Raw genomic sequence first — 72,089 nt, 5'->3', positions numbered from 1 at the left:
AATCGAAATCAATTATCGTCGGGGTTAAAATATGGGACGTATGGTGTTATGCGGCATCAAATAGTTCAAATAAAATTACCATTTTATTTCAAGACGTTCATAAGATTGCAACGTTTATCTAAATTTGAAAGCAAACCGAAGAATTTGAGATAAATCTTGGTGAGAAACCGAGGCGGGTAGATTCTTATTGATATTTACTCTGAAAATGAAAATGAGTTGACTAAATGACCCTGCCTCAATTAGCTACTAGAAATACTTCAAATAGTCAAAACATTTTCAGTCAATATCGGGGTCCATTTTTATGAACTTCACACTAGCAATGAAATTGCGAGTTCGAGCAACGCTTATATATCATACTCATAGTACATAAATTTATATCAGTAACGGTTACAAAACTCGCTAATCGTGTTAAAAAGTTATCGATTTACATTACCTATTTTTATGACAGGCTCTTATGGGTTACAGTTTGGGCAAATGATTGTTAGAAATCGATCTTTATAGCCTATGACAAGAAATGGAAAAAAGGTAAAATAATGCTTGTCGCGCATACAGCCAAATAGTATGGTGTGAATCTAAGTGAGTTTCAACTCTTTCAGCGTTTTCATGTATTAGTATATACATGTTCAGTCGTGCCCCTTGATCACCAAAAAAACCCATCAAGCATAAGCATCCTCTTGATGTTCTTTTATTACAAACGAAATCTAAACAAATATCCACACAGGTGATCAGCAAATCTGGGGTCCTACCAAATGTCGACAACATCTGGACAGGAATCCGAAGCGCCACCCATGGGCTTGTATACTCAGCACCCAATGGGCGTCTACTGTCTAACGCACACGTTACGCCAGGCGACGTACCCGCATCACCCTTCGTTTACAATGTTACATCAAGCATGTGGACGACGGCCTCCAGCACATCAAACCAGCATATATGTCAAATGGACCCAGGTACCCTGTTCTTGGAGTTTTGTCGTCTGACATCTTGTCGCATAATCACGTCTTTGTGGGCTAAAAGAATCCGTTTGGCAATTGTAATTCACACAAAGATGCTTATTATTATACTCGTAGCGTTCATTTGCTTTTTTCATGTTGTTAAAGGTATGCATAAAAATCAATATATATGTGAACTATTGAAAAAAAAAACTTAACTCCTCAAAAGTGTGCATACTAATCGGCTGTAGAAGCATGGAGCCTGTTTGAATAACGATCGCAGTCGTACATTAAAAACGTATAACGTCACATCTTGGTGTGTTTTTTTTTCAATCTATATTATAAAAAGCTGAAGTTTAGCAAGTATAAATATTTTGAACAGATTTGAGGAAACGAAAATAATTAAGATGTCGCCATATGTGTCTTTCCTATATATTTAAGATTAATAAAGCTACTATTTAGATCCTTACATAAAATGGACCTATGGTTCTTAACATTATGGGACCCTCTTATTGACGATCGTATCGTACATTTGAATTTCTAATTTTAAGCAGTAACATTATTTATTTCCAAATAAAATGTATTATAAGTCACGTAAGACACCGCTTGTGTTGCATTTTAATATAACTCATTCATTTCTTGATCGCTCATGTGTTGGCACCAAATTGTTTTGTTTCGGCTATGCATCTGAAAACAATAATATTATGACTATTTTACTGTTTGATACTTTGTTTTCACTCAAAATGTTGCTTTCCGTAGCATTTTTGACGCAATTTAGCACGTGGTATACACACCCTGGTTAAAGTCTTCGAGTAAAAGTATCACACAAGTGTTTCCGGTAAAACACAGTCCAATACCCGCCCACGCCCTGAGTGTGATAGTTACCATCTGCACCGGAAACAAAGATTTATAGTTATGTCAGTCCATTCTACAAATGTTGATGATTTTTTACAGACTTCATGGGCTGTGCACAGGTTACCAGCACGCCGGCATACACTTTTTCGAACATCCAAGACAACTCTCTTACTCAGTGCAGTCAGCTGTGCCTTGGAGTTGTCGCATCTACATTTGCCGCCGTTGGACCAACAGACTGTCTATGTTTTACGGGCAACCCTTCTTGGACGCCCCTAGATACAGGATGCAACTCCCCATGTCCCGGAAATGACCTGCAGACTTGTGGCGGAGGTGTAGCTAATGATATGCTTTACAACATGCTGAACATCAGTAAGTTTGTTTTCATTAATATCCAATGTTTTTACTGTGTTGCCTACGAAGCACGGAATACACGGATTGCTTTATCCGACGTCGTCGTTGACCGGCGTCGTCCGCGTTGGCGTCACACTTTCAGCTACGATCAATTACTTTCAAAAGACTTGGCGTAAGAATCCTTACACTTGTTTTTTAACTCTAAATCTAAATGTTGGGAAGTCGTTATGTAAATTAACAAAAACATCCTATTTTTGCGAGCTCTTTTGTCTATAATATATAACTAAAAAGTAATTATTAAATTTCTCTCAAAATGTCACACACACAAAATCATTTTAAGCAATACACGTTTTAAGATAAAGATCTGCAGTTAAAGCAATAACCAAAAGTACTTTGCATTTAAAAGCTGATTGGGAGGGGCTGACAGGCACGTGTAGTGATGTATGGCGAGCGGGCATGACAGAGTCAGGAATGTATGCCATAAGGAACGACACCTCTTCACCATACATTACCTTTCAATGTGTATCTGACGGTGAGTTTGGTATAGATATTCATCCGCTAATAAGTCAGTAAAAAGTTTCGATTTAAATCAGTTAATTCTTATATGTTTGGTTACTTTAAAGTATAACTTCGGCACTTAAAATACCAACCTTTTAAATCCTTCTTAAAATATCATTGTAGATGTCTTAAAAACAAAGCCAATTTAAATGAACTGAACAATCCCATTGTCACATAAGTGTCATTTTTAGATACATATTTTAATCAGATTAATTCATCACGAAAGTTATTTCAGGTCTCCCGGTCGACGTCACTGCGTCCACTGTCAGTTCAGAAATTGCATCATTCACAAAAAGCAGCGTTTTGTACGTACCTTCACTCATTTGCATTGTTTTAAGAAAAAAGCGATCTTTGGGAAGATAAACACATTGAAATAACTGCTCAGTTAATTGCAATATAAAACACCTGTCATAGATCATTACATTTAAACCAGTTTAACGTTATTCAATAACAACATGAAAAAAAGTCATATTTTGTTACCGGTATCCGCCATCTTGCCCATCACGGCTGGAATCGCTTTGAGTACAGTTACTGGGCAAATAACACTAATTCAGAAGTGCCTACTTATTGTTTAATTCTATATTTCTTTTAATTGACTCATGGCAGTGAATCAAAGCATGATTATACCATCTCAGACCATAGGCTTCCTTCCATATTTATAAGTTATGAAGCTGAATGGTTTGTGATTTCAAAAACAGGCTGACTTTGCTGGATCTACTTGATCTACTTTTTATTGTTTACATTTTCACCACATTGTTTGTCAGCGTACACCGGATATTGTCATTTTACCGAATACACAGTGGTTACGTTCAACCAATATTCTTTTTCTTAGGGGAAAGTAACGATTTTCTAACGCTGTTAAGTGTTTAGTACACAAGTGGAGCTTTCTCCTCATATATCGTGCTGGGGTTGTGAAGCACTAGAAATCAGTTAAGCCTCACCAAATTTGATAAGGTTAAAATATATCCAATGTATGGAATGTGAATAAGTTACACTGATAAAAATAAGAAGAAAAACGTTACCTCCCTTCAGGAAATGGTTGTCAATTTTTCGCTCCGTGAAATGTTTAAATATAAAATGACCTAAAGGTTTTTAAAGTGTCAAAACTTGCAAATGTGATTGGGATAATGTAACTGGACTTATATATAAAAACTGGAACTAAAGGTACTGTAACTTGAAGTAATAAAAAACGCATTGTTCTCAAAATTTTCACCTGGATATTAGTAGCCATTTTATTGTGACCACGACATACATGTGTGATAGCTGTTGTTACATGTAAAAACTTGAATACATCAGTACATAATAGTGTAGAGGATTACAAAGGATTATTTTCTGCGCTCATAGTTCTGGTCGCTCATTAAACTACACTGCGCAGCGAAAGTTATGTCTAACCCAAATAGTACATCTACCCCGATTTCTAAGTCGGCGGCCTCCAAAAGGGACTTATCATCACCCATGGACGATGCCGACACCAAAAAGTATAAACTGTCTGAATCAAACATAACAGTACATATTGAAGATACCAGTGGCATCGCCCCTTGTGCACTTTCCAAAGAAGATCTGTTTTATGTCTCAAAGCAAATATCAGCAACATTTCATGCTGAAATGTCCACTCTGGTTGAGACACTGATATCAAAGTTAGTGCCTCCTCTTGTCAAGAGTATTCATGCTGACTTAACATCACGCATCAATGCTCTGGAATACGAAAATGCAGAACTTAAAAGCAAAGTCTTTAAGCTTGAAAATGAAGCCGATAGAGCTGAACAATATAGTCGGCGAAATTGCTTGCGTGTTTCTGGTGTCGCAGAAACGACTAGCGAAAATACTGACGACATCGTTTTGGGCATATCTAATGCTGTCTCGAGCAGCTTATCGATCGAAGAAATTGACCGCAGCCATCGTGTTGGGCCGGTGCGCAACGATAAAAAGCCGCGCGACATCATCGTGAAGTTCGTCTCGTATCGCTCTAGGCAAAAACTGTACCAGCGTAGATCAGCTCTCAAAAAGTCTAGCGAGCACTCGTATGTCTACGTCAACGAAGACCTCACCAGAAAACGAAGCTCTCTTCTTTATGAAGCTAGAAGACACGCCAAAACTGGTTCCCTGTTAGGCGCCTGGTCGTCCGACGGGAAAGTGCTTATTAAGGACAAGGCAGGCAAAATACATCCTATTAACTGTCCTGATGAACTGTACGCTGCTCTACCTGCAATGTCCTATGCCTCAGCGGTGCAGAAATAATACACATTTTCGTCATATGACACAGACTTTTTTGTTCTGCAGTATACTTCGATCGTTATTTTGCTCGTCAACTGGCGAGTTCACCTGTACAATATTCATTGTAATCTCGTCTTACTGGCCGTTCTGCATCCGTGATCCTATAATATTAAATTAAACAATTATGTTCAACATATCATTTATCTTTTATTATTATAAAGTGATTGTAATACTGATAAATTATCTTAGCGACGACTGAACAGATAATCCGTTACTATTCTTTGAAAAATAGCAGTGTTATTATGTCACCATATGATTTTATAAACTGGTATAACATGCATCGTACTGATTAAATAATAAGCTATCCACTCTAAGCTATGTTTAAATATATAAATTATCGATCTTGATATTTAAATATAGCCTTAAAGATATATTTGGTAATATCCATAAAATATTGAAGATATTGTTACTTGTTTTTAAACATTTGTATTATACCAACATAATATTTTTCATAACTATAATATATATAGTGTAGATAAAGTACTTTTGTTGCCAAATTTTAAGAGAAAACAATACAAGTCCTATTTGTAAGATATTTTATGCACTATTGTTTTGACCAATTCACCATTATCATGTATCGTGGAACATTATATTTTTGTTCCGTTTTTCTTTTTACTTCCATTTTTGTTCACTCATTGTGTCTCCAAGATATTACACTTTACTCTGTAAACAGATATGAATTCAGCGACCGCACTGTTGTATACTTCCGTATGCGGCTGCGTCTCTTCTGTACACTTGTTTCACATATAACCTAAATATGCCCCTTGAGTTTGTTCATTCCCCTACTCAACAAACCTTTGACATAGGATCAAGACTTACTCGTCTCTTAACCCTGTTGTTTTCCCTGGTAATATTGTTCAACACCATCTTCGCTTTCTCAGTGCTTGTGAACTTAAAGTCACTAGACACCTGTGGTAAGATATACCGTGGTCTGCAATCCAAGAGGAATGACCTAGCAGGAAGCCGAGTGTTCCAGTGTAATAACACTTTTATTAGGAATTGTATACTCACACTATCCGTATGTACTCTTTGCACCTGGTTGGCAGTACTTCTTAACCAGAGTGGTGACATCCATCCTAATCCAGGCCCTGCAGATCACTCATCACGATCATCGTTAGATTTGTCCCATAATTTATCCTTGGTTCATTACAATGTCCAAAGCATATTACCAAAACTTGACATAATCAAAGCTGAACTTCTAGACTTCGATGTTTTAGCGTTTTCGGAAACTTGGTTATCACAGTCAGTTGACACCAACAATATTCTTCTTCCACATTTTCAGGCTCCTGAACGCAAAGATCGGGCAACCAACAATTATGGAGGTGTTATTTTATATGTCAAGGAAAATATATTTTATAAGAGGAGATTTGATCTAGAAGTTCTGGACACTGAATGCATTTGGATCGAATTGGCTATTAAACCTAACTTGAAGATGCTTGTTGGATTGTTTTATCGACCCCCAAACACTTCTGCTGTCTTGGATTCACGTATTGAGGAGTCTATTGACACGGCTGTAAACACTGATATTTCTAACATTGTTTTGGTGGGTGATTTTAACTTGAATGCTACTCCATATTGTATCAGTCCTAAAATAGTGTCTTTATGTCAGCAATATGGTCTTACCCAATGCATTGATGAGCCCACTCATTTTACCGAACATTCTTCGTCTATTATTGACCTGGAATTTTAAAAAAATACTAGAAGTTTGCTTCTCTGTGAAGTTGGAGATCCCTTGTTTGATCAACAAGTTCGCTATCACTGTCCCACTTTTGTCTTCTTTAAGTTTTGTAAGCCAAAGTTAATTTCTTATCGTCGTCTTGTATGGCTGTATGACCGTGGTGATTACAATACATTTAGAGCACACCTCGAAGATTTTGATTGGGACTCGATTCGCTCCAATGATCTTAATACATGGGTTTCTCGTTTTACTTCTACTATTCTTGATGGTGCCAAGCGCTATATACCTAATCGTATGATCACTATCAGACCTCAAGAACCCAGATGGATTTCATCGGATATCAAGAGGCTCATTCGTCGTCGCAAACGTTTATATAAAGAGGCGAAGAGGTCAAACATACCATCTACACGGAGGAAATTTAGAGAGCTACGGAATCTTATTATTTCCAAAATTAGAGAAGCCAAGGCTTTGCATATTGACTCTATCTCTAAATCTCTACTCGAAAAGAAACATTCCAAAGGCTGGTGGTCTACCATTAAACAATTCATGTCCCCTAACTCTGGTTCTCTTTCGATTCCACCTTTAGTTGTTGAATCTGGTATTATTCATAGCAATGCAGATAAGGCTGATGCTTTCAACACTTTTTTCGCCAATCAAACACATCTCACAGAGCCTAACAGTGAACCTGTACCACCGACTTACCATATATCCTCCCTACTAGCAACAGTCGTTTTTAGTCCCTCGGATATAGAGCCACTCCTTCGTTCTTTGACACTAGGGAAAGCTGTAGGTCCAGACACGATTAATAATCGTGTTCTTATTGAACTATCTGCCGTCCTCGCAAAACCACTTAGTGATATTTTCAATTATTCGATGTCTATTCCATCCTTTCCTGATTCCTGGAAGATTGCTAATGTTTGCCCTATCTTTAAGAAGGGTGAGTCTAATCTTGTCGCTAATTATCGACCTGTATCTCTACTTGACTCACTTGGCAAAGTCTTTGAACGTGTAAACACCTCGGTATGTTTCTTTCTAGTGACTGCTCCTGGTCTGCCCATATTGATTATATCAAAGACAAAGCATGGTCCCGTGTTAATATTCTACGTTCGCTCAAGTTTACTCTTGATCGTCTCACCCTTGAGACAATTTATATGACCTTTATCCGACCATTGCTTGAATACGGCGATATTATATTTGACAACTGCACTGCAGGGGCAAAGCAGGAACTTGACAAAATACAACACGAGGCTGCGAGAATCGTCACAGGTGCAACAAAGCTAGTTTCTATTGATAAACTTTACAGTGACCTGAACTGGCAGCCCCTTTCAGATCGCCGCACCAACCACAAACTTATTTTTATGTTTAAAATCAAATCCAATATTAGTCCTACATACCTTGTTAATCTCATTCCTTTACGCCCAGCCGATCCTAGGTACAATCTTCGAAACTCTTCGGATATTCCACTTATACATTGCAGATCCACACTATACTATAACTCTCTTGTTCCGTCTGCCATTCGTGCTTGGAATACTCTCGATTCAAGTTTCAAGTCCGCTGACTCAATACAAAGTTTTAAAAGGCTGATTAGTAATACTCCTAAGGTTCCTCATTATTTTAACACAGGACCTAGGCGTTTACAAGTCCATCACACTAGGCTTAGGCTAGGCTGTAGTCTACTTAATTATGATCTTTACCGGAAGAATATTGTTTCCTCACAAGCTTGTCTCTGTGGTGACTCTGAATCTGTCCGCCATTTTATGTTATTTTGTCCCCTTTATACCTCCTATAGAGAGGATATGTTCGAGTCAATAAATTTGCTCGTCCCTGGTACAGCTATCACGCTCGACTTATTGCTAAAGGGTAACGTTCGATTTACTGATCCCGTCAACTCGCAGCTTTTTTCTATTGTTTACTCATACATTGATTCTACCAAGAGGTTTCTTTGAGTACTAACTCTCTAAACAGCTTATGTGTGCGTTGAAATTCATCTAATCTGTTTACTTTGAGACACATCATTCCCATAATCTTCTACTGTTTCTAATGATTTTGTATTATGAGCGCTTAACTCATTTTATCTATATGTTTGACTTACTAAAATATTTACATTTTACTATAGCAATATTCATTTGTAGTACCGCTCAACTTAAAACTTGCTCTATGTTTGATTTATTACAATACTTAAATTTCATAATAGCATTATTCTTCTACATTTACTTTAGACATATTCATCTTCTTGGTAAATATAATAAATGATATTTTGTGAAACAACCTTTTTCTGATTCGTAAAGTATACATGCATACGAAAATGATCTATATAAGCTATGCTTTCGATCAAATTCTTTGTTTTTCATTGATGTATATATGTTGTCTTGTGTTATTTTCCTCAATAAATATGTTTAAACTAAGAAGAAAAACAATATTAAACTAAAAGCTGATTAAAGCCATGACTGCAAAAGAGTTATCATCTAACATTATCGTCAAAGCAATACTTGTATCTACATTGAGAGACAGCCTCTCCAAATAACTATTTCATTATAGCAATTACTCTTAGTAAACAGCTCTGGATACGCTAGTTTTGACGATGTATGTTACTCTTTTCAGTGGTTGATAAGGCCCTTTTGAGATTCTCTCTATCAAAGTTGCTTCAAAAGGCTTTGGTGCTGAGAAAAACAAATATAATTGGTCCTAGACGAAGAAAAAATGGAGCAGACGTTGTCTTTACAAGTTCTTTTTATCAAAATATGATTATTGATGAATGAATACACAGTGGTTACATTCAGCCAATTAATTTATCTGAGTGGGAAACGTATTTTTTTTCCTACGTTGTTTAATGTTTAGTACACAAGTTGAGCTTTGTCGCCATACAGGGTGTTGGGGGTCGTTAAGCACTAGAAATCAGTGTTATCTTGTATGCAAATTGGTCAACTGACTAAAGAATAAATAGAATAATTATTAAGTGGTCTTTGATCTTAATACCTATAGATATTTCAGAATGACTTGTAGGTGAACCAGATGTTTTCATTAGTATCTTTGGTTAATATAAGAGAGCAGAAATATGAATATTATCCTTAAACCAGCTATTAAACGGTGTTTTAGTTAAATCAAGCGTCTCTTGGATTGATTTCGTCATTGATCAGAAAGTCAGATGTTGTTGAGAAGTCAGTTGTTTATTATAGCGAAGGCAATTTAGTAAAGAACATATTTTTCTGAAGATAAGTCAGAAAGTTTAGCGGTTATTTTAAGTTTGAGCATTATATATTATTTAGCTTCGTCAGTCGAGATAATTAAGGGTCTTATGGTCATTTGGAATCGAAAATAGAAAAAATCAGTTTGTAAACCGGAACTTACTAGGTGATATCCCTAAGCTAGTGTTCAAATAGGCTCGTCCTATTTAAGGCAAAATTTTACTTTGAGAAATTTGTCTGAATTGGAACTCTGATGGAGAAGGATCGAGTCATTTTGGTGTCTGAAGCTAGCTAGAAGGAGTCTGATGGGTCAACATCGTTCCTGCAAAGGTAACTAGTGGTAATCAGGGATTTCGTCTCAATCATTGCAATTGTGCAGGGGTTCTTTGATGACACTAATTACTGAAGCAAATACCTGGGACTCTTGGTCGTGTAATAAATAACTATGTAAACTGCCTGGTTGTCTCATCCCCAGGTGGCTTTGGCGTAACATACCGATAGGCTTTGATGTACATTTCTAGAAACCGGGTCGTAGTGATGCTTCGAGCTGTGTAACTGTTGTATAACTGTTTTGTGTAGTGATGAAGATTCATATGAAAAAACTGAGTTTGAAATGCATTAATTTATCATAGAAGGATATAAAATTGAAACAGACTTAGTTAAGATTGACATATAAGGTTTTGCCAGCTATAATAACTTTTAGTTAATTGAGCGTAGGATATGTAGAAAAGACTCGCCGTGTTTGTATAAAAGGTTGAAAGACTCTAGAGATGTAAAATATGCTTATTTATATTTTATCGGTTAAATGATTTCAGATTTTAAAGAATAACAATATCTTATTTTTTTTTAAAAAACAATCATTTTAGTAATCATTTTATTAATCGAAGGAAAAGCAAGTCCAGAGGAATCTTATGTAAATAAGCAGTTTGTATAATTATATTCTGTTGTAGTTTTCCAGTTTACTTAACCTCAATTTTTTAAAACTAGAAGAGTGATCGTTACATGTCTTGCTAGCAAAAAGTCAGGATTACTTTAGTAGTTGAAAGAGGTTTCTTACACAAGGTACCTAATCAAAATGGTTAATCCCCCCCCCTGTTAACATTAACTACAGTAACATGTGTGTTGTTGCAGTGATTGTTTACAACAAGCAATGTAAATTCAAAATATACAAAACTAAGGTATCAATACGAGGGATCGATGTAAATTTGTATCTTTTGTTGGAACTATATGAGTTTAAGTGTTAAATAAGGAACAGTTGTCAACTTCCTTGTCCTGTCTAGGTTCAGCCAAGGTTTTGAGGAGGCGTGGAAGAGTCTCTCCATTAACACGGCCCAGTTCTTGACCCTCGTGCTCCCGGATGAGTACCTGATACGGGACATCATAATCAAAGGTACAGTTTTCATGTCATTGGTTGCATACGGGTTAATTTAGACATCGCTCTGGTCTATATTTTGCTCCCCCTAAATCCGGTATGTGACCTTTTGTTAATATTGAAACATTTCAGCTAGATTGTAAAGACAGTCTAAAGCTGATATGAATCACTATTGGGTCCGTGTCGATCATTGGCAGAAACCATTACTGTGTCTTTCTTGAGAGACCATGAGAAAGTACCCCTGGTGGAGCTTATTCCCACATCCTCTTGGTTGCAATTGTTTTGTAAGCAGCATTTGGTATGAGTTTCAGACTAGGTAGCATATTTTCGGTAAGGGCATGTTTAACCATCAATAATGATTAAAAATATTTCAACATGCCATGAATCTGCATGATACCATCATGATCTTCTTGCAGGTCTACTGTCAAGTACAGAGCTGATGTATGTGACTGGTTACCGGCTCGAGTATCTGGACACACTACAGGGGCTAACACTGCCCTACGTACTTTCTGATAGCACAATGGTATGAAATAGTTGATATCTTACCCAGCTGCGAAAATGTAATACAACATTCTGTTATTGTCAGTTGCGATATATAAACACATTAAAGGATTATTTAAGAGATGACATCGTTCTACAGTATGTGAAACGAATAATAATTTCTCCAATCACTTTTATAAATAAACCCTTACTTTCAAAGTTAAAAAAATAAAAATACAGTCAGTAACAAGCCAAGTACACACAATATCAAATATAAATCGCAATGTGATGGTTTATCGTCACCTTGGAATATTCCATACCTTTTATAGACCCTCCCCATCTGTCAAAATGGAGCATCCCTGTGTCCGATTGTGTCAGACTACCCATTTGTAATAGATTGATTTAAAACTGTGTTTATTTCTTCCATTATTCAGACACTACCTGGCTGTCAAGATCAGGGGACCCTGTGTCCGGCCGTGTTAGACAACCCATTCATCACGACTCAGATCTCAATCTGGCCGCAGACCTGGATAGGCGGCATCGCTCTTCAAGTGACCCTGCATGGTGACCTATATCCTTCATACAACCGTAAGTATGTGTAACCGATTTAAGATGAAATGGTTTACATCATATGGTAACTGATACATACTACTTCTATGTTACTTAAGTACAGTTTCTGAGAAATAACTTAAAACAGTTTTGCGAGGGAAAAAAAGTAAATCTGCAAAAAAGAAAAGACCCCCCACATATTTTGATATTGATTTGGATAAGAAATATTTTGTATTATTTTATGAAACTTACTGCGTCTGTATATAAAATTGGAGTGAGTGGACAAAATATAAACCGAAAATACATAATTTTGATATTAAATTAGTTTAGAAATATTTTGAATTTTTTGGTGACGCTTCTGCGTCTGTATTTAATGCAATATCGCTTTAACTAATGCGCACGCTACTAAATGCACGAAAATATTGGTTACCTTTCTGTATTGATAATAAATGAATTCACCGAAACAAAGAAACGTTTCTTAATGTGGTACAGACCCTCTTATTAAATAAGCCTATTACATGAACATGCCGTGTCAAAATACATAAAACAGACAGTCAGCATTTGAAGTTTTGGCTCTGAAAATCGTAACAAGCATGACCATGGTATCATGCTTGCGAGCTTGTTCTCAAAAGGTATATTTAATTACCTAAAGATATGTTAATAACACTTTTTGTTTTTCAGATAATGCGCGATACGTGGATTGCATGGCTGACTACAGGGGGAGCATGTTTGACGCGGGAGTTGCAGCCACGGTTCCCGAGTGTATCGAGATATGTGCCGGCATCACCCAGCCATACGCATCACTCGGTAATACTAACTTGTCTGGTAAATTAGACCGTGGCAAAGAGCCAGTTTCACGTAAACACACTAAGAGGGAAAAACACGCCTGAAAGTTGGCCAAAAAGTATTTACTGTGCAATACTTTTTTTGTCCTCAAAACACCTCTGTAAAGATGGAAAAATCTCGGCTTTATTGAAATTGGTCCCGTTAATATGAAATTTATATAATTATGAATTAAACCATAGGAAATTTGTCCTTTGGCATTTTATGCCCCCAATGGTGGGCATATTCAAATCGCGCAGTCCGTCAGTAAATCTCAATTGATCTTGTCCGGACTCTAACTTTCTCTTTTATAGACAGATTATAAAATAACCTGCCATATGTGTCTCACATACCTAGACGACATGTCAATTTCTTGTCACTACCTCTACGGTCAAGGTCACACTCAGTGTTTGTTTACTACGAAATGTATAAGGACATAGAGTATAGGTTGTGTCCGGACTGTAACTTTCTAATGTATTGACATATTTTGAAATGATCTCCACACCTGGTCCACACACCAAGACGACGTCTCGCGTGCAAAACCCATGTCACTATCTCCAAGGTCAAAGTCACAATTAGTAATTGTTTATCATGAAATGCAGTATAAAAGGACATAGCGTTTGGATGGTGGTGTCCGGGTTGTTACTTGTATGGAAAGATTTAATAAAATAAAATGTCACATGTGTTTTTCGACATATCAGGACAACGTGTCGCATTCCTTTCTTTAACAACATATTTCATTGCTATTTTCCCTCTCTTTTTCTAATTTGACATTGAATCACACGTGGCTAACACGTCGGGGACATTAGTCACTTACAGTGAAAGCTCTTTAAGTGCTATATGATACAGGTGTGTTTTCCTGGAAATATGCGTTTTAATCATACTGGACCTAGCATACTGCAGCTAGTGGTTAAAATACTGGACTCAGTGGTTAACATACTGTGCCTGGTGGTTAACATACTGGACCTGGTGGTTAACATACTAGACCCAGTGGTTAACTTCGTAGAGCTAGAGGTTAACATTATGGCCCACTCGTTAAATACACTACCCAGTGGTTAACAATTGAACCTAATGGTAAACAAACTAGATCTTGTATTTAACACACTGGAACTTATGGTTAAAATACTAGACCTAGTAGTGAACATACTTGAGCTTGTGATTAACATACTGGACCTAGTGGTTAACAAACTTGATCTAGTGGTTTACATACTGGACCTAGTGGTTAACATAATGGACCTAGTGGTTAACAAAACTGGACCTAGGGGTTAACATACTAGACCTAGTGGTTAACATACTAGACCCATTGGTTAACATACTGGACATAGTGGTTTACATACCGGACCGAGTGGTTAACATACTTGACCTAGTGGTTAACATACTACACCCATTGGTTAACATACTGGCCCTGGTTAACATACTGGACCTAGTGGTTTACATACTTGACCAAATGATTTACATACTGGACCTCGTGGTTAACATACTTGACCTAGTGGTTAACATACTAGACCCATTGGCTAACATACTAGACGCATTGGTTAACATACTGGACCTAGTGGTTAACATACTGAACCTGGTGGTAAACATACATAACCTAGTGGTTAACATACGTGATTTAGTGGTTAACATACATGACCTAGTGGTTAACATACTGGATCATCTGGTTAACATACTGGACCTTGTAGTTAACATACTTGGCATAGTGGTTAACATACTGGCCCTGGTGGTTAACATACTGGACCCGGTGGTTAACATGCTGGACATAATGTTTAACATACTGGCCCTGGTGGTTAACATACTGGACCAAGTGGTTAACATATTTGGCATAGTGGTTAACATATTGGCCCTGGTGGTTAACATACTGGGCTCCGTGGTTAACATGCTGGACATAGTGGTTAACATACTGGCCCTGGTTGTTAACATACTGGACCAAGTGGTTAACATGCTGGACATAGTGATTAACATACTGGCCCTGGTGGTTAACATCCTGGACAGTGTGGTTAACATACTGGCCCTGGTGGTTAACATGGACACAGTGGTTAACATGCTGGATATAGTTGGTAACATACTGGGCCTAGTGGTTAACATACTGGACAAAGTGGTTAACATGTACTTGACCAAGTGATCAATATTTTTTGGTGAAAATACTGGGCCTAGTGTTAAACATCCTGAAGTTAGTGGTTAACATACAGTTCCCAGCTGTTTACATATTGGACGCAGTGGCAAACATACTTGACATAGTGATCAACATACTGGACTTAGTGATAATCATACTTTATCTAGTGGTGAATGATAGATAGTTTATTCACTATAAGTTTACAGCCCATGAGTATTACATATTTCAAACTATAATATAGAGAATAAAACATGAATATACTTAATCTAGTTGTTAACATACTGGACTTAGTTGTAAATAAACTGGATCTAGTGGTAAACATACATGATTTAGTGGCTAACAAACTGAATCTAGTGGTTAATATACTTGACCCAGAGGTTTAACTTATTGGACTGTTTGGTAAACATATTCGACCTAGTTATTAACATAAGTGACCAAGTGGTGAACATACTTGATCTAGTGGGTAAAATACGAAAGCTAGTGGTTAGCATACTGTGGTGAACATACTTAACCTAGTGGCTTACATACTTGACCTAGTTTATAACATACTGAACGGGCAATCTTGTGATTACGGACTGATATTTCCTGTATCTTTGTATTTTTCCTTGGTAAAGTCGGTTCTTTGTTTGTCATTTAAGATTATATAAACAATTATTATGTCATTAACAGACCTATCGGGCAACTGTTCATGCGGTGTGTACGACCCTCTACGTTCGGTGACTTCTGCTTACTGTCCGAAGGTAGCTACATCAGTACATGGAAATGGGGTGTTCAAGGCGGTCCACAAGACATACGGTAAAATATGAATTAAATTTAAGCTTTAATTAACATATTCCTAACTTCCTTTCATATTCGTTTATTTTCATAACTTGAAATGAATATAACCAGGGTTTCAATATATATCGGCAAGTATATATTGATGTATCTTCTATTACACTCGCAGAACAGCAGCTTTCAATGCGACGGGCCATAGTTTCGATCCGAACTCGGACGATAAATGCTTGCTAAGCGGCAGCTTATAAATTCGATTCACACGCGCACAATATATGCTTGCTAAGCGGCGGGTTATTGATTCGATTCACACTCGCACAATATATGCTTGCTAAGTGGCGGGTTATAGATTCGATTCACACTCGCACAATACATGCTTTTCTTGTAAATATTTAACACAATATTGTATAATTGTAATTGTAATATATTTATATATGTATATGAAACACAAAAACCTGTATAGTTTACTTGTAATAAATTTTGTTCTGTTCTGTTCTGTTCTGATAAGCGGCGGGTCATAGTTTCGATTCACACTATGTTATATGAGTGTATGTGTTCAACCATGATGAAATCTCAAAACAACTTCTATTAAAAAATCCTTTTATTTAAAACATTATTGACCAAATCAAAATCTAGACCGGATGTGTCCAACACCTGACCCGAATGCAGTAGAGAACGGTACATTGTTTGTTGTGACCTATCCGTACCAGAGCGGCATATACACCTACAAGACGAGCGTGACCTACCGCTGTAACACCGGGTATGAGCTACCAGACTGGTCCACCGAACAGACAATCAACTGTCAGCAGAACAACATGTGGGAACCAGTCACCAACTGCTCTTGTAAGTTATACCCGCCTTTTTCATAGAAAAGGTTTATTTAAGGATTTTAAGCTACCCTAACTTTATTTCATTTTCGAAGTTATAAGTCAATAGATCAACTGTTCAGAACTTTGTTAAAGTTCACAATGTTGTTAACGTCATTATTGTTCTCTTTCAAACCTTTACTACTCTTTAAGTTTAATGAATACACTTGTGAATTACAGTATGTCTAATGCAGCAATCAATTGTAATCACGCCCCCCCCCCTCAGGTCCGAGGGTTTATCGGGGATAGCGGGGGAAATGGGCCTTGTTTTTACCTTCAAGGTGGTCCCGCAGTGCCGGGTAAATGCGGTGATTTTGTTTACACTGCGAAAATAGCGGGGACTGAGCCTAACATAATTATATCGGGGTGTGGGGGCATTTGGCGGGGATTTTACCAGCAGTTTGTTTCCGCAGGGCGCGGATTTTACCCGAGATTGGGTGGACCGAAAGTCAAAGTCCAGCTACTCCCCGGACCTGTGGGGGCCGTGGTTACAATTGACTGGTGCATTACAAGATTTAAGACAGCTGTTTAAGCTGCACTTGTTTAATTATTTATGTGCACATCATCAACTATGATATGTGTTGTATTGAAATGGAGTTATTCTGATTTCATTTGAAATATTGTTACCGTTTGATTTAGGATGAACATATCTTATACTAGCGGCGATAGAAGATGCTTTCATGTTTGAAAAATAACTGTATTTTGCCTCCTCGAAGACACTAACAACTATCTTCGAGCGAATTAATCATATCCACCCACAATCGTTGACATGCTGGTTACCATTGTTGCATTATATCACATGTATTCACTAACGATATGGTTATTGCCGTCAGTGATTCAGTGCCCTAGCTTCACGGTTGCGAACGGCGCAGTGTCGTTTCCGTCATTAACGTATGGGTCAGTGGCAACAATCACGTGCAACGCAGGATTCTGGGCCGACAACGACTTTCCCTCCTTGACGGTCAACTGTCGGGCCAATAAGATGTGGACCATCCCACAACCTGAGTGCTCACGTAGGTTTAAAAAAAACTTTTAGCAATGCAATTGTATCTCCCTTTATGTTGAAGCCAATTGCTTTATGTGTTTATCTGTCATTGACTCTAAATTCGTCAGTTAAGCACTATTTTTTTCCGTTTTCAGTAGTTCTGTCATTGTGTCTATCTTGGTCATTTAGGCCCTAATTAGTAACCATAAATGTAGTTATGTCATGTCCGTATCTTGATTATTTAAGTCCAAATTTGTGTCTGTATTTGTAGTTCTGTCATTGTGTCTGTCTTGGTCATTTCAGCCCTAATTAGTAACCATAAATGTAGTTATGTCATGTCCGTATCTTGATTATTTAAGTCCAAATTTGTGTCTGTATTTGTAGTTCTGTCATTGTGTCTGTCTTGGTCATTTCAGCCCTAATTAGTAACCATAAATGTAGTTACGTCATGTCCGTATCTTGATTATTTAAGTCCTAATTTGTGTCTGTATTTGTAGTTCTGTCATTGTGTAAATCTTGACCATTTTAGCCCTAATTAGTTACCATAAATGTAGTTCTGCCATGTCCGTATCTTGATTATTCAAGTCGTTATTTGTTGCCGTGTACAAGTATATAGGTCTGTATATGGCGCTCTGTCAGTGGGTTTGCAGACATATGTACAGAATCTAGTTACTCAATTCAATTGCCCAAGAAATAAACCCACTAGGCTCATTCTCCTTTCTTCATTTTTTTCTCTTTCATTTCATTCATCAATGCATAAAATTATATCAGTTCATACACAAAAAATGAATGAAAAAGACGAGAGTTTTTATTTTCTTGCGTCCAGTTTAACACTTGGGTGTTTCCTTTTCTTGGGAATTTCATGGGGCGAGGGACGAACTCGCAATGGCCCTTACAGGATTCCTTGCATATGTGATTATCAACTTTTTGAAATGTCTTGTTTTAAATTCATTATTCCTTCAGAATACAAGAAGCGCCAGAGTCGCCGACTCAGCCTGATTTTCAACAGCGTTCGTGACGACACTTCCGGTGTGCTGGAAGAAAATCCAGCTCGCAGCCAGTTTGACTGTGCCGCTCTATGCCGAGCGCGCATGGAGTGTCAGGCCGCCAACTTCCGGCATTCGGAAGCGTTGTACGGAGAAACAGGCACCTGCCGGATGTTCGTGGCCGCTAGTAACGGCGACGACCTCAGCAATGATCCTGAATGGGTGTACCTTGCAAATGATTAGTCAATTGAGCGAGATGATAATAACTTTGATTGTAAGGGTGATACTACGTAAATATGTTTTATTTAAGAAAGATAAGTAGAAATTAGAATTGTGATGAAAACGTGTTGGCTATCGTAGTGATACATAACGTCAAACAAGTATTATATATTTTTTTAACCCCATCGCTTTCCAAAAACAAAGAATATATCATTGAGAAAGATTTGGACAATAATAGAGTTTAAGCTTTAATATTTCCCTATTTTGTAGAAGGCTTAAGCAAATATCAAAGTAAATGCTAGAACCAAATGTGATTTTTAAACGCCTGTGATGTATCTGTTTATTGTTAGCTGAGTGACCTTTCTCACTTAAATAAATTGCTTTTGTTTCTGTATATGTTTCTTTTTTACAGAAATAAAGTACTTCACCTTTCTTGTTTATGCTAGAGATATTGTTCGTTGATTATTTTACTAAATAATATCGAAAATGCAGAAAAAATACAGTTATAGTATAAACAAAAGTATTTTGGTTTGAGTTGAGCGCGAACCCACGCGGGTTTAGTCATGAAAATGAGGGAAAGAAAATGGTTACGGTTTTGACCGCCATTTTGTTTTTTCCAATTTTTTTTAAACAAAACACATGATCAATATACTATGACATATGACATATGTATGTCTGTGTCAAACGTCTACAAAGGTAGTTGAAATGGGTATGTCAAAGACATATAGTCCTCACTGTAGGCAGAGACTAAAATGTGGCCTATTTAGTATAATAGTTGCACAGTGTCAGGGTTGTCAACTTCAGTCCAATGTAACATTTGTTTCGAACATTAAAATTCACGACAACGGTTTACATTAATGTTCGAACTGTCTGGAGCAGTATTAAATCTGGTAGAGGTCCTGCCCGGTTGAATGAATTGCTTAGTAGAATGGACATTCCTTAAATGCTTCAGGCTATGTTTTCTAGTTTAGGAAATACGATTGTGGTGGTTAAATATTCTCCAAAATGAAACACAAAAACCAGAAATGAGGAAAGAGAGAAGGCAATCATGCGAAATGCGGTCGGCCCAAGCGTGCACACAAACACACCTATAATGCACACGGAGGAGTTGCAGTTACACATAGGAATAAGAAAAACAAAACAAGCACATCCCAGAGTATGGAGTCTGCTATAGTTTCTGAGGGTTTTTTTGCAGGAAGATAAAGTACATGAGGTTCCATGCATGCCAATGATTGCTGATGGAAATTTAAAAAATGTGGAATGTGTCCCAGTATGGGGTGGGCAGGTAAAAAAATGGAATGTGCCAATCCCACACACAAGTGTGTAAGAACAAACAAATAAAAGCTTGTCCAAGAAAAAAAATATAAAGGGAAAGGAAAACTGATATCGAAAAAAAGCATCAGCCATTATGTGTGCAATTCGAACGAGTTTAAAAGAAAAAAAATAGAAAACAAGTGAAACATGACATAAACAAATCGATTAGCCATGTGCTTTGATTGGTTGACAGCTGTTCAAATGTCTGTCAAAGGTCAAGAGAAAATGTAATTGAAGAAAAAGAACCATGTGAGTTTGCCATTCACTTGAATGATATAACAGCTATTTCACACAGTGACTTTCTATAAGATATATTCTAACAACATGACTTTGTAAAGGATCCATCTGAAAATGATATGGCCTCGATAAGAGTTGGAGCAAAATCAGCCTTAAAATTAATGACATTTAAGACATTATTAGGGACGTGTCTTTTATATTGAAGAGAAGGCTGGCCGACTCATTGGCATTTGTACTACAAATCTAGCAGAAAGCCGGATGGTCAGTCATGTAAAGTTTGATGGGAATAAACAAATCAACAAATGCCAAAAAGATCATGGAACACACGTTGCTGTTGGGGCGCTTTGAGATATTTTCAGGTCCAGCTTGGTCGCTAATGGTATTCCAAGAAACAACAGGGTGTGAACCTGGAGCACATTTTTTAACAATGCCCGCCATCAAACAAAAAAGAAGTTTCATACAAGAAATAAGACAATCAGTGTCGCAAAAAATACAAAAGAGAAAATTATCTTCAATGAAAACAATTGCATTAAAAAGCAAAACTTGATAATGGACAACCATTAGATGGATGACACTCCTGAAATTTCTGCAACAGAATTGATTTAAAAATGCACAGAAATTTACAATAAAAAGTTGACAAAAAAACAAACATTAACATTAAAACTAAAATGCAGAGTGAACAGGAAATGCAGAAAGCAGATAGAAAACTCAGACTGACATGTTCAAACTTTGGTGCTGTGATTTGAGAAAGGGAAAATAACAATTTGTCTTGTCAAATGTCAAAGGAAACTTTCCGTTGCTTAAATCAGGAGGATAATGCCATAAAAGAGTATTCAAATATTCAAATAAGTATGAACATTAACATTATTTCAAGCATTTCTTACACAACCATGATTTGAAAACAGGGCCTTTTAGATTAACTCCTCTTATTCAATGATTTAAGATGAAGAAAAAAGAAAGAAAATAAACAAGAGGTGTCAAAGAGACAGTACACTTGACTTTACGATAATTACAGTTGTTCATATACTTCATATAACAAGGCATATATCAATATGCAAGACTTGTGTATGACACTGAAGTTAAATTGACATTATGAGATATGATTTTTTTTTTAAATAATCTCATGTTTATACCTTCAAAACCGATTGGTCAAAAACACTAGGAACCACGCATCCTTGCTACTATGTCAATGAATCTAAATTACCAGTGACGATGACATCATAAAACTTATAATATTAACCTATTTTTTCTATTTAATTTCATTGATTTAACAACAAGCCTCATAGAACAAGTAATGCTACATACAAGTTAATATAATGAACACAAATAGACACGTATACAATGTAAGTTTATAATCATTTTGCGCATCTTGTGATTTATTTCCATGCCAGAATAATATGTCACTTATATCAAATCAGTGGTGCAACTGCTTGGCAATTGATGACATGAACACCCTTATGGCACTCAAAGGACTCCTCGTTTTCTGTTTGCTGCAGAATTTTGGTAAAAATCTTTTTACTTTCATCTGATCCTGAATCTGAACAGGAAACCTGCAAATAATTATTTTATTCTTTTTTAATTATAAGCATATTTGAAGAAAAATAAAACAGAAATAGATATAAATAAGTGAACAATAGCTCGTTTTATCAAATATACTCAGAATAAAAGTTAAAAGTATTGAAATTGGCAATAATGCGCATGTAATAATGACTGATTTTTTTTTCAATTTGAACAGTACATGTTTAAATAATTGTATTATTAGGTTAATACAAGATGTCATTGTATTATTATACTAAGTCTATCATGTCGGCACAATGGAGTACCCAGATGAGGACCACTTGTCAGGCTTGATGACTACCTACCAAACTCGCAATGCCAAGCCGAGAACCAAACAGGGTCGCTTTTGTCGGAAGCAAGTAGGCTTACCTCAGTCCTAACTGGAATATTTTTAGTGGAAAGTAACTAATGCTAATGCATTGACCACAAGCTATCTGCAATGACATTTATGTGGAGACTAAATGAATTTATTGTATGTTAGTTATAAACAGAAAAGCTGAGTGATGTTACTTGATGCAGCATTGTTGATAACAGCCTCAACGAGTCCATAAACAATCCTGCTAACACTGGATCTGCTCACGCCATGGGTGTCTGCATCTTCAGATAAAGGCACATTTCGCAAGGCACCGTTGACCGACAAGAACCTGAAATAAAATCTAAAATTTAATATGAGTATAACATGCAAAACGTTATATTCAAAGTATTCCATGCGGTGTATTTTAGTACATTTATTTTATTATTTTAAGGGAAAATGATAGAAGTTGTAAGTGAATTCCTACGTGACCACTCTCACCTTTCATAACCCCTGGTAGACAACCGATGATATGAGCCTAAAACGTTTTCATATTGTGTACTTTAAAGAGTTATTTCTTTTTAACTAAACATACCACTTTTGATAAAGTCAGCAATGTCAACATTAAAAAGAATAAAAAAATCTGTAGAATTGTCCCTTTATATACGATTTAAGGAAGACAGTAGTAAGTACTGAGATAATTTAACAAAAGAGCTTTACATATATACAATGAATGCCAAACATATAATAAATCAATGCATTAAAGATAGAAAACCTACCTGCATTTATTAAATGTGTATTTGCATTTTACTCAGTGATGGTGAAATAAGCACAAGCTGGCGACTAGTAGTATAACGACCGATAGTATTGACCGATAATTATCTTTCCTTGATATGTGTTCACAAATGTGTCCACTAATTCACGTTTCCATACTCTGTAATATCCGCCGCGTTTTAATCATCTTAAAAATTATCATTGCTGCTTTTACCATAAATAATACATGTTACCATGCAACTATCAGTACATACTCTTGTCACAAGTATTGTCTCCTTGTCTCATTATTATCAACACTCTCAGTGAGTAAATGCAATTTCGGTCACACTTATACCCCCCGCCCCACCCCCCGGGTCGGTTTATACAATATATATTATATCAAAATTATATAAATATAAGCATACAAACCTAGAAGTATGAAAATGCACAAATTTGGCTACGAGTCTTCAGATATTATTCAATATTATCTTTAAAAGATTAATTGTATACTATGAAGATCCCATGTTAATCAAGACTTGAAAAAGTTTATCAACATGCTTTCAAAGAGTGTGACTGATCACGACGCATCAAATCAAAACATAATCCCTTACGTAATTAAGTTGAAACAAGTTGATAAAGGAGCTTATGTGTCCCCATAAAACTAGGTATAGTAAGTACCATATAGCACTACGAGAGACCAATTTTGAGGCTCTACCTCGGCGGTGATGGAAGTAAAACATAGTTGATATGACGATACACATTGAAAATAGGTAAAGGTCAATACTGTATAGCATACCAGCAGAATGAGACCAATTTTGAGGCTCTATCTCGGATGTGACGGGAAGTTACACATAGTTGATATGAGGATACACATTAAAATATAAAAATGTTGTTAGTAAAGGTTTCAAAAGTTGGAAAAGGAGCTAATGTGACCCATTAGACAAGGTATAGGTAGGTACCATATAGCAATACGGTCAAAATGAGACACATTTTGAGGCGCTACCACGGCCGTGATAGAAGTTACACCCTGTTACTATTTTTATTAAAAGTTGGAATAGGAGCTAATGTGACCCCATAAGACTAGGCTTTGGTAAGGACTATTTAGCAATACAAGTGAAATACGACAATATTTAAATTCTTTCTTGGTTATGATTGTGACAATGTGAAGATACACATAATCAAGTTCATGAAAAACATAGTCGTATATGAAAAAAGAGAGCTTAATAAAATATAAGATGATCTTTTAGTTGGTAATGTTAAACATAATAACACTAGATAAATGCTTTTTTCGACATATGTAACAGATTATCATTGAGAATCAAACAAAAGACCTATAATAGATCTTTAAGACCAATGAAACACATGTTATAATATTATCACATAAGGTTATTATAAATAATCATATGCATAAAAATCTAAATAATACAGCCGTAGTACAGAAATTAAGAGAATACATAACAGTTATTGTAAGACACAAGCATATTTTATTCGAAAACAATTATAAATTTGCAATTAATAAGCGTCTAAAAGAAGCAAAACTAATAAAAAGAAAACATATACAAACAATAAAACTCTATAAACATTTGATCTTACCGCGTTAAATATTTCCAAAATTTATATTCCAGCAAATTTTGGAAATATTTAACGCGGTATATATATATAATTAGACAAGTTTTGTAGGGGGCGTACCTTAGTATCTCGATTGAAAATGGACTTGACATAAGTAAATGTGGACCAGCAGCTATAACACAATATTCTGTTTCAACTCCTTTGTGAGTCTTTCTAACAAGCTCAGTTTACTCTCAGGTGACCCTCTCAACTCTGATATAAACCTGATATAATTAGTCTGTTCTAATTCCAACCAAGTATGGTAAAAAGTTTGTAAGTTAAACAGATTTATAATATAAGTTACAACATTCGAACTGAGAACAATTGTTCATATAGTGATAATATGCATTTAAATCATTATATGCATTATGCGTCATCAAACACTACGTCATTCGCTGGTGCGCACGTTCCATAAGTACCGTATTAAATTATAATTCATAAAATATATTTGTTATATTAAGCATGAATCGCAATTTTATTTCTGCAGTATAACAAAAATTTAATATATTGTATTAGTATGGCAATCTAAGCGAGATAACACACAGAAGTCACCCTACTTGCTCATTATAGTTATCTGTTCTTGTTATCTTAAAAACATGTATGTTCTGTAAATGCTATAGGCTGCTATCAATTTTATCAAAATTGAACGTTAGTAAAAATACAAATAATGGTTTAATTTATAAAAGGCAACTTACGTTATACGCTTACTGAGTATTTATTATATCACTCAGTACTATCATGTTGGTATCGTTATTATTTCAGTTAAAAATAAGCTTTATTACTTTATTGAACGTAACATGGTTCTGCTCATAACAATTGCTTGACTCAGACGGACTGCCAACGAAAATAGTGGCGATTTATACTCGCACAGCAACCGTAGTTTGGCGAATCGCTTCTGTCATGAAATATTATGGCAGTGCCACCAAAAACGTTTGCAGTGGCAACCAAGATGATGACAATTCTAACAAATTGAATGACAGTCATGTGACCGCCACAAAATATAATGTTTTAAGAAATTAATGGCAGCCGTCTTGAAAAAGTATGCTACATATGCAAAGAAAGGCTATAAACATAGCTCTAAGTCTTGGAATGTAAACATAAACAATTTAAAACGATGAGTCACATTAAACATGACTGCTCTTGAAATAAGTGGAAGCGGAAGTTGCGCACAATAACAAAATGGCTGACATTGTGCGAGAATAGAACACTTACGACCAAAAAATGGGATGTCTCCCAACCCATAAAACAATATATAAAAACTTCTAACCAAATTGTATGATGTCCCTGAACAATTGCGTGAAGTGAAGACAACTGAATGAATGGTATTGGAGATATGAAAAACCCAAAGATCCCCTTTACTTTAACCAAACCTTTTTAAGCCAATTAAGGGCTATAATTTGAATTTAGAATCCAATGGAGTTATTTTACCTAATTGTGCTATGGCCGTTAACAACTATGTGTGGAATCAAGTCAATTTATTTCACAGTATTTAACATAAAACTAAAACAGCTAACTTGCCCTTATTTTCTTTTTACCTGACACAATTTGCTCTTAACTTTACCTAAGTCCCAAAGTAAATCATGGGCCAAGTTTGTATTAAGGATCAAATGGAGCAATGTTAACATATATTTTAATGCCAATGGACAACTGTGTATATTTTAGGTATATGAGTTACAAGTGAAATTGCCAGCTTGCCCTAAAACTTTCCCCGGAAGCTGGTGCCAATGTGAGTAGAATAGCTTCCTTAATCTTCGAATAGTCGAGCTAATAAATGGCAAAATATGTTAAATAATATTAAGATTGCACTCGGCGGCATCACTTTAATCAAGCATGAACACCTCCCATAGGGTAACTGAATCATCCCGCAGGAATTAACGAAAAGTCGATTTCTCGGGCAAGTGCTAGTACCTTATAACAGGATTAAGCTAATCTTTCTATTTTTGAAATGCTATATTCTTAAAAAAATAGTCTGAGAGTATATAGGGTTTGAATGGTCCTTGATAATTATTATTATTTTCTATGTATTTACTTAAATTTAAATATGTAATGTTGCTGAATGAAATAAGCTTCTTAAGCCTGTTTTGCTTTTAAAGTATTTCGAGAAACGAGGCACATGATTTGTTATGTACTTGAATTAGGGGTTTGATGGATAAATATACTCTTTTTTTGCCATTATAACAAATGTAATTTGTATTAAAAGGCTTAAAACTTTTACACAAGTAAAATTACACGAAATATAGCAGTGCAAAAAGTAAGATTAGATCAATCATGTTATAAGAGACTTAAGTAATATCAATAAAGAGGCCCCTACACAACTAACTTTTAGGATACAATTGAATGACCACGAAAAAGACTTCGCAACATATAGGATGGTATGTTTATTTACCGGATTCAAGGCTCAAACATGGCCATGTTGGAAGTTACTCAGTCAAGATAAAAAAACACATTGAACATCGTAAAAAATTCTTCAGTGATAAAGTTCAAAATTGTTTAAGTGTTTATTGGAAGGCAATTTGAAGGCTCTATTTTGGTTATGTAACCTCTTTCAAAGATCTCGCACGATCTGCGGTTATGCGAAAAATGTATTACTTTAGCACTTTAAATTAACATTACGATATTTTATAAGTTCTTTTAATATTTAAATACTGAAATTTCTGACATTGTAAATGCTGTCAACATCAATCAATATACGTACTCACACATATCAAACTTTTTTGTCCGTTAACAGGTAAACAAGTGGAAGTAAATAATATGTTTCGTTTAGCTGTACAGCTACCACATGTTCGGAATGTCTTAACTTTAAATGTCTATGCAATATTCTCCACTGAAGGGGCGTTTTTCTCAATTCTAATTCATTTCATTCTCCCAAATGAATTCCATCGTAAAGTTTGTGTCATTTCAGCAGATGCAATAGGATAAGTTTCAAGCGGCCACTTGCAGTATCTCTGAGAGCAAAAGTTACAACCATGTGTCATTTCAGCAGGTGCAATAGGATCAGTTTCAAACGGCCACTTTTAGCAGGTGCAATAGTATCAGTTTCAAACGGCCACTTGAAGTATCTCTGAGAGCAAAAGTTACAACCATGTGTCATTCCAGCAGGTGCAATAGGATCAGTCACAAACGGTCACTTGAAGTATCTCTTAGAGCAAAAGTTTCAACCATGTGTCATTTCAGTAGATGCAATAGGATCAGTTTCAAACGGCCACTTGACGTATCTATAAGAGCAAAAGTTCCAACTATGTGTCATTTCAGCAGGTGCAATAGTATTAGTTTCAAACGGCCACTTGAAGTATCTCTAAGAGCAAGAGTTACAACCATGTGTCATTTCAGCAGATGCAATAGTATCAGTTTCAAACGGCCACTTGAAGTATCTCTGAGAGCCAAAGTTAAAACCATGTGTCATTTCAGCAGATGCAATAGGATCAGTCTCAAACGGTCACTTGAAGTTTGTCTGGAAGCAAAAGTTAAAACCAATATTATATAATAAGTCAAACGGAAAAAATTCTCAATTTATTTTTTAATAAAAAGGGAAACCTTGCTGCAGTGTCATTGCTTAAGACAATACATATTCAAATATACATATACAAATCAGTGACGTCTTTCATATAGAGAATTATTAATTGATATCGTAATAATGAAATGAAGCATTCAAATATTTTAACTTCATTACAAGGCTTTTATATCTATTTAAAAATATTTATAAACCTACAGTGATCAGTGAACTCATTTTTTTTAAATAGAAATTGCTATGAATGAAACTGTCCAGGTGCTTACAAATGCTCCAAAAGAACATGTATTACTCGCAGTTATTTAAGCTGATACGTTTGCTGTGATGCCTTTATAATTATATCAAATGTCAGACCATAATGAGGTCCCGGGTAGGATCCCGGGCAGGGAAAATTCTTGTAGGCTCAGTACTGGTCCTAGTTTGACACAGGAAGAGTACTCATGGAGTGTTGAAATATATAAAACTAAACTTTGTATATTACTATTGATCAACTTCCTCTGTTATTACTTTTACCCCACTTACAGTAACAGATACTTTCACAGATTAAAATGACTTATTTAATGCAAGATAACTTTGCATTCCATTTAAACAAAAAAATACAAAGGTCTTTGTTAAAGATATATTTTTCGACTTACAAATTTTCTTACTCTTCCCGTCACCGCCACCAACCAATACATTTCCCTAAAGGATAAGAATAATATATACAGAAGAAGAAGAAGACGAACGTTTATTCATCGAAATTATATATACAAACGATGTGTTTGAAATAGGTCAAAATGACACTTGATCAAGCATTCCAACAAAATCCAATCCATATAACACAAAGACGTAATTTTATACATGTAAATTGCATTTACAAATTTGTAATTTGACAAATGATACATTATGGCTTAATTGCCTTACAAATGTGTAATAAATAATTTACTAGTAAATATAACAAAATAAATAGTGGATGTTAACCTTATTCTCAGTTAGCCTACTTTTTCTTTTGGTCACATTATATTGCTCACTTCCTCGTATTTAAACAAACACATGTATATGCTAAACATAGGAAGACTTAGTCAACAAACAGCAAAAAAAAACTCATAAATACATAAGATAAATCAAATAAATTCAGTAAACGAATAAACGTGCGTTGACAGGTATTGGATAATTCAGTGTAATATTATATCTAAGGCGCATTTAAAGTGAGGCGGTTAAGATGATTTGACTGTGCACACTGATGAAAATCCAAGAAAAGTAAAAATCTATTGCAATCCGATAATCATAATCTATTATATTATACCAACCAGATTGAGATTCCAATTAAGAGTTGTATATCTATTTATGAATGAAAGTGTATTAATTGACTAATTTCACAAAATAAGATCATACTACTTTCAACTGCATCTTACCTGACCAAGATACTTTGTGGGTTATTGTTTTATTTCAGTGTGACCAATCTGTTACCGAAGTCACCTGTCTAGTAAAGGTAATGCTTACTGATAAAACTAACTATAATATTGTAACAAGAGTTGTCGTAAGACAGCGGGCTCGGCTTCGCCGCTTTGACTTAGAAGTGAATACAATAATGATGTATGTGCCTGTCAAAAGCAAAAAAAAGTAAACAGTGACAATAACTCTCACAGGCCCAAAACACAATCTCATGAAAAGGTCTCTATAAACACTTTATATATACCAAGTTTGTTCGCAATATGTCGACAAATACTTAAGTTATTAAATACCAACCATTTTTCTATTAATAGTAGCGTTGACCTTGACCTTTTGATGATATGGGCCTCAAACGCAATCCCATGAAAGGTCTCAATACAATCTTCCTATATAACAAGTTTGGTCACTAGATGTCAAACCTAGCTAAAATTATTTGATACACAAGGTGACTTTGAAGCTGCCCTCCCTCCTCCCTCCTCCAAACAATGACACAAGTCATTCTTATAACTTGCTTTCCCTTTGTAAAATCTGGTTAAGATTATAAAAATGTGCTTGTAAGATGTTTTTCATTGATTGTGCGAAGTATTAAGTCAATTGAATAGAGGATATATAAAAAAATATTAAAATCCAAACTTGTCCTAAAACATTAACGTAAGTTCCTAAGTCAATCATAGGCCAAACCTCATTGTGTGATTGACCTAAACAAATGTGTGCAGTATTAAGTCAATTGAATGAAGGGTATAGAAGTTATTGATACATATCCCAACCTGCCGTAAAACTTCAACCTAAGTTCCAAAGTCAATCAGGGGCCATAGTTTGAATGGAATATATATATTCCGAATATTCCTTAACATAGATACCCAATTAGTAGTTTTAGGATTATTTTCAAAATCATAAAGTAATTCAGTATACATAACTTAAACACTCAAAATATACAAAAAATGTATGAATTCTTTCATTGATGCTTGCTTGCGAGAAACCCCAAACATCACAGCTATGGAACAACATGGATTTGACCAACTTATGAAATAAATCAAGAACATGTTCAACCGATAAATAAGTAATTTTAAACAAAAATCACTTTAACTTGTTAAATGTGTTTGAGCTTGACCAGAAAGAGATTTTTTGACATTCGACCCAATAACCACCAGACGTCAAAAGAGCTCAAGGATAACAATATCTTGCGACAATCTCAATTTCAGAGTCGCCAAAGTAAAAATGTAAATTGCCAGGTATTCTACTCTTTTTCCTAAATACTTTTCTTGTTTTATCCTTATTGACAGTTAATTTCCACTTCAAGTGAACAATATTCATATAAAAAACCCATATAAAATATGCATATATTCGCTAGTTTGAGCAAAAATAACGATCATCAGTTTAGAAACAAATCATCTCCTTGATCATTTAAGTATAATGGAAACAATAAAGGACTGAGACATTCACCTTGCCGCCCGCATAACAAACTTTCGAATACGTCCCCTGTCTCATTTTGTAGTTTTACTCTAGATTTAACATGTAAATACATGCTTTTTATGACCTCAAATAACTTTTCACTAAGTCCTAATTTATACAAATTGTACCATATGTTTTCCCTAACTTAATTCTTAAACTGTTTAGAAAAGTCGACAAATAAACAAAATAACTGCTGCTCATTATTAAACACATGGCCTAAAACTATTTAATAAAACAAATGTTGTCAATTGTGCCCATTTAGGCACGAAAACCAGCAGCTTTAGCTTAAACATAAATATAGTTTATTTCAGTCCATTTGTTAAAGCTGCACTATCAAAGATTAAAGGTTTTGATAACTTTTTTATTTTTATTTTGTCTTGGAACCAGCTTATTTTTGCGAAACTGCATAGAAACCAGTTATATTAGACTGTTGACAAAAATAAGATCGCAGATTTTTATATTTAACTTCAAAAATTGATCTTTTATGCATTTTTCTTAAACCGTTAGTAACGGTTTAAAGTGACACTGTTATTGAAAATCAATACATAAACATACATAAATTTTGAGTGATAAGCCTTTAACTACTTACTAAATAATGCATTTATGGAAATAATTATTTACTGATAATAAGAAACCGTGTATTTAATAGCTAAAAACGCGAAAAAATATGGATGATTGGTGAATGTTAAAAGATTTACTATCATTTCATAAGATAGAAATGCCATGTTTTCGGCCCCTTTCTTTTAAATTAAACTTGGTATCCTTAATGAGAATCATTGTTTTCGATATTTATCCTTTTTGGCATATTAAAACAATTTTGATAATTGTGGTAAATCTTATTTTGGAGTAAGAGTGCATCTTTAAGCCATAAAACATTGATTTTCAAACGGAAATATGAAAATCTGCGATCTGATCTTTTGTTCGAACTTTTTTATCATTGGTTTGCATTGGTTTCCAAGTCAAAAAAGTTGTAAAAACGGTTTATCTGTGAGAGTGCAGCTTTAAGGAGTACATTTATATATTCAGTATATAATTTGCCCACAACACTACGTAATGTTATAACTCTTAAAAATTGACATCCTCTAAAGAACCATTCTTGTAGATGGTAATAATATACCATTCACTCCATTTTTTTGAAAATATCCCACCTTGATAATTTGGTTGAAAAGGATCAGCAGTACTAAATTAGTTTATGATTTTATCTGGTCCTGAGCTGCGGCACATATTCAAATACGTTATATTTCTTAAGATATATTCTATACTAAACTTCTAATCTAGTTCGTCAAACATTATTTTCATTTCATTCTTCAGGATAGTTTCATTTAAGTTCAAAATATTCTCATCGGGTTGAAAAATCTACCTTCTGGATTATTTAATCCTTTAAAATATAACGTAAAAGAATTTTATAAAATATGTCGGCTGTTTAGCATTTGTACCATCCTTTAACAACTTCCAGTATAGTAAAGCATTTTTTAAATCTGGTATTTAATAATTTTCCAGTTTGTACTCTGTTTTTATAGTTTAATATTCTGACACGTTTCTTGTATATGCTGCGAGCCTCAATCATTGCCTGTCTATTAATATCAGATTTTTCTTTCCTGAAAATGTTTAATTTATTATTAAAAGTTGTTCTGTTTTCCTGGCACATATTTTGCAAAAGTTGACAACTCCCCGATACCGGTGGACCCTTCTGTGATATGTTTTATATATTGCGACTGTTATCATGGCTTTGTTTACCAAACAATGGCCTAGTAACTGACTCAATACACTCGAAAAGGTCATGCAAACATTGATCAATATCTACACCTGTATTAGCAATTTCAATTCTACAAGTAGTTCAACAAGCCTGTTCGGCAAATTTCTATCATATAAACCTGTAGTATAATTTCTCGTTTCCTGATACTTCCATTTAAAGTAAAAACTGTCTGTATTTATTGAGTAATTATTTTCGATTGTACTTTCTTTTTCTAATTTTTCAGTTGTTTTTTTCCAAATATTGAAAACTCTTACACACAGTGATCATATACTTAGAATATTTTTACTAACGATACAATAGTCTACTCAGCTCGAACCATTATGACATACAGTACAGGCACCGGTATCATTACACTTTGCCATAAGCAACTCTTACACCTGCCAGTAAGGTAATCTCATACATTAAATCAAACCCAATAGTAAACTATTGTTAAACATTTAAACCTACCTGTTATAATATTTTAAACTCAAATGTCTGTATAAAGATAAGGCACAGATTAACGGATGCCTATATTATTTTGAATTTATTAATATTTGATTAAGTATGAAGCGAACAAGAGCTGTCAAAGACATGTGACAAATATCCCTTAATGCTATAATTGGATTGTAAGCCATAAGTAAGCATTTATGTGCGTCTTCCTTTGTGACCGACCATCATTTCATACTCATTCATAACTTTCACCTGAGATATTATTCTCGGTAACCATGCATTTGACAACAAATTATCATCAACATATATCAGCCCTAGATTGAGCTTTATAAGTGACTAAATTTAACCTTCGAAGCTGAGTTTTTGCCTTTTAACCATCCTGGTATCTTAACCCAACATACGCATTCTCTAAATTTGATCCACTGAAATTGTCTGCAAAAAGAATGATTATGTGAAAATAACTTTAAATGTTATAGTTGCATAGAATTAGTATTGTGCCGATGATCGAGTATTATCGATAAATGATCGGAAAGACCTTTCGTCTTCATACCAACTATGTGTAGCCTTTTCATGGGCTTGGTAGAGCCTTTTTTCTCATTTTGACGTTTAATTATATGCTACTTAACAATACCTTTTTTGGGGGGCTACATTAGCTCCTTATCCAACTTTGTTTAACTTTTTAACTTACAGGTTCATTTTTTAAATATTTTTTAATGTTTATCCACGTATCAACTATGCATAACTTTCATAAAGGCCGAAGTAGAGGCATACAACTGGTCTCATTTTGCTCATATTACTATTATGGTTTTGAATCGGACAGACTATCGATAATCGGTTTACGAAACCGATCACTGATCACTGATCGATAATAAATCGATTTAATCATTATTCAATTATCTTAAGTCATCATATTAAGGCATAAATATACAGAACATGCAAAGGTTTTAAGCACCAATGTTCCCGTACAATATTGTTTGTACATTTCTTTTTATAGATTCCATTATTTATTCAGAACGACTATCGTTTTGTGTTTACAAGTTACTATTACAGAACATGAGACCACAGGCTTTAATTTTTGTCATACATTTAGTATTGTATACATGTGTTAAATAAACACAAAGAAGGATATCAATTTCTTATTAATAATCAGTCAGTAACAAGCACAACAAGCAGTTGAATGTTTTACAAGAACATTCTTTTCAGAAAACTGATAAAACTAATTTCTTACATGGTAAGAAGTAAACGGTAACCTGTTTTAAAAAATCAATTTTGAAGCATAAACATGAGAAGTTGAGAACCAATTCTTTAGCAATTAAATTACAAAGAAAGTAAAGAAAAATGAAATAAGGTACTGTAGTGACTTACTGATTTGATAAGAATTTGACTAGATAACTTAACATAGTAACACCTTAACATTTCAACATTAACAAGCATTAACCAGAAATAGAAAACTACTCAGTAGCGCTACGTCCCATGTTTTCATAATCGAATGTTCAAATTTCACTATCGATTGTAAGTCTACTATATGGTACTTACCTATACCTAGTCATATGGGGTTATATTTGCCTTTATCTACTTTTTTACTTACATGGTCGTTCCTTTTTTTAAATGTTCAATGTGTTTCCTTATACTAACTACGTGTAACTTCCATCATGGCCAAGGCAGAGCTTTAAATAAGGTATCATTTTACTCTGATTGCTATGTTGTACTTACCTATACCTAGTTTTATGAGATGACATAAAATATCTATTTTGAATTTTAATACTTGAGGAAGTCGAATTATTGTACATACTCATCGGTCAACAAATATCAGGTGTGGTAACTCTTTTTATCGGTCGAATAAGTTGATGGTCGTTACTATCGGTCACTAGTTTGAGCTCACTTTATAGTGAAGGTCAACAGGCTGTTCATTTAATAAATACCCACAGGGTATTTCTCGTTCGATTTCGTATCGAATAATTCACCACATAATAAATAATGAGATAGAGTACATGATACTCTTACTTGAGGAATGGAAGGTCACATACTATTCACAACTGGGTCGACTGTTGTTGCGTCTAAATGTAAGTTTGCGACTGGTCGTACCGTAAGCACCTATATTTGCGACCAGCTGGTGCTATTTGCGACTTCCGATTTATGATGAAACTCATTTTTCATTTGCGATCGGCAAATTTGCGATGTCACAGCCTAATTTTGCGATGCGGCGACCATGAATGAAACGGGCAACAGGGCCTGTTTAAACACAAAGGCAAAAAAAATGTAAAATCAAAACAAAGCAGATCAGCTTATTATTAATAAACTACATATAAAACGCAATCATTAATATGCAAATGAATGAAGTACTGTACAAGATACTTATTTTCAAACAATTGTTATGTTATTGTTCTAAATGTGCTCGAAGACTCGATACAATTGGTGTCTTTATGTGATCTTTATTAAGCTGACATCTTTAAAACAATACGCGAAGGGGAACCCGCTTAGTAAGACTATATGACCAGAAACAAGTTCCCTTTGTATCATTAAGCCAAGTAGAGGTAAAACAACCCCTTCTTTAGACTTGAACGCGACATGTATGGTATTCACTTTTCTTTTTTACTCGGATATACTTTAAAATAAAATTATAATTTTTTATCAAGTTCTGTTTATTATTAAACAAAGTAGGCTGTTTATCGATGCGAAATTATTCTGCAATCTGCGCAGTTCATGTTTTAATATTAGCAAATTTAAAGCTATTTCAAAACCTTAAAGCAAGTTGTTTATAGTATAAAACCTACCAGGCAGAGAGAGAGAGAGAGAGAGAGAGAGAGAGAGAGAGAGAGAGAATAATTGGTCAGCTGAAACACGGATTATTTTGGCCTTATGCAAATGTTAATTATCGGGTAGGTTTGCGAGGGATGTTCACACATTCTGTAGACATCTCTGATATCTACTTAACCCTAACACATATTTAAAAAAAACTAAGAGAATACCCACTAATTCTTTTTATCACCGAATGCGTAATTGCACTGACATATTATTAAACGATTACAGCAGGTGTTTTGAATTAATCTGCTTGTGTAAGGTTTGCGCCTTCTTGTACTTGACTACAAATTGTGAATCATGGCTTCATTGAATTCCTTAATCGAAATAAATCGGATCAAATTTTAGGACGAATTAGAGATCACAAAAAAGTTCGAAAAAACCCGATGCCAGTATGACTTACAACGGCACACCTACAGACCCTGGAGCAAACCACAAGCACTTCTATCTTAAAAGTGAAAAATGTTTATGCTAATTTCTTCGACATTTCTCTGGTTTGTAAGTAGATTCATTATACAATCAGGATCAAATTTGGATTTCTGACCGTAAATGTAAGATAATATGATGACAAGAAAACTGACAATACCTACCTTCATATTTTCCAAATGCACGCACCCCCTCCCCTCACACAAACCGGAAGTTACACACCCCAATTTAAAACAAAATCGTTGTTGCTGGAGGTAGAACTGGTATTAAGACTTAAAGTAGATGTCGTTTATTTTATGTTATTTGTAACTATTGATTTGATATGTATTGTTATAATTTAGATAAATAAAAAAAACTTACATGTTATAAAGCTTCGTCTCAAAATATTAGTATTGGCAGCCCTCATATTCGTATGCACTTTTATACAGGTCTACAATTAAACATGGGATAACATCATGGGATAGTACTTTAAAGGATATAATGAAGGTACAATTGTTTGGTTTTAAAATATTCAGTTTGATTGAACATTTACACATTGTATTCAAACAAGTTAATTTAAGTAACAAAAATAAACTTTTGCGTTTCTTCGTTTTTATCAAAAGAATTCAAACTATGCGGTTTGAGGTAACACGAAAGACTTTTTTATACAAAAAAGACAACCAAACAAACTGATTAAAGTAAAGATTATAAAAAAAGTTCTCATACATTTAAATATGTTCAGCGTGATGTTAAGTAAACATATTGATGGAAAGATAATATGTAAATTTTGAATTAAAAGCATTTAAAAATAGATCATTCATTTTTCGAAAATTGCCCATTCAACACCTTAATCAGTTATTTACATATTTATTTAGTTTTAAAGGTTTAAATTTCAAGAATAGATATTTTTATATTATACAATTGTATAAAATCCACAGCTATTATCACAGATAAACCGAAGCGCAGCATTTATATCTGTGTTGTTTAAACGGGAGTTTTTTAAATCACTTTCTTTACGTATGTTCTATTTTTATAGCTCAGAAAACCCCCATAAAATACGCAAAATGGAGGACGCTTTAAATATACACGGTATTTTTGTTATTTGTTCCTAGTCTATCACGGAATATTATGATTTTGCATCTGATTTATGCGAAAATCCTACCTGAAGTGACAATCGCTAATCACGTTTTTCTTTCTAAACCAAACATTTATTGCCATAAAAAACGTTTCAAAGGCGGTACGGATTTTTACTGGGCAAACATATCAAGTGATGCCCAACATTTTTTCTAGATTATTGCCTCAATGCCGCATGTGCTTGGCAGGGATTCGTTAACACTTCACCATAAACAGACTTCCTACTTATACCTGTTCAAATACCATCAAATCTTTTTTTCTAATACCTGCTTTAATTTTACAATCCTTTCCAGCTTAGTCCTAATAGCTGCTTTAATAACAACTTACCATCACGCTTCTTCCTAGTACTTGCCTCAACAACATCTTACATTGTAGCTTCTTCCTTGTACCTGCTCCATTACCATTTTACCTTCAAGCTTCTTCCTAAGATCTGTTCCAGTACCATCATCCCTTCCAGCTCCTTTCTTATGCCTGTTCCAATACCATCATCCTTTCCAGCTTCTTCCTTATACCTGCTCCAATACCACCATCCCTTCCAGCTTCTTCCTTATACCTGCTCCAATACCACCATCCCTTCCAGCTTCTTCCTAATACCTGCTCCAAAACAACCATCCCTTCCAGCTTCTTCCTATTACTTGCTCCAAAAAAACCATCCCTTCTAGCTTCTTCCTAACACCTGCTCCAAAACAACCGTCCCTTCCAGCTTCTTCCTAATACCTGCTCCAATACCACCATCCCTTCCAGCGTCTTCCTAATATATGCTCCAATACCACCATCCCTTCCAGCTTCTTCCTAACACCTGCTCCAAAACAACCGTCCCTTCCAGCTTCTTCCTAATACCTGCTCCAATACCACCATCCCTTCCAGCTTCTTCCTAATACATGCTCCAATACCACAATCCCTTCCAGCTTCTTCCTAATACCTGCTCCAAAACAACCATCCCTTCCAGCTTCTTCCTTATACCTGCTTCAATACCACCATCCCTTCCAGCTTCTTTCTTATACCTGCTCCAATATCACCATCCCTTCCAGCTTCTTCCTAATACCTGCTCCAAAACAACCATCCCTTCCAGCTTCTTCCTAATACCTGCTCCAAAACAACCATCCCTTCCAGCTTCTTCCTAATACCTGCTCCAATACCACCATCCCTTCCAGCTTCTTCCTAATACCTGCTCCAATACCACCATCCCTTCCAGCTTCTTCCTAATACCTGCTCCAATACCACCATCCCTTCCAGCTTCTTCCTTATACCTGCTTCAATACCACCATCCCTTCCAGCTTCTTCCTTATACCTGCTCCAATACCACCATCCCTTCCAGCTTCTTCCTAATACCTGCTCCAATACCACCATCCCTTCAAGCTTCTTCCTTATACTGGCATAAATTCCATCTTACCTTCAAGCTCCTTCCTAATTTCTGCTCAAATACCATCTTACCTTACAGCTTCTTCCAAAAACCTGCTCCAGTACCACCAACTCTTCCGGAGTATTCATAAAACCTGCTCCAATACCACAATTCCTTCTTGCTTCTTCCTTATACCTGCTCCAATAACATCTTACCTTCAAGCTTCTTCCTAATACCTGCTCCAATACCATCTTATCTTACAGCTTATTCCTAATATTTTCTTTAATACCACCGTCCCTTCAAGCTTATTTCAAATAACTACTCCAATTCCTTTTTACCTTCAAGCTTCTTTCTTATACCTGCTCCAATACCATCTTCCTTTCCAGCTTTATCTTAACACCTGCTACAATAATATCTTTCCTTTCAGCTTCTTCCTAAAACCTGCTACAAAACCATCATCTCCTCCAGTTTTTTCCTTATTCCTGATTCACTACCATCTTACCTTCAAAGTTCTTCCTAAAACGTGCTCCCATTCCATCATCTCCTCCAATGTCTTACTAATTCCTGCTCAAATGTTATCTTCCCGTGCGGCTTCTTATCCTTATACCCGCTACAATCAAAAATCTCCTCCAGCCTCTTCCTGACACCTGCTACAATACTTTCTTCCCTTCTGGATTTTTCCCCATATCTGCTCCAATAGCATCTTTCTTTCCAGCTTCTACCTTATTCCTGCTACAATATTTTCATCCCTTCTGACTTCTTCCTTAAATCTGCTGCAAAATTTCATTCTATCTTCTTCCTTATGCCTGTTCCAATACAATCTGCCGTTCCAGCTTCTTCCTTATACATGCTCCAATACCATCTTGCCTTCCAGTTTATTTCTAATGCCTGCTCCAATACCACCGTCCTTTACAGTTTCTTTCTAATACAAGTTCCAATACAATCTACTTTCCTTCTTCTTCCTAATATCTGCTCCAATACCACCATACCTTCCAGCTCCTCCGAATACTGCTCTTATACCACCATCCCTTCAAGCTTCTTCCTTTAACCGGCTCAGAGACCATCTTTCCTTCAAGCTTCTTCCAAATTCTTACTCAAATACCATTTTACTTTAAGGCTTTTTAGCTCACCTTAGCCTAGGCTGAGGGTGAGCTATTAGAATCGATGAATGTCCGTTGTCCGTCGTCTGTTGTCCGTCGTCTGTCGTCTGTCGTCCGTCCGAACTTAGTTTGTTAACACTCTAGTGGTCATATTTATGCCTCTATTGTCACGAAACTTGTTCAAGATGTTTGTCCCAGAAATGACTCGGACGAGTTCGAATATGGGTAATCAGGGATGAAAAACTAGGTCATATGACCCCAAAATAGAAAAATCTTGTTAACACTCTAGAGGCTACCTTTTCAATCCAAATAACCTGGAAATTTCTCAGAAATGTTTTTTCGATGATTTCTAGCTCAAGTTCGAATATGAGTCATCTGGGGTTAAAAATTAGGTTACAGAGCCAACATATGGGAAAAACCTTGTTAAAACTTTAGAGATGACATTTTCAGCCCAAATATCCTGAAAATATGTCAGAAAGGTTGTTTCGATGATTTCTAGCTCAAGTTGGAATATTGGTCATTTGGGGTCTAAAACTAGTTCACAGAGCCCAATTATGGAAAAACCTTGTTAACACTTAAGAGGTAACATTTTCAGCCCAAATATGCTGGAAATATGTTAGAATGCTTGTTTCGATGATTTCTAGCTCAAGTTTGAATATGGGTCATTTGGGGTCAAAAACTAGTTCACAGAGCCCAAATATTGAAAAACCTTGTTAACACTTAAGTTAAGAGGTAACATTTTCAGCCCAAATATCCTGGAAATATTTTAGAAAGGCTGTTTCGTAGATTTCTACCTCAAGTTCAAATATGGGTCATCTGGGATGAAAAACTAGGTCACAGAGCCAAAATATGGAACAAACCTTGTTTACACTTAAGAAGTAACATTTTCAGCCCAAATATCCTTGATATATGTCAGAAAGGTTGCTAAGATGATTTCTAGCTCAAGTTCGAATATGGGTCATCTGGGGTTAAAAACTAGGTCACAGATCCCATATATGGAAAAACCTTGTTAACACTTACGGGGTAACATTTTCAGCATAAATATCCTGGAAATATGTCAGAAAGGTGTTTTCAATTATTTCTCAAGTTCGTGTGTCATCTGGGGTAAAAAAAAACTAGGTCACAAGGCCAAAATATGAAATAACCATGTTAACACTCTAGAGGTAACATTTTCAACCCAAATATCATGGAAATTGGTCGGAAAGGCTGTTTCTTTTATTTCTAGCTAAAGTTGGAATATGGGTCATCTGGGGTGAAAAACTAGGTCACAGAGCCCAAATATTGAAAAACCTTGTTAACACTTTAGGGGTAAGATATTCAGCATAAATATCCCAGAAATATGTCAGAAAGGTTGTTTCGATGATTTCTAGCTCAATTTCGAGTATGGGTCATTTGGGGTCAAAAACTAGGTCAAATAGCCCAAATATGGAATACTCTTGTTAACACTTTAGAGGTAATATTTTCAGTCCAAATATCCTGGAAATATGTCAGAAATGTTGTTTCGTTGATTTCTAGCTCTTGTTCGAATATGGGTCATCTAGGACCAAAAACTATGTGTATGAACATGTTTGATAATAAGCTAAATTGCTGTAGTTACCCGAGAGGTATTGCGCTTTAATTATATAAATAACCTAAAATTGCTCTTGTCCTATCAATAACTATTTAAGCATTTGTCCAATCATCACAAAATATGCTGACAATGTCAATTGGTATAATACATCAGAGAAGCCAAATGCCGGTTATTGCCCTTTAATTATCCTCATAGCACACAGTTTTACTCTGGTGAGCGATATAGGGCTATCTTGGCCCTCTTGTTCCAAATACCTGCTCCAATACCACCAATCCTTCCAGATTATTAATAACACCTGCTCCAATACCATCATTCCATCCAGTTTCTTCCTAATACCTGCTGCAATACCATCTTACCTTCCAGCTTATTCCTAATACCTGCTCCAATACCACGATCCCTTCCAGCTTATTCTTAATAACTGCTCCAATACAATCTTACCTTCCAGGTTATTCCTAATACCTGCTCTACAACCACCATCCCTTTCAGCTTATCCCGAATACTTGCTCCAATGCCATCTTACCATCAAGCTTCTTTCTTTTACCTCCTCCAATACCATCTTCCTTTCCAGATTTTTCTTATTTCCTGCTACAATAATATCTTTCCTTTCAGCTTCTTTCTAAAACCCGCTACAATACCATCATCTCATCCAATGTCTTCCTAATCCCTGCTGCAATCACATCTTCCCATCCGGCTTCTGCATTATACCTGCTACAATAAATCATCTCCTCCAGCCTCTTCCTGATACCTGCTACACTACTTGTTTCCCTTCTGGCTTCTTTCTTATTTCTTTTCCAATAACATATTTCATTCCAGCTTTTTCTTTATACCTATGCCAATTCCATCTGCCTTTCCAGCTTCTTCCTTATACCTGCTCCAATTCCATCTTGTTTTCGAGTTTATTTCTAATACCTGCTGCAAGACCATCATCCCTTAATACCATCTAACATTCCAGCGTATTCCCAGTTCCTACTCCAATACCACCATCCGGTACAGCTTATTTCTAATACAAGCTCCAATACCATCTTATCCTTCCAGCTTCTTCGTATTACCTGCTCCAATACTACTTTCCGTTCCAGTTTATTCCTAATACCTGCTCCAACACCATCCTACCTTCCAACTTATTCCTTATACCTGCTCCAATACCATCTTACCTTCAAGCTTTTTTCTTATACCTGCTCCAATACCATTTTCTTTCCAGCTTCTTCTTCCTAAAACCTGCTACAAAACCAACATCTCCTCCAGCTTTTTCCTAATCTGATCCAATACCATCTTACCTTCAAGTTTCTTCCTAAAACCTGATCCAATTCCATCATCTCCTCCAATGTCTTTCTAATTCCTGCTCCAATGTCATTTTCCCTTCCGACTTTTGTCATCAACGGAATGTATGTTGCCGTCAGCGAAATTATCCAAGTGACGCTTTCTTTCATTTGTGTTTAAGTATGTTCTAGGTGTAAACGTCTATTTACAGAACATTCAAGCAGGGAACATTCCATTGTGCAAAACAATTGCAATATGAATTGTGTTAGTAGTGTGGTGACGTCAATGATCGCGTATACACATGAGTGAAATTTATTGTATAAATGTGTACAGTGCATAGTGCATAATAATGAGTCTGATATTGCTTAATTCCAATGATTTGCTTTTAAAGTTGGGGAGTATGAAGACACCATTTCACCTAAAAATGATCATTGAATGCTAGACCAGTACACTAATAACTCATGGATAATAAAGGGAATGAATACATTTTAGAGCGATATTATTTTGAAGAGAAAACCCCCGCAGCTTACGCGGGCGCGCAGAAAAAAATCCCGAAATATTTAATGTCACTTACATAAAGCAATGATCAAGAAGATTACTCGCTTTTGAAAACGAAATAGAAGGGAAATAAACGGTACGATTCAAACTCTGAGTTTTGGCCTTGTTTCTTTGGTTCCCTGCCAGGTTTTTGAAGAAGAGAGCAGATAACTAGAAAGTTGAAGTTTTGGCCTTGAAGTTTTGAGAAGGCGAACTTCGTTTTAACAAGAAAACTCATTGCTTTTATTTGCTCACCCCGTGATTAATGTAGTACCGATGAAAGGGATTTCACACATACGCAAGTTTAAGATGTCTAATGAATTAAAGATAAATTAGAAATGTAAATTGTCAATAGAAACAAATTTAACATACATTCTTTATTCTGTCTGTTAAGATTGTAAATGTCTGTTTTTTATTGCTTTAAATAAGAACGCAATATTGTTGTCATACGGTAAGATACAATCAATTTAGTTTTATTAATTTATAATCAGCGTTTAAATATCCATTTAAACAATATCAACATTATTTAAGGTTAGCAGTCATCAAAAATGAGGTCTAAAAATGAAAAAAAGCTCTAACATACAACTAATTTACGAACCCGTACTATTTATGATTAAGTTTAAGTATCCTTAATTCGTATTATCCACGGTTAAATGTAAAATGAACTCCAGATCACGTTGTAATGGGTTAGACTTATGGTTGATATGAGTAAATCATCTCAAAACTATTTAAAGTATAATTCACTGTCATATCAGAATGCATAGAAATATTTTTCCATCGCGTAAGGTAGCTGGGTAGACCGCGTCCCATTATGATGTGCGTATAACCCGTGGTATCTGCTTTAATTCAACTATGAGATAGCATACGTGTGTTACTAAAAAGAGGATTTAAACATGTGCATCAAAGTAAACCTGCCGAATTATGTCGCTGCATTAACTCGCAAATTAATTATATAGTAAACGTTACTATTTCCATATTTTTTGTCAGAGTTCATACCATATCTACAGTAAACACTAACATATTTCCAACCTACGTTAACCTGTTTTAAACTGCGCGCTTTTATACATAAATGGCATGCACTTTGAGTTGTATACTTTATATTGGTTGTAGATTTAAGGAAAAGAAACTATACATCTTAACGCTACTTGATGTTCACGAACACTATTTGTTAGTATTTTATTAAAATTACATAAGTAGAGATGCAGAAGTGCATAATTTAAGAATGTATATGTGTATGCACTATACTAGGTTCTGATTTAGCCACTATCAAGCACAATCAAATAAAAATTGAAACAGAATTAAATGACTTTATCCCCTTAAGGAGAGCTAAAACATTTATTTCCTTTGATGTTATGCGTTACCTTATTCAGTTTCCAGACAGTTCAATTGTTCTTTTTGTAGGTTTGCTGTACAGTATAATTGTTAAAGTTCCTGTCACCTTCAAGCTTCTCGACGATGAGTTAGCTTACTCTCAAATTAAATATATATATGAGAGTAAGCCGAGTCGAAAAAAAAGCAAACAATACTGTGCCACCAATCCGTTTTCCATCATTTCCATTTATTTGCTTTAAACATCCACAAGTCTATTCAAATTTGTTCAGAACGAATCACCGACAGTGATTCTTTCTTTTCATGTCTTGAAATTTGAATTCAGTTTAAAAACAGTGAACTCGTATCGAGTAGAACAAAATTAGGTTCTAAATAAACAAATACATTGTATTCTTGATGTCGAAATGTATGAACAGTGTACAAAATGTAAGGAAATACAAATTTGCCTCTTTTTATATCGTTTTCCATGTCAATGCTGAATAAAAAAAATACGCCGCCAAAATAGTCTTCACTGGTTATAGCATACTAGCATATATGCCTAAACTGTGGTCGCGTTTGCTTCCCTTTCAAATTTTAAAAATTATACCGTTTGAACGGATCAATAAATTGTGATTATGAAGTTAATACTGCATTCCGTCAATTTTTTATTTAAAAGCAAAGGTTCAATTCACACATGCGAACGTTCCACAATGCGCATGCGCTTTACTAACGTTTGCGTAATTAGTAGGTAACACAAACTACTACGCCGGTAATTCGTCGGGAGCATTCATGCGAAAATGAACATCACTTCATTTGTACAAAAAAGTACTAAAGAGAGTAAATATTCTAATTTGACAGAAGTTTTATTTCTTAAATATTATTATTTAGATGTTTTAGTACTACTAAACAACTATACAACTAAAACTAAACAACGTCTGATTATTTCAACAAAACAAAACGAACATAAAATCCTCATATATACAAAATTATAATAATTATATCAATTTACGAGAACAGAACAGTGGGCTTGTGTTATGATATACTTTTACCAGTCGTCTGCACGCCTTCGTTCCTATCTACTGTCATAGATAAAATTAGTAACAGCCCGACGCGTATGTTATAACATTCGCTCATGTTTAAACGCGATCACTACACTGCTTACACAGCGAGCCGCTGTTTTATCGTTCTGACTATCAAACATGACTACGAAGCATAACTCTTCACGGTATTATGCGTCGGGTTATGCAGAAGTTGTTTCCCTGGCACCGCCGAGGGCAGCATCGTCATACAATAATGTGTATATTAGTTTGTTACTTTTACCTCGCAAATACCCCTCACATCATAGATTATATTCCTTATATCTCGCAAGGGGTCAAAACATCATACAAAATAATTCCTGTCCCTCTCAAAAACAAAATCTTGTAAAAAAAGAGCAGAAACTCGCTTAGCAGTAAATCATCACAATTCCTATTCCTTCCGTTTTCCTAGTATTACTATCTATCAGAATTTGCCAGAAATATTGTTGACTGTTTTAATTATCCGCGTAAGGCATGATTCTGGAATAGGTTTGGCACATCCAAAGACAGATGCCTTTGAAAAAATATCTCGAGTACTTGACATAATGCAACGTTTGTGCAATGGTTCATTATATTTTAAGTATTACACTCCTTGGAAGATTTCATCACATTACTATTGATGAATAATCAAGTGTTTAGAAAAAGTTGGAATTTCATGCTTTAAGACAAACAAATATTTGTATATCGACCAATTAAACTGAAACAAAAAAATATGTATTTAACACACAATGATAAAAAGATCACGTTAGATGGTTAAGTTTTAAATAGATTTTAATTATTTTCACGAATATATGTTGAAACACACTCTTATTCAAAAGCATGCCTCAAAATGGAATACTTTTGAAAAAAGATATATTTATATCATGTACACTTTCAGTGCAACTCGGGCTCTGGCCAACTTATGACCAGGTCACATGTAAGTATTATTACAGATACTCTGGGCGATGATATCACTATAAATATGATTTTGAATGGTTTAATGTGACATCATTATTGGTTAATATTGTTTACAGTAACACTTGTATTAAACCGTCACACCTTTATAAAACTTATACATTTCCTGCAACAAACAAGACCACAGGAGTAAAGCATATTTTATATTTCTATACTTCCAAATGTCTAGCTAGAAAACAACAGCTACAGGTCCCCTTACCAAATATATCTTATATATACATGTACATTGCGTAAGGGTTGGTCCCGTTTCATTAACGTATAGAACTGCGTGAGTTTTTTTAACAATTATTATTGCTCACTGCTGACCCTCATATCGGATTATTTAAAGTATATTCGCCCATTTCAAAAATGTTTTATCATTATTTTGACACGTAATGAAAATATATTTAGGACTTGAATAAAATAATAAGCAATAATACAGGAGCGGTGTGGTTTACTGTGTGTGTTCCTTTGCTTGCGGTCATTTGGTATTGTTAATATAACAATAGATCTAGATGCAGGAACAAAACATATGTGTTCTAGAAAAGTATGGTTTATAAAAATAACGTTTTGCTCTATTTCAGGGCCAAGACCAGCACTTGTTTATCCGAGAGGTAGGCACTTATTATTTGGCATTTTGCGATATTTGTAGTGTAAATATGAAATTGTAAAAATGTTCATTCTTTAAATTCAAGTATCTGTATTTTGCTTCATTTCTAACTTTTATGAATTTTTTTGTTTCATTTCATACTAATCTACATTAAATCACTAATAATTGGTATCGCAATAGAGTACAAAAGTACGAGAGAACGGTTGCTTGTTACTGACTGAATCATTGGTCGCTATATGGACAATGCATGGATATAAATATTTTTTCTTTATGTGTTGTACCGGGCTTTTTTGAAGATCATTTTATTTCTTAATAACTACAAGGCTATTTGATGACTATCATATCTGAAGCCTGTAATAATCAACACAATACCAAATTTGTTTGAGACTGGGAATTTATTGAAAATACCATAAACTAAATAAACATCGATTATATGAGTAGTATGGTACATATTGATTACATAACTGGCGGCGAAAGACCGCCATAAGAGAAACGCCGCCAGATTATAAGAAAGCATGTGAGTGAGTTGTCGCCCTTTGCACAATAAACCTGAAAGGTAAGAATTAGTTTACCGCATTTATTGTCAAAATCGTCGCCTTTGAAATGAATCCGCCTGCATAAAAAGAAAAAAAAATGGGTTTAATGACAAAACATTTTATTTCACATGAGCCACTGTGCACTATACCGTTGATTCAAAACATGCAAAAGCGTGAATATATTATAAATTCCTACATAATCGGTATATCAGGAAGTGCGTACTCCACCAATTACCGTTATTATTATAATTGGTATTTTTTTAAATATTTAAAAAAATAAGGAAAACAGAACACATTTAGTTGTCTCTATTGAGCTAGTGAACAGTTCGTTATAGGTTTAAGCATACACATATATGCCGTATTTGCCTTAATAAACCTGTGCCTGGATTATGGTCTAGTCAAAAAATGTCTGTCTCTCACCTAAGAGTTTGTACGTTTGATCCCCACCAGGGGTATTTTATCATGGCCGTTCAAAAAAACATCATTTTGGTTTTTACCCAGTAAACTGACACGAAAGCGATAAATGTCGGCTTTCAGCTGTTTTTACAATTAAAGTTAAATAAATTAATATAAACCAACCTGTCCAAGTATCAATCGAAGTTCTGTTAACATGTGACGTGAATATCATGGTTTGAACACCGTGATGAAACTGACTGTGATCGACGTCATGTTAAGGTCTTGCCCTTTTGTCCACTTTATGAGACAATAGGGTATTGATGCAATAAATGAAGACCTAGATACGTGTTTCGTTGTTGTATGTGGTGCAGTATTCTTTGCATTATTCTATTCTAAGTGTTATGTGTGAATTTTATTACAACGGCTGCTAATGAATATACTAACGCCTTACAAATTATAATCCTTTATTATAATCCTTTATTTGAATAATGTTTTCATTCCATTACATAACAAATTTATATGTCTTTCTGTCAAGATAGTGTATGATTGTTTGTCTTGTACAAAAATACATCTTGTTTGGAATATACATCTAGTTATGAACGTATGCAAACACAAATATATGATTTTTCAGTGCAACGTTGTGGGAACTTACAATGACTTTCCCACACAAATTAATGCAGTGCAACATCAGCAACTGGGCGGCACTGAAAGTCGTGGTCAAAGTAAGCGTGTTCGGTTTTGTACCTTGGACCTTTACAAGAGTCGAAAAAATATTGTGATTGTACACTGAAACAATTTTTTTGTGTAAGTATATGCATGGAAGTGGAATTAAAGGGCATTTAATTGCATTTTATCAGAAAACGAGCCAAACTGTAGGCGCAAGTAGCGTCATTTCGGAAATGACTTCGTTGATGTTGTGTCCCGGCCTTCTGGGCGCTGATATTTAATGCTGAGAGTATAAAAGGCTGGAATTTGAAAACAGTGGAAAATATCAAAGTTGGCTGTTTGAAACTATGGTATACCATTTTCATTTCACTTTAAACATTCTTTTAACCACTGGAAAGCATATAATAAAATCCTTTATTTGACGGATGTTTTAATTTCATTAAATAATTTATTCATTTTTGCATTCATTTTCAAGTATAGACTTTGTATCAAAGTATTCGTTACAATTGAGTTAACTGATTAATTCATTTTCACATTATACGTACAAATACAATGTATATCACTTTAGTTTAAACATAAATGAACGTCTAGAACACGTGAAAATGATTTTTAATTATTAATTTAACTATTGCTAATGTGATGGTTTCAATCAAGTACACTTTAAAGTACCAAATAATTCCGCTGGAAGCATCACATATGATTTATGGAATATAGATATATATATATAAAGGTACTTATGTTTGTATTTGTCGTCATTCGCATGATATGTGTCTATATGGGTCTATGAACTTCTTGTATGTATGTTCTGCTCTGTTCACATACATATTTCTTACTAAATTAAATTATACGCTGACAATATTTGTGGCAAAAATAACCTTACTAATGTCTTGTAGATTGTCACCAGGTAGACTTAAATTTTGATGTGTAACAAACAACAATCACGTTTTACATTTAGCGTTCGTTAATTTTTGTAGTTGATTAGGTCTAACAACATTTTAAAACGACAAAGGGTATGTAACAAGAACAGTAAATAATTCAACAAAGCCATCCTAATTTTCGTTGCTGTACTGTATTTGAACGGGAGTGGCGATTTGTTTTAATTACAGTTCAGTGGTATTTGAAGGCAAGAAAAATGCTCAAAGTAGCTCTTGTATTTTAGTCCTGATCATCGCCACGACGAGTGTATGATTTTTAATATACTTTTATCTTGTTTGGATACATTTATCTTGTACATATATTGCTACATTTCAGTGCATTTTGAACAAGATGGGATTGCCACAACTGACCTTTCAATAATAAGTCTGGCTGTTCAACAACGTAGACAAGCCAGCACCGCACTTGGTAGGCCTTATTAAGTTTTTATCGTTTTGCCCTCTTGGCCTTGAAGTAATGCAATATTCTTGAAGAGTTAACGTCTTATTATAAGGTCTTACAATAACTATAAAACTATGCTCGTTCTCTCGAGACTAATATGTTATATTATATATATATGTGACTCTCTCTCTCTCTCTCTCTCTCTCTCTCTCTCTCTCTCTCTCTCTCCATATCCATATATTGTTTATGGTTGTATTGCAGATTCAACTGCCAAGTAACACACTGGTCAGTTTGGCAAAAAATATATATGTTATCGGTAAGTTACTCTTACATGTTTTATGGATCGTTTTATATGTGTTATTAATGAAGCGAACATGAACTTGTATTGCATGCGAACGTAACGAGATATAATACGACACCTTGACATAATTGTATTCGATTGTAGCTTTGGGACTTATCTTGTGCCTCTAAACTGGGTTTATATTTGAGAGTTTGACCACTGGGCTTGTCCCTTTAGTTTTCAATGTAGTATAGAAAGAAATAGTCTTGTAAGCAGCAAATACAAATCCCTGTCCTTGATGTAGATTTATCCATTCGCCATACATGCATATATGTTTTGGCTGCTGGCACTCTTTTGTTCTGTTATTTAATAATCATTTTTGAAGTTCACGTTTATTTCGTGCGTTTATTTATCAAATTAATAAAGTCTTCGTTTTGTTTCAGAAGCAACAGAAAACGAAGACAAATCACAATTTTGATTAACTCCTGTCGTTTTTCATTGTACGATAATATATGATTAAACAAAAGATAACGACAATATGATGTTTTTGTTGTTTTTTCCTTCCAAATAACACTAATTACTCTGAAATATTGATGTAATATAGATAGTTACAAGCAAGAAATTTATATCACAAAAAACAAACAGCCAAGTGTTTAATTTCACAAACGCCAAAAAGTAACATTGGTTAACGTTACTGATATCAACTGTGGACGATACGTGCTCCAATTACCACGGTTATCGGTCTTTTAGAAAATGCATCATTCTACATCTACAGATCATGCCCGTTCCACATGACACCGTCTAGGAAACACATGTCACCTTTTAACGGTATTGATCCGATACAGCAGAACCTGTCACCTCAAAGTCACGATTGTTATCCGATAAGACAAAATCGGTTTTCCGAATATTACAGGACGCACTTAACTGTCGGGAGTGCTTGGTCGACTTCTCCGGACCATTTCCGATCAACATGACTCTGCTACGAACGTATACGACTGCGTTCAGGCAATGATAGGACATTCCAGAGTCCGGATAGTAATCCGATTTTTCGATTTTATTTCGTCTGATCCCAAATGGGAGTCATAGTTTTGAAAATTCGAACATTTCCAACAAAACTAAATATCAACGTCTTACATGGGGTCAAAAGCCAGACTGCCATTTTGGTCATTGTTCGTATCCGCTACATAACTATCAACCAACTCGAGCGACTTAACTTCAGTGCTAGGGTCATGCTCAAAGGATTCAAAGATCAAAATAATATATCCCTTTAATAGTCAGTTTTGTTATCGCTCCATGATGTTGTAATGATTTGAAAATAAATAGACCACATGTTTTAGCTACATCGAGTGGAAGTGCATATATAGGATTCAAGTCATAATTCTTAAAGGTTAAGGTTAACCGAAGGTCAAATACCATAGCGTTGTATTTCGACCACTGCAACCTGCCAGCGTGCGGAGTAAAGGTCAAGTCTCCTAAATTCAATATCAATGCCACAGTATTTGATCTCTTCATCAGCCGATGGAAGGTTTGAAACTGACTACGTATCCTGCCTCAAAGGTCCAGACTTCCATATCTGCTCAATACCTTTTCAACCGATGGAAGAAATTCGAAAATATTCAAAACTGTTGTTAGCATATCGAACAAAAGTCACATACTATCAATGTGGAAAACTCTAAGGGTAAAAGGTCACACAACAATTATGCGTTAACATGTAGTTGTTCTAACTACCTTCAAAACCTTTCCCTTACGTATAACTTTTGAAACACGTGAACATTACGATTTCAATTGGCGCTTTTCTTCAAACTTTAGACCCGGTCTGGAAGTAAACATTGTTTCCAACAATTTCCTTTATCTGTTCTTTGATTATAGCCAGCGAGGGATAGTCTTTGAACAAGACTGGTTATTTTGAAATAAACACATGACTAAGGCTAGTATAACGAAAGCCTTTTCAATATGTTTTCGACATCGACAGTAATACACCATTATGGCTAAAGACAAACACACCAATAGGCCTTCTTCGCGGTTTTTTTTTTAGCGGACTTTCTTTTCAAATTTAAAATTTTCCTAACAAACCGTTTAATTAACAACAAAACGCTTTTCATTTATATACAAATTAATTTAAAAGCAAATAGTCGAAATGAAAGACAAATATCAATTACTGTATCTATTCGAAGTCATCAATAATATAACGTCATCTCCTATTGAATCGGTTCATCTACAATGCAGCTGTATGAGAAAACGGCATATGGGGGCATATGCACACATTAATTTATATTAAAATCGCCAGATAATTATTATATAAACTTCGGGACAAGCTATGATCACTCAGATCACTTGCTAGCACTCTGCAGTAAATAATGCCCCATTAAACGACTCTCATTTTGTTAAGCCTGGTGGATTTATCTCTTGAAATATCAACACAAATACAATTCTACAAACCAAACACTACAACTTTTATATCTGGAGTTTTACTGGCGGTATACGCTGTAAAGTCAGCGGTGGAGTGTGTTTTACTGTGTTCAGAATGCGGTAGCATGTGCAATATTGCGCCTTACCGGAACGGTTCTGGGTCATGCCAACTGATGGAAACCACGGCAACAGGGTATCTTACGTGGTTCCGGTCTGATTCCAGTTGGAAAATAGTGATGCAGAAGAAGGGTTTACATACAGGACAAGTGTTATCGGTCATGTGACCAGAGTAGGAAAACTTAAGCAAAAACTCCCATTTGAATGAGGTATTACTCTCAACAACAAAATTAATATTTGATGTAAAAATGTTTGAAATTTCAAGAATGGCGTCTTAAAAATAAAAAAGCAAGCAGAAATTAACAGAATCACAAAATCATTTCAACTCATCATAATTTTGCTATGTTTTTACATAATTTATCGTTTCTCCAAAAGACAAGACTTTGTATGACATTTAATAAATAAAAATTAGTTTGGCGAAAATGGCCTCGACGCCATAATTAAACGTTGCGACATAAAACCTGTAGCTAATCTAACAAAGCATTTAATAACACACACACACACACACACACACACACACACACACACACACACACACACAAAACATAATACTAATATGGGGAGGGAGGGATAGGTTGGTGTTTTTAAAGTCAAATACCGGAGGTCTGGACCGGACGAAATTAGATTGAACAATGCCAAGATCGGATTAACACATAAAGGACTATGGGTGTTTATGCTTAAAAAATAGTTCCCTATAATTGTAACATTATAGGCTAAATGTGGTATATTATATGTCAATTGTTGCGTGTGACTTATTTTCTTTTGAGGTGGAATATTGACTTTCCGGCACTGGGGCGTGACCGGAAACATTTGACCGGTTTGCACTTTCATAAATTATTTAGTCTTTATCTGATTTGTATCTTTGTGTGTTATATCATTATTTATGCACTGTCAATAAACAACATCGTTAAGGCACAGTACATTTTAATTTAGTGGATAATAAGGGATGGTGTCATTTCAATAAAACTGATTCATGTTGCAGCGAAAAACTAAATATATTTTTATGCAAATATATCTATATGTTATTAACGATTATCAGTTGAATATGAAACCATTACAAATACGGATTGTTTTGCTTTGTTTCATGCTTTGTTGTACCAACAGATTCCACGGTGCCCCATCGGATGGCTGAAGGATCGCACGTCCTGTTACCTGCTGAACATGACCAACATGAAGTGGCCGGAGGCAAAGGCGAGCTGCCACAGTCAAGGCGCGTACATGTCGTCTATCGGGGACGAGCATGAGAAGGACCTGGCCGCCAACTTGCAGGCGGAACGCACCATATCGTACCTGCTCATATGCGGATCTTGGGACGGAGCTGCGTTGCACTGGGACAGCGGGGAAGGGTTCGACTACACGGCATGGCGGAATAGCGAGCCGGGCGGACACCCCTTCATGACAAGCACCACCAGCGGCTGGAGGGACGTAAAGAGCTTCAACTCGTTCCCCTCGCTGTTCGAAAAGTAACTGACTTACAACTAACTTATGTGTCATAAGAATACATTTTCATTTTTACTAGTTTCTTTAGTTTTGAACTTACATTTGCTTAAAGATACCAAAAAATGACCGTTGTAACGTCCATGCACCTAATACTGATGACTGCAGATACAATTTCGTGGAGTTAATGCGAAAAGGTACCAAATATATCTTGAAACATAGTAGATTTTGTACCTACTTGTATTTGTGTAATATTGCTATTATTTTACACGCTTTGGGCTTCTGTACAGAAGCAACTTTAGATTAGTTTTTCACTGAAGTGTTAAATGGAATTCCTATATATATTGTTTATTTATTTTTTTTAAATCGGTGTTTTCATCTTTAGAAAAAGGTTTGCATATGCTTAAATTGCTACATACATTAAGCATAATACTTTTACCAATTCAATAAAACAGATTCAAAATGATTGAATCTAAGGAAAGGGTATGATTTCAGCCCAAGACTTAGAGCTTTTCTGCCATATGGCCCCAGTAACTAAAGACACGTGTACTTGCTATGTTTGACCGGTTAATTTCAACAAGACTATCCAGGTTTACACCAAATAACATTTTTCTTCACAGATGAAAGGACGAACAGATGAGACCTACATTATTTAATGAAACCCTTAGAGTGAGTAAGGCAACAAGGTGTTGATGATACTGACATTGCATAAATCTTTTGTTGAATAAAGTAAATAAAATGTAAAATTGTCTTTTAATAAAAACTTAAAAGCCCTTTGCACAGATGACAAACTATGAATTTCCATTACGCGATGACATGCATTTAAAACAAATATCAAGCACGAGACTAGAAGTATACCTAAGCTTGGTACACAATTGTCAAACAAATAATTTTGTTGCAATTCAATACTTTATGTCGTATAAGCTAGTGTTTTTATATTGTCGTTGGTAAAAGCGTTCAATGTTTAACATTTGTCAAGATATCGAATTTCGTTTGTATTAAATCCAGGTTTGCATTGATTTTTAAACGTTGAAACTCGTTTTGTCGAACAGCGCGACATTTAATTTCTGAATGTCGATTTACGTTTGTAGTTCAACATTTTTCTGAATGCTTAAAGTCGTTATTATTACCAATAAGCTTGGTAGTCTATTTTTGCAATTTAATTGTCGCTTATCAAGCTAGCTGGACACACATTTTCTGATGTTAAATGTCCATTGTGTAAGCCAACTCAACAAGCAATGTAATATGTTGTTTGTCACTTTGTAACAATCTTAGTTTTCGGAATGTCAAATGCCGTTTGTTGAGCAAGCACTACATTTTATGATTTATGTTCAGAATGTCGAAAAAAGCGTATCTAGACAGCTCAACATTCAATGTCCTCCTTCAAACCAGCTTCTTATTGTCAAATACAAACAAACAAATACAGAAATTTGGGGATTCAAGGTATGTAATGAGATTGAAAAAGTACAGCTTTTCTTTTGTAAATATTTTCTCGGAGTTAAGAGTTCTGTAAATTATTGTGTGGCTTTAGGTGAATGTGGTAGATTACCAATGTTCACTATTTATGTCTCGAAATGTGTAAAATATTGGTGCAAAGTATTACAAATGCCTGAAAATAGATTCCCTAGAAATTCATATATTATGATAAATAATCTGGATAGTTTAGGTAGGCGTACTTGGGCAACTTATATAAAAGAAATATTGTTTACATATGGCTTTGGGTATGCTTGGATTGCCCAGGATGTGGGAGATATAAATATATTTATGTGTCATTTTAAAATAAGAATTGCTGATTGTTGTAGACAAACATGGCTTGGTGATGTAAATAATTCCTCACGTTGTGATACTTATAAATGCTTTAAGTCTTTATTGAATGTTGAAAGATACCTTAATATTAGTTTACCGTTTCCTGTACGAAAATCATTGGCAAGATTTAGAACATCTGGTCATCAACTTCATATTGAAATTGGTCGATTTTTTTGTATTGATAGAAATGATCGCTTTTGTATTTATTGTTTATTGGATAAAGACATACTTGTTATTGAAGATGAATATCATGTATTTTTAAGTGTTCAAGATTTAATGACATCCGAAAAAAATATTTGTTCTCTTGGTATCGTGGAAATACTGACATTTTTCATTTCTATAATATGATGGCATCGGAAAATGTTACCCATATTAAATCCATTGCTCTTTATATTCATAAACTCATGTTAGCTATAGATAACACTTAACTTGTTAACCAAGAGACACAACTCTTATTTAGTTACATATATGCATTTTGTTATATTTGATTTGCATTGTAACTTGTATTATGGGCTGGAGGCTTTTCATTGAATAAACTTTCGTTCGTTCGTTCGTTCATTTAATGTCATTTGCCGAGCAATCTTGACCTTGATATTTTGACAAAATGGGTTTGTTGATTTTACGAATGGCAAATATATTATGTCCTGTGACCGAAATCACAAGTGGGTTAATGATATATAGTACAGATGCCATCATGCATTAAATCTGATACTACAGGCATGAACGTCGTAGACAACTCTGTAATGATATATATTTTCGATGATATTTAAAAGGCACGGTTGGAAAGCAGCTGTAATCACTTGTGGCAAAAGTAGTTGATGAAGTCGTACATGGCCTTCAATAGAAAAAAAGCCATTGAGATAAAAAATTCATTACTTTAAGTTAGAAACTCATTTTTTTTTTAAATAAAATCCGGCAAGAAAAAAATATCATCAGTGGCTTAACAAGCGATAACGGTGGCTTCAACATAAATAGACAATCACACTTCCAGCAATTAAGAAAACTTCAAAACAGTTCAGTAGTGTGGTAGTTCCTCTCTTTAAACGCGACATCAGAAGGATGCAGATTTTCAAAACTCGCCTTTGATTCGGATGTAGTGCCTTGCCAATAGACCTTCATCGTCGTTATCTCTCAAACTCACCCACGTCTGTGGGGCAAACGGAACTATATGCTTTGCCCAACGGCCAAGATACCAACGGACCAGTCTTCTTTACTTTTTTACCAGCTTTGTGCAACAACAACCAGCAACCTTTTACATAACCACTTACATCTTTTCTTTGAAGCAAACAACCTTCTCTTTACATGATTCCAGAACGTTATTGCTTCAACTAAATGGCTTGACGCTTAGTGTTGTGTACCCGATTCGGGTGAGTCTTTGTTAACCGGCTACCGGTCAATTTGTTTGATATCACTACATAATATTTTGATATTTTATAATGCTCTTTCAGTCCATTTTATTGTCAGGAGTAATTTGCTAGTAAAAACTAAATAGAATCTCGCCCTTGTCTTACACGATCTACATCGTACAATTCAGAACAAGTAAACACGATCATAGAAAGGAACTGATTTGAAATTAGCATTTAAATGCTTGTCTTCCGATGTATTCAGACACAGTATGTCTGATTTGTTTTGTACATAGTGCATCTATATTATTCATTAAACTGAATATATATGTAAATATTTAGCCCCGAATAAAGCTGGGCTCTTCATTTAATTGGGTTTAAAACTATAGCATTTAACTCTCTATTGTAACATGGCAAACGGCGTTGGACAAACAGAAAATAAATGTCGATCTGGATCGCGAAACGGCAGTTCCTATTAAAATTTCGATAATTACATTGAATGATAAACTTAAGGTCGAAAAAGACCAAGTTAGTTTAAAGTCCCTCCATCGGCTGATGAGTTACAAATGGCTGTTTGACCTTTGACGTTGACCTTTTCTCTGCACTTCGATTTATGACTTAAACATGAGGCATAGTTATTTTGAAGTCCTAACATTATTATGGATTGATCACACCAAAAATAACTAAAATGGCAATATGACCTTATGACCCAAAGTGGGACCCTGACATTGAATGTAGGTCGCTCTGCACGTCCGCTCAAAGTGGTTAATAGTTATGTAGCGGACTAATATGGTTATCTGGCCTTTGGTCCTGTGGGGTATAGTCATTCAGTCATGCAGTAATTAATGAAACATATAACCGACTTTTAAAAATTACGAATTGAAGACATGTTGTTGTTGCACACACATGACCGATATCAATGTGGTATTTTATGAAATCAATAATTTCCAAATTATTCAACAAAAATTTCACATCAATGTCAACAATCCTAATGAAGGAACTTAATATTTACAAACACAGTTTGAAGAATGAAATTTTGCATTAATGTTTACATCGAAAGTACGCTTAAACAGGAGTCATACGCAAGTTTAAATAAATACTAAGCAATACAACCGTTAATACATTTCATCGCCATATGGATATATTTATCACTAACCTCGCCAGAAGTTACATAGACGGGATGACAAAAAAGGTTACATGACATATGAATTCGTGGCATTCAGTTATTGGATCATTACATACGAAGAAGATGTGAAATATATACCTAAAACATGCTCAGGATTATGCATAAAGTTGCTAACTAATTAAGCCACGCTTTTACTCAATGTAAGCATTTTTGCAGCTTGTTGACATTTTATTTGTACCAAATGCATAAATGAGAAGTATGCATTACCTTCTTTCTGTATGTAAGCAACATATACACTAACAATTGTAATTTATTCATGCGAGAAATTGTCACTGTGTCAACAAAGAATACAACATATATATCACAAAACAAGAATCATGTTTATTTTTATTTTGACTAGTACACGATCTGTCATCATACAATCATACACATAAAGTAGAAGGTAAAGCATAAATTACATTGATAGTTATTACAATACATAAGCGATATTCTTTCATGCTTTTCAGTGAAATAAGAAAAAAGGTATGTTCACTATAAACAACGAAGTGACAATAACAACGTTAAAGATTTAGAACTATTTTTAAAATCAAATGTGGTTATTTTCTTTTGATCAAAGTCATGCACATCACTAATGGAACTTTTAATGTTCGTTAGGGAAATAAGACTCCTATTTTTCGTTTTTAAACGTTTTCTTTGAAGCTGACTGCTCGAACACTTGCTTTCATACAAAATCATTACAAACGGAAACGAGGTCGATGTTATACCATGTATGTAACTTACTTTTAGACTGTCCGACTTTGTCAACATAATATAAACGTAAACATTCAATTTTTAAATAAAATAAAGTACCCCATACTTAATCATCTGAAACTCGTCAAATGTCAACATCCACCAGAGTGTGGTGTTTACTCTTCAGCTGGAAAACTGCGCAATCTCTTAAAGCGTGACTGATTGAATACCATGAAACAAACTCAAACACGTTTTGTTCATCCTTTGTTATTCCACTTTGCCACTTTTTTGTTTATACTTTTGACGTTTTACATAGTTTATTCAGTAAATGGACACCTATGTAATATTGCCACATTTATTATTGCGTTGTTTTGTTAAATTTGTTGTGTAAAATAAGTTTTATGATTTGGAACAAAAAGACATTCACCAAATTTTATTTATATTTGCATGATATTTTTAGTCTGAAATATGAGTAAATAATAAAATAAAAAAGGTAATCATGGATAACTTTTTCTCCACAAGCTGGCATTGGAATGACATTTTACGTCATCAGCGTTCAAAACTGTGCGTGAGCGGCGTCCAAAGGGTAGCAGTAAATTTCAGTGAAAGATCGTATCTTATTTTACTCGTGATCATAGAAAAACACGAGATAACACTGAAACACATCAAATATCTTTTGTAGCCTTATTCTTAACAGACATTGATTAATACAAACGTAACAATGGTGAGGGTAATTATAACAAGTTATTAAGTCATCATTTACGAATTCAGGTATTAAAACACTAATATTCAAATATACAAAAAACAAGAACCTTTTTAACAAAGTAGAATTCAAAATAGTTTTTTTTTTACTTTCATTGCACTACTGACAAAGTTTTATACAAGACTTTGTATTAACGCTTTGTTGAAGTATTTTTAGCTTAAATTATATACATCATAGAATGCACAGGCCTTTAAAAACAGTTCTTAAAAATGACTTAAACGTCCATACAATATTAATAATTGTATGTCTTAGGCATTTATTGTAAATGCCAACAATCTTTTCTTGTCTAAAATATTAAAAATTAATAACTCCTATTTTAAAAAAGCAGCGAAAAAAATGCAATTTACTTCAGTCGGAGATGTTGTTCAGTCTGCAAAGAATACACAGATATATCACAGGCTTTTAAAGATCACAATTAGTTCTAACAATTACTTCTAGTTCTTTAATATTTGCATAAATGGTTAATGAAATAGTAAATGTAAATACAAAAATTATATTCTTGTCCGAAATCTTCTTTCCAACTGATATATTCAGTGTTATTGGAAAAGCGATAATGTTAAATATATATTATGCTTGGAGGCCGTTATGTGTAATTTTGATGGTCAATACATATATGATATTCGTACTCTAATGTTGCTAAATAATCCAATTTATATCGTTTGATTTCTAAAGGTTTTCATGCCAACTTCAACACCCTTACCATCAAAGGTATAATCATCTCGCTCACTTTACTAATCATCTGCAAGATACACCCATTCAGGATCACTGCTTAGGTCGCTGCCGTTACTAGCGGCCACGAACATCCGGCAGGTGCCTGTTTGTCCGTCCACCGCTTCCGCTTGTCGGAAATTGGCGGCTTGGCACTCAATGTGCGAGCGGCACAGAGCGGCACAGTCAAATTGGCTGCGAGCGGTCTTCTCTTCAAGCAAACTTGGAGTGTCGTCGCGCACTCTATTGAATATCAGGTTGATTCGGCGGTTCAGGCGCTTCTTAAATGCTGAAGTAATCAGGAATTATAAACAAGAAGCTAGTTTAGAAATTTAGAGAATTTAATCACGTTAATAAATACATATGGCAGCAAATTAACTCACATAACTACACAAACAGATACAAGTTAAGGCCTAAATGACATAGAAAGAGACAATGGTAGAACTACATAAAAAAGAACAAATTAGGGCTTAAAATGACCACGATAGAGTGAATATCGGAGTCACATATACAAAAGAGAAATCAGGACTTAAATTACCAAGATAGTGACAATGGCAAAGCTACATATGATGAACAAATAAGGGCTTTAATGACAAAGATATACACAAGGAATTTATTAGAGCAGAAATATACATACACGAGCTTCAGATTAGCGAAAAGCTAAAAATGTAACGATTTATTTAAACCTACGTGAGCACTCAGGTTGAGGGATGGTCCACATCTTATTAGCCCGACAGTTGACCATCATCGAGAGAAAGTCGTTGTCGGCCCAGAATCCGGCGTTGCACGTGATTGTTGCCACTGACCCATACGTAAGCGACGGAAACGACATTGCGCCGTTCGCAACCGTGAAGCTAGGGCACTGAATCACTGACGGCAATAACCATATCGTCAGTGAATACATGTTATATAATGTAACAATATTTCAAATGGTAACCAGCATGTCAACGATCGTGGGTGGATATGATTTTTCGCTCGAAGATAGTTGTTAGTGAATACATGTGATATAATGTAACAATATCTCAAATGGTAACCAGCATGTCAACGATGGTGGTTGGATATGATTAATTCGCTCGAAGATAGTTGTTGGTGTCTTCGAGTAGACTAAATATACTTATTACTTCAGTCATAAAAGCTAACTTTATCCGCCCCCCCCCCCCCGACCATTGAAAGATACTCATAATCCTAGGTATGTTTACTTCAAAGCAAGTCGTTTCCTAAGCCATTTATTTGTTTCGATGTCATAAAATGCTCGTTTAGTTTCGGCTGAGGTTGAAGTGCTTAACATTTTTATTTGTTTCTTTACTAAAAGTAGCCGAAACTATATCAGCGCTGCTTAGCAAATCTTAGTTCATAGAACGTGATGTTATTCAACGGATATGCGTACTATGATGCGATAAAACACATTTCTTAATGAAATACAATTCGTCAAACAATAAATTAATCCTACACATTAGTAGACTTCGTATCTTCCTAAGAAGGTAATATGACAGACCTCCCACTTCTTCACAGAATGAGTATATCAAAGATGCACTCTTATTCCCAAATAGATTTACCAAATTTAATACAATTATTTAAATATACCAAAAAGGGTGAATAAATGTCAAAACAATGGTTCTGATGAAGAATACCGAGTTTAATTTGAAAGAAAGTTGCAGAAAACACGATATTCATTCCTTATGAGACGAATTTAGATCATAGTAAATCTTTTCGCATTCACCAGTCATTTAATATTTTTGCGTGCTTAGCCATTAAATACACGGTTACAATCTTGTTATTAGTAATTTATATTTTCCATAAATGCATTATTTAGTAACTAGTTAAAGGTTTATCACTTAAATTTATGTTTGTTTTACATGCGTATGTATTGATTTTGAATAAAGTGTCACTTCAAACAACCCAACTCATATGTCTGTGTTTTCTATCATATCATTTACTATCATTTGGCCTTATTGTTTCGAACTATTGTTGAAATTAACAAGAAGACATTGTTAACTTCTAAACGTGAATTATTCATTGATGTGCTAACACATTTAAATAAAACAAATACAGTTGAAACAGTTGTTTGAAATATTGTAAGAGATACTGCAAATAACAAGTGTATTCATAATTTATTCTAGAGCAGTAAAGATTGGAAAGGCAACAACAATGACTTTAACAAAGTATTGAACAATCGACCCATGGCCTTATAAATTGAAATAAATTAACATTGAAATTGAATAAGAAAAGCGCCAATGAACCAAAAAGCAATTATAACTTACAAGAGCAATTGGTGACTGGTTCCCAGATGTTGTTCTGCTGACAGTTGATGGTCTGTTCGGTGGACCAGTCTGGCAGCTCATACCCGGTGTTACAGCGGTAGGTCACGCTCGTCTTGTAAGTGTAGATGCCGCTCTGGTACGGATGGGTCACAACAAGCAATGTGCCGTTCTCTACTGCATTCTGATCAGGAGGGGGGCACTTCCGGTCTAGATTTGTAATTTGTAAATATTTTATCAAACAATGTATTCTTTTAAGATTTAAGCATTGTTAAGCAATAAAACAAATGCATGCATTCATATAATGTTAAACATTAAATATTTTTATGTATAGATATGCAATAGTCTGCATAAACTGTTATGTGCATCTGGTAAAAATCAAAACTATGACATCGCATTGCAAGCGGTTATCCTGCAATTGCTCAATATACAGCATATAAAGCGTCGTTATATGTGGATTACCCTGTCACTTATTTCCAATTATATTGTAATAAATAGATAAAGAAATAGAAGATTTACTTATTTATTTAGCGAAAGTTTAACCCATACTTTACCGTATGTCTTGTGGACGGCCTTGAACACCCCGTTTCCATGTACCGATGTAGCTACCTTCGGACAGTAAGTAGAAGTCACCGAACGCAGAGGGTCGTACACACCGCATGAACACATGATCGATAGGTCTGGGAATGAGATTATATTAAATTTGTTTTAAAGCATTATTTATAATTTTGACAAACAAGAAACTAGCGTCATCAAGGAAATAAACAAAAGTCGAAAGGACAAACCAGTGGTTGCTGCCCGGAATATCAAGCTTATGATTGCTTATCCAGTATGTAACCCCCTAGGTCAGTATGTTTCCCACTAGGTCCAGTATGTTAACACAACGATACACAAAAACATTTGCCAGTAGGAATTAAGCATAGAAATGCCAACTTAACAGAAACTCTTATCTTTCAAATGACCATCAAACCGTTACATATACCTGCTGAACAACATCCGTATCCACGAAGTATCAGCACATACACCCCCACACACGTGCACACACACACACACGCGCGAGCACACACACGCACGCACGCACGCACACAAACACACACACACACGCACACACACATACATACATACATACACATCTTGTGGTCACGCGTTTGAGCACATACTTCCGCCAAACAATTGGCCTGGTAGCGTATTGTTAGAATAAGTTATATGAGGTTAGTCCTTGAAAGGTGGTCACTAATGTAGTACACTCAATCTTTATAACACCTCTTTTTGAAAACATTGCATTGTCTGGGACAATCTTTCGCAGAAAAAAACGACCTTGAATAAATAAAATAACAGGCAGCAAGAATTTTGTCTGGTGCCACACACCTCGTGTCCCTCAACAATCTATAAAATGAAACTTCATTATAATATCTCAAAGTTGAAAGATATTAAAATAAGCTCCAACAAAATGATCACTCTGTCCCCAACGGGCCAAACTTCTATGATTCCGTTACGCGTTGTCAATACGAGTTCATGCACTCTCCGGAATTCGAATTATCTAAAAAAAAAAAACATCGCCTGCAAGTCTCAGCTATTGTTCAATTAATTCCTTCCCATAGGAACAACCTTGAGGAATGCCCCTCCGAACGATATTCTGTATTACCCATTTCTGCCAGTTTTTATACACAATCTTGGTAAGAACAAGAAAAATCCCCACTGTTCTACTACGAATGTGATTGGAAGTAGAATCTTCCTCATGAAAGGCTGCAATAAACATGTTTTTTGCTGTCTTAAAACAAATAAGGCCGGCATAATGTAACACATATGCCGAAATATACTTTTCTAAGCAAATGTTTAAGACGTGAACCTGAAATTCCATACTCCAAAACTAAAATGATAATAACAATCATATTAGTTTGCCAAAAGCCTTTGCGTAGTTTGTTATTGGACTTATTACATGTGATGCCTGGGACCATATTCATTAAAGCTGCACTCTCACAGATTTACCGTTTTTACAACTTTTTTTATTTTTTGTCTTGGAAAGAGCAAATTTTTGCGTAAATATGTGCAAACCAATGATAAAAGATTGCTGACAAAAGATCAGCCTGCGGATTTTCATATTTCCGTTCGAAAGTTATTGTTTAAGGCATAAAACATCAATTTTTGAACTTAAATATAAAAATCTGCGATCTAATTTTTTGTCAGCAGTCTTATATAACTTGTTTCCATGCATTTTCGCAATAATTGGCTCGTTCCAAGACAAAATTAAAAAAGTTGTCAAAACGTACAATCTGTGAGAGTGCGGCTTTAAGAAAATATAACAACATTTTTTCCCAGACGGTCATAGGCAAAACATGTAAATATAGAATGGAGACAAAAGCAGCAATAAGACAATAAACACAATTTATGCAAAAAAATAAATATATTAAAAAATTATAATAATAAATACATAATTATGCTGACATAGAGAGGTGCACTAATAGTTAATACATTGTATTTATCTTTGTTTTCATAAGAGCACTTGATTAAGTTACTGTGTTATTGTTAACAAACAAATAAATGACAATTACAACAAACCTATACAAATTACATGAAGTATAAGGTAGTGTTTCTCAATTCAAATGCTCCAAAAATATACACACTTACATTTTTCAAAATAGCTTCATTTTTTCGATATTAAAAAGTTCCACTAATTTATGCATACAGGGACGTTTTCTACAATACCTAGGTAAATATATAACTCTGAGTTCAGTATACAATGTGCACTCTAAAACAAAATGATACTCGTCTTCTAATAAATTACAAATGGTACATATACGTTCGTTTAATGGTTTTGATTGTGGTCTATTCCATCTACCTGTTTAATGCTTAATCTGTGTGTAATTAAGTATCTTAGTGAAAACATTCAGCCTGGTGAAATTTTCCGAGATATTTTTAATGCCCCCTCTACTTTTCATTAACATATTAATTTTTCTCGTGCATTCATTATTATTATTTCGACCACGTTTTTTTTCTTTTTATTGTCATAGTCACATAGTTACATACAGTATAAAATGCCTTTATGATCAACCTAGAAAAAAGAGTTAATTTTCAATTAATAAATACGGCCGCTGCTGGAACAGACAAGATAATAATACCTAGTGATGCGTAAGGCTGGGAGATGCCGGCACACAACTCGATACACTCTGGAACCGTGGCTACAAGTCCCGCGTCAAACATGCTCCCACCGTAGTCAGCCATGCAATCCACATATCGCTCATCATCTGGAAAAAAGAGTATTTTCTCATGTCTTCTAAATAAGAAAACATTTAAGTACACGCTCGCAGGCCAGATACAAGACACATTATTTAGATTTACCAAAGTCATGATTGTAACACTTTTGAGATACAAATAATTAAGTAGGAATTGGAGCTTGTTGTTTCCTTATGGAGGACTGCCTTTGTATATATTATTACACGTAATGTACATGTAATAAGCTCAGTTAATAAAAGGGCTTGTACAATATTGGATTATGTGTGTTTGTTTATTGTTGGTATTGTTTTGTGGGTTTTGTTTTTGTGTTTTGTGTTTTTCTTTAGAGTTATTTGTTGTTGTTTTTTTAGGGATGGGGGATATTTATTAATTCTTATATCAGAAAGGTAACTATTTGTTCCGTGAAATAAGTAGCGTACGGATCAATTACAACGATGTTTCAACACATACATGTAGAAGTAGGTATCAGTGTCTATGTCATGTCAAAGCCATTCAATCTCATTTCAGTTACATTAACTTACGGTTGTATGAAGGATATAGGTCACCATGTAGGGTCACTTGAAAAGCGATGCCGCCTATCCAGGTCTGCGGCCAGATTGAGACCTGGGTCGTGATGAATGGGTTGTCTAACACGGCCGGGCACAGGGTCGCCCGATCCGGACAGCCAGTTAGTGTCTGAATAATAATAGTTCTTAAGCACTCGGGTAATGGTAAACTGGTTGTGTGGTAAAAATAGAATTTGGTAGGTTAAATTTCATACTATTTGCTTAATTTTATGTCATTAATATCAGTTTTCATAATTGTTGCATAATTTAAATATTCCATTGTTTTTTTTAATTATAAAAATGTAAATGTTTGATACTTTCCTCTATTTCATATTTTACTTTATTAATGATGAACCAGTCTATTTTACTTTATTAATGATGAACCAGTCTATTCTTAGTACTGACCTACCTGTCCACTTCAGTATTGAAATCTATATTTAGCATACTTGCACACTTGTCCATTTAAAATCAGGTGTCAATTTTTGTAAATAGTTCTTAATTGCTTTTGATTATGTTGTGTTTAGAATTTATTTAGGAACTAATCTGGCTATTTCGGATTCATAAATAAATTTTCATTATTTTAAAGTTTTTTTTTATAAAAGTGTTTATCCGATCACCTCAATTCAGTTAGTTGTTTGTAAATGATTATTCAACTTTAAGGAGATATTTCATATTCACCGCTTTACTAGTGAATATTCTCTTTTAGGTGATCATCATTTACAAGATATCTTAAGCAATTGATTTGTTTAATGATATTTTTCCGACATGCATTTTTTAAAATATTATAACTTAGTTATTAGCTTGACAAATATTTGCTGCTTTATGCAAAGACATGTGTGCTATTTGAAGACTTGAATTCTACGCCAATCAGGCCAGTAACTTTATTTACTGCTGGACTATGAATTTCTGTGTGTATATAAAACAGTGCATCTCTGTGAGCAACACTCTGTTACGGAATGTTCACCTGGCAACATCAATCTAACTAGACGGCCAGAAGAAGAAGAATCCTTAACAAGTAGGAAAACCAGGCCCTAATATCACGAAAATACTCAAGTCAAATCTAAATCTCAGTCAAAACTCCTTTTATCAAATAAAAGCATCATATTAATCAAATTGTAAATGTTTTACCTCTTTTTAAATCACATTCTCTCATTCATTATGTTGATTACAAAATTTGGTAAATATTTCATAAAAATAACTTGAGAGCAAAGATTGTACTTGAGTCCAACTTATTATTTATGAGTTTTGCTCAAGTACATTTTGTGCTGTAGATTTTTTTTAGAATATTAAGCAATCATGTTAATCAACATAATGCATGTGAGAATGTGCTTGTAAAAATAGTAAAACATTAGTAAAGTTCAATAGTGTCATACTGTAATGTGGAAAAATGAGCTGAGATTGAGATTGTATTTTCGTGATATTTGGGGTCAGAAGAAGAATATAAAATTTCCAGAAGCCCAGAAAAAATACTTTTACCAGAAGAGAAAGCAGCTTGACCTTCAACAGCTTGCTGCTTCAAGAAATTATCTTTCAAGTTGACTCCTATTGACTGTTTAATTTTATGAGAAATCATGCCGATATGACCGATAACAATAGCCTCAAAAGTTCAACCCGCAAAATTATTGTCGCACACTTCACTTGCACTAAAGTCGAAAACTGCATAAGCATGAGGCACTTTTGGCATTGCAATGCTCTCATTTCATTCACTCTTGTTAGAGACAGCCTGCCTGGCTTAGATATTTATACTTGATGTAAATTACATCGGATGTTCATTTACTGTTTTGAGCATCCATATTTGTATGTACACATTTGACTATTTTTAATTAATAGTTTTCTTGATTAATGACATTGTGGTTTGCTTTTCTTTAATTGTTAGTGTTTTCCCTCCGACTCTGGTCGGTCATATTTAATTCGGTCATTAGGTTTATTTCTTAACGATTCATATAGTTAAAGGTCACTTCCTCACCATTTAATTTTAAATCAGAGTTCGGTAACTGCAAGTTTCAAGGTCTTAGTTTTTACACTTAAATTTTGGTGCTGGAAGTTGCATCCATTATCATTATTATAGAATTATTTTGGTTAAAGTAATATGTACTATTTCTGCCATCTCAGTTTAAAGCTGCACTCTCACAATTTGAACGTTTTGACAAAATATAAAAAAGTTGTAAAAATGGTATATCTGTGAGAGTGCAGCTTTAAACGCTCGCAACAGTAGTCTAACACCAACGGACAATGGGATGTCCAATCCTGACAAATCTATGAAAGGGAGGGAAAATTTAAAGACGACGTTAAACAGATAATGCAATGTTCTTTTTACAGCTGGGAAAGCTATCATACAGCCCTTACAGTTGTGCCATCAGAAGCTACGTATGGAAGTGTGTGCCCCTGCAGTGTGTCCAGATACTCGAGCCGGTAACCAGTCACATAAATGAGCTCCGTGCTTGACAGTATACCTGCAGGTAGAACAGATGATGCTTCTACATACTGTTCAACCTAACCACTTAAAATCATTTCTAAAAAGTGACCAGCCTGTGATAAAAGCGTTGAAAGGATGTAAGCGCGACATGATATTACATTTTTACGATTCTGCTCACACTTCACAGGCAAAATAATCGATTTCAAAAAATCGTATAAGTGGCCCCAAGCTGTAACCGACAAGTACCTGTCAAAACCTAAGAATAGGTAATGTAAATTGATGATTGTTTTTAATACATATAGCTTGTTTTCTATTAGTTTCTCATAAACCTATATATACTATACGAACATTGCTTTCAAAAGTATAAAGTTATTTAAATGAAACCCGATATTGGCTGAGGACGTTTTGACTATTTGTAGGTGGTAAAATAAGGCAGGGTCTTTTAGTCATCCTCGGTTCCTCGTCAAGTTTTATTGAAGATCCTTCGGCTTGCTTTCAATTTCACTTTAACGTTGCAATCTTATGAACGTATTAAAATAAGTTGGTATTTTAATTTTCACTATTTTAATCCGCAAACTTCCCATTTTGTAAGCATATTTTATTTAAACATGTCATGTCAAAAGGTACCTCATTTCGATTTGCAGTACCAAAGTATGTAGGCCTTCAGCCCAAAACATGACTTAATACACTCAATGTAACTTTTGAGCAACATTTCTTTTCATCTCGTAATGCCACTTGGGTGTTTTCAATTAATGGTACTATAACTATTATAAAGTCATCCCTAACATAAGGTAAAGAATGGCGGTCACAAACTCGTTTTTTTGAGGAGAGAAATTCAGAAATTGTAATAACCGTAAATAAAAAAAATAACTGTACCTTTTATGATTATGTCCCGTATGAGGTACTCGTCTGGTAGAGCGAGAGTCACAAACTGGGCCGTGGTGAAATAGTACGGCTTCCATGCCTCAACAAAACCTTGGCTAAACCTGAAACAAGAGCAATAGAGTGAAGAACTGTTCCTGACTAAATATGTATACTCGCGTGGTACATTGCTCACACAATTTTGGTACTACTAGTATGCATTTAATTTATCTTAATTGTGGTAAAGAAAAAATGCCATAAAACACAAGCTACTGTTTTTTTATTGTTAACAGAAGTCCAATAACCATCTTTATCACATGCTTTGTTTCCGGTTTAATAGAACCATTTGTTGTTTTGTATTACACCTGGGTAATATAACACTGTTTTATTTGTAATGGTCGAGAATGTATCACTCCGCAAACATGTAAACGATTAAATCACTTAATAATATATCAATAACATTTCAATTAAATAGTTCCTGCTATGTATTAAAGATCTAAAAGAACTCTTACTCCCAAATAAGATTTAACACAATTGATACCATTGTATTGATTTACCAAAAGGGATAAATAAATATAAAAAGGAATAGTTTTTATACACAGTATTTCTACCTTATGAGACTATAGTAGATCACAGTAAATCTGTTAGCACTCACAAATCATTTAATATTTATGTATTCACCTATTAAATACACGGTTACAATCTTGTTATCAGTAAATATTATTTTCCATAAATGCGTTATAAAGTCAGTAGTTTAAGCATTATCACTCAAAATTTAAGTTTGTTATCCATATGTATGCATTGATTTGAGTGTCACTTTTAAATACGTGTTAAAATTACTGATGTTAAATAACTGAAGGATTAAGAGGCATTTGCTAATAAAGAAACTTTCTTGTATTTTTATACGTTTCTTATTTTATTTTATTTTTACGATAAACGTTTATTTCATTAGAAGAAAATATATTTCCTCTTTATTCTGTGATAAACATTGCTTCAATGTTTTGTCAATTTATTCACTATTTGGAACATAACAAAATATACAACCTTGACATAATAATAACAAGTGTGATGTTACAATTCAAAAGCTACCACTATTCTACTGGTTATATCGTGATCTTTAATAGATTTCATCTCAGTATTTTAAAAAGAAAAACAAGGAATTTTAAATATTGATTCTTTTTTTGGTTTTAAATTGCACGGGTACTACTTTTCTGCAATGCATTCACTGCGGAATATGGCACTGCAGTATGTTGATTGGCCAACAAGCAGTACATGTAAAACTGTTTGTTTTACATCCGACAACATAAACATATTTTATGTGCATATTAACACATTTCAATAAATTGAATTGAATACAAAAGTATATTATATGCCGGGTCGGGATAAATCCTATAATTTATAGAAATATTAATAGTTTTTGTTGTTATGTTGTATCTCATATGTCTAATAAGGATGTGATATTTGTAAAGGTACATACAATAAGCTGGTTTTTGTGAAAGGTGCAATTTCTGAACTGACATTGGACGCAGTGACGTCAATCGGCAGCCCTAAAAATAAACAACTACGATAAATTAATCTGAAGAAGATAATGCACTTTATTCAGTTAGGTTTGTCTTTCAAGACGTCTACAAAGATGCTACATTGTATTTCAGTACTTAAAAGGTTTGTATTTTAGTGCCAAAATGATGCTTAAAAATAACCAGATTTATTGGAAATAACGGATTAAATTCTTAACTTATTACAG

The 72,089-nt window shown here is 34.8% G+C and overlaps 1 protein-coding gene across 1 annotated transcript; it reads left to right on the top strand.

The window, feature by feature from the left end:
* The first annotated feature begins 22,358 nt into the window (after positions 1-22,358).
* On the top strand, positions 22,359-54,586 carry LOC128235688 (ladderlectin-like). The gene is made up of 2 exons (XM_052950490.1): positions 22,359-22,460; positions 54,224-54,586. The coding sequence occupies exons 1-2, from the start codon at positions 22,359-22,361 to the stop codon at positions 54,584-54,586; spliced, it is 465 nt and encodes a 154-aa protein (XP_052806450.1).
* The last annotated feature ends 17,503 nt before the right edge of the window (positions 54,587-72,089 follow it).

This window comes from Mya arenaria, chromosome 5 (genome assembly GCF_026914265.1).
Source record: "Mya arenaria isolate MELC-2E11 chromosome 5, ASM2691426v1".
Taxonomy (NCBI): domain Eukaryota; kingdom Metazoa; phylum Mollusca; class Bivalvia; order Myida; family Myidae; genus Mya; species Mya arenaria.
The sequence above is the reverse complement of the archived record's forward strand: the minus strand, read 5'-3'. Positions and strand labels throughout refer to the sequence as shown.

Excerpts from the sequence above, each read along its gene's own strand:
- LOC128235688 (XM_052950490.1), top strand. The coding sequence starts at position 22,359 with ATGGAGTACCCAGATGAGGACCACTTGTCAGGCTTGATGACTACCTAC. Across the intron at positions 22,461-54,223 it reads GTCGCTTTTGTCGGAAGCAA|ATTCCACGGTGCCCCATCGG; the intron begins GTAGGCTTACCT and ends TTGTACCAACAG.